General features: G+C 55.1%; 5 protein-coding genes across 14 annotated transcripts in view; 2 read left to right on the top strand and 3 right to left on the bottom strand.

Annotated features, from left to right (window-relative positions):
• ADGRE5 (adhesion G protein-coupled receptor E5) overlaps positions 1–5915 on the top strand; it is a 15902-nt gene extending 9987 nt beyond the window's left edge. For 2 of the 3 annotated variants that reach the window (XM_060007853.1, XM_060007850.1), the window contains 11 exons: positions 1288–1465; positions 1549–1656; positions 1877–2100; positions 2691–2870; positions 3693–3884; positions 4131–4357; positions 4485–4551; positions 4686–4777; positions 4863–5031; positions 5118–5222; positions 5307–5915. In XM_060007853.1, coding sequence (XP_059863836.1) covers positions 1288–1465; positions 1549–1656; positions 1877–2100; positions 2691–2870; positions 3693–3884; positions 4131–4357; positions 4485–4551; positions 4686–4777; positions 4863–5031; positions 5118–5222; positions 5307–5336 — 1572 coding nt within the window. In that variant the 3' untranslated portion in view covers positions 5337–5915. Of the gene's footprint in view, positions 1–1287; positions 1466–1548; positions 1657–1876; positions 2101–2690; positions 2871–3692; positions 3885–4130; positions 4358–4484; positions 4552–4685; positions 4778–4862; positions 5032–5117; positions 5223–5306 lie in introns of those variants that run through there. The other variant, XM_060007851.1, reaches the window with a different exon arrangement.
• A 96-nt stretch (positions 5916–6011) lies between these two features.
• DDX39A (DExD-box helicase 39A) lies at positions 6012–13937 on the bottom strand. 2 transcript variants are annotated; one of them, XM_060007849.1, is made up of 11 exons: positions 13848–13937; positions 10018–10229; positions 9757–9884; positions 8819–8911; positions 8280–8463; positions 7455–7573; positions 6990–7121; positions 6792–6901; positions 6544–6688; positions 6259–6406; positions 6012–6163 (listed from the first exon to the last, which is right to left on the bottom strand). In XM_060007849.1, the coding sequence occupies exons 2-11, from the start codon at positions 10223–10225 to the stop codon at positions 6147–6149; spliced, it is 1284 nt and encodes a 427-aa protein (XP_059863832.1). In that variant the 5' UTR covers positions 10226–10229; positions 13848–13937; the 3' UTR covers positions 6012–6146. The 2 variants fall into 2 exon arrangements, with proteins under 2 accessions (XP_059863832.1, XP_059863831.1); XM_060007848.1 differs by having other exon boundaries at positions 13795–13909.
• An 8596-nt stretch (positions 13938–22533) lies between these two features.
• PKN1 (protein kinase N1) lies at positions 22534–46110 on the top strand. The gene is made up of 22 exons (XM_060007847.1): positions 22534–22761; positions 27389–27692; positions 29331–29482; positions 31090–31225; positions 34307–34452; positions 34674–34887; positions 35702–35896; positions 37520–37629; positions 37721–37864; positions 40092–40167; positions 40250–40391; positions 40481–40574; positions 42284–42363; positions 42439–42514; positions 42611–42702; positions 43942–44118; positions 44279–44341; positions 44473–44549; positions 44751–44893; positions 45160–45267; positions 45359–45439; positions 45840–46110. The coding sequence occupies exons 1-22, from the start codon at positions 22741–22743 to the stop codon at positions 46041–46043; spliced, it is 2835 nt and encodes a 944-aa protein (XP_059863830.1). The 5' UTR covers positions 22534–22740; the 3' UTR covers positions 46044–46110.
• Positions 46111–46787: 677 nt separating this feature from the next.
• On the bottom strand, positions 46788–48615 carry PTGER1 (prostaglandin E receptor 1). Its single transcript, XM_060006618.1, has 2 exons — positions 47656–48615; positions 46788–47054 (listed from the first exon to the last, which is right to left on the bottom strand). Exons 1-2 carry the CDS (start codon positions 48613–48615, stop codon positions 46788–46790), a joined length of 1227 nt encoding a protein of 408 aa, XP_059862601.1.
• A 3591-nt stretch (positions 48616–52206) lies between these two features.
• GIPC1 (GIPC PDZ domain containing family member 1) lies at positions 52207–64366 on the bottom strand. Of its 7 annotated transcripts, none has more exons than XM_060007842.1 (10): positions 64285–64364; positions 62523–62577; positions 60871–60925; positions 59306–59393; positions 55781–56101; positions 54696–54881; positions 54419–54599; positions 53558–53670; positions 53160–53241; positions 52207–53019 (listed from the first exon to the last, which is right to left on the bottom strand). In XM_060007842.1, the coding sequence occupies exons 5-10, from the start codon at positions 56066–56068 to the stop codon at positions 52868–52870; spliced, it is 1002 nt and encodes a 333-aa protein (XP_059863825.1). In that variant the 5' UTR covers positions 56069–56101; positions 59306–59393; positions 60871–60925; positions 62523–62577; positions 64285–64364; the 3' UTR covers positions 52207–52867. The 7 variants fall into 7 exon arrangements, with proteins under 7 accessions (XP_059863825.1, XP_059863824.1, XP_059863826.1 ...); XM_060007841.1 differs by lacking the exon at positions 64285–64364 and adding an exon at positions 63090–63149; XM_060007843.1 differs by lacking the exon at positions 62523–62577 and having other exon boundaries at positions 64285–64366.
• Positions 64367–67134: the final 2768 nt, after the last annotated feature.

Genomic DNA, 67134 nt, shown 5'->3' with positions numbered 1-67134 from the left:
CACACACACACACACACACACACATTTGAGAGGGATATAATGGCAATAGAATGAAGCAGTTGAGAATTTCACCTCTGGAGCCAGGCCTCAAGGTTCAAATACACCCCATCCTACCCGCTGCCACTTCCTGCTGTGTGACCTCAGGCAAGTGACTCCCCCTCTCTGGGCCTGTCTCCTCACTTCATAAATGGTGCCTGCTTCATACAGGTGGTGAAAAGGTTTAAATGAACTAATAGAAGTAAGGCTCAAAGAATAGTGTCTGGCACACAGTATAAGCAGTATACGTAAGCTTTGGCATATGTCCTTAGCCTGGTAGAAATATTGAGCCCCTAAAAAATAATAATAATAACTTTTAAAAAGAGAAATATATGAGGAACTTCCCTGGTGGTCCAGTGGGTAACACTCCACACTCCCAATGCAGGGGGCCTGGGTTCCCTGGTTGGGGAACGAGATCCCGCATGCATGCCGCAACTAGTAAGAGTCCTCATGCCCCAACTAAAGATGCCGCATGCCGTACAAAGATCCCATGTGCTGCACCCAAGACCCGGCGCAGCCAAAATAAATAAGTATTAAAAAAGAGAGAGAGAGAGAGAGAGAAACATGTGAGCCCCTTGTGTCATTTAAAATTTTCCTGTAGCTACATTTTTAAAATACAAAAGTAGGGCTTCCCTGGTGGCACAGTGTTTGAGTCCACCTGCCGATGCAGGGGACGCGGGTTCGCGCCCCGGTCCGGGAAGATCCCACATGCCGCGGAGCGGCTGCGCCCGTGAGCCATGGCCGCTGAGCCTGCGCGTCCGGAGCCTGTGCTCCGCAACGGGAGAGGCCACAACAGGGAGAGGCCCACGTACCGCAAAATAAAAATAAAAAATAATAAGATATAAAAGTAAAGAATAAATTTAAGAGTAAAAGTAAACAAGTGAAATTAATGTGAAAATTGCATATAACCCAATAGATTCAAACTATTACCATTTCAACGTGGAGCCATATTTCAAGCGACACCTGTGGCTCGGGGCAACCATTCTGGGGCAGGAAAGGGCCTGTGCCTGATAAATGTTAAGCGCTGTCGTTGTTATAATACGTGCACGCAGGCATATACTCAGTCCCCTTACTTGTCTTCTGGCTACTGCAGTGTCTTGAAGATTCCCCTGTGTCTGTCCCCCAGGCAACCCAGGTGGTTCTCCAGTGTGTACCCCAGTTGTGGGGGCGGGGTGAGGGGAGGTGAGATCAGGGTCCTTCAGGCAGCCCCTGTGGTGCAATGACCCAGCAGCTGTCACCCAACACCCACAGTACCTCATCATGTCACTGGATGACCTGTTGAAAACCCCAGGGGACCTGGAGGCCTTGGACCTGTCTTCCAGGCACCACACAGCCACCTACCTGTTCTCAGGCCTCGAACAAATCCTGAGGACCCTGGCCAAAGCCATGTCTAATGGCGCCTTCATCTACCATTCTCCTGGGGACACAGGTGAGACCCCGTCCTGCTCCGCCCCAGCCCCAGGCCCCCCTCATACACCCAGAGCCCCTGATCACTGCCCCCTGTCCCCTCAGAGCTGTCCCTGATGGTCCAGGAGCAGGGGAATGGAAACATCACCATGGGCCAGAGCCAGGCACGGATGCTGCTGGACTGGGCCGTGGCAGCTGGAGCCGAGAAGTCCGGTAATGGCAGGATCCGGAGTGGGCACCTGAGGGAGAGGGATGGAGAAGCTGGGATATGGCTAGGGGTGAGATTCCGAATATGCAGCAACTGAAAACTGACCCATGGGGAGGGACTCCAGGCATCACAGTGGACTGGTGAGCCTGAATTAGACATCTTAGGAGGGAGGATGGGGCACAGAAGGAAGCAGAGCAGAAGGTAGCCAGCGTGTCTGTCCCCCAGGTCCCACCGTGGTAGGAATCCTCTCCAGCCCGAACATGCAGAAATTGCTGGCCAATGCCTCTTTGGACCTGGACTTGGAGAAGCAAACCGAGCTGAAAGAGATCTACGAAAGTCCTGTCCGCGGTGCCCAGCTCAGGCTTCTTTCAGCCGTCAACTTGGTCTTTCTGAGCAACACGAACACAGATAAACTCAACTCCAAGGTCACCTTCGCCTTCTCCCACCCTGTGAGTCCTTGGGTGGGGAGGGGGGTTCAGCCCTACTGCTCACCCCATGGCCAAGGTCACCGTGGTCCCTCTGCAGCCTTTGTTTCCCCACTTCCACCCACTCTGCTCCTTCCTTACAGGTATCTCAGGGCCTTTGCACTTGCTGTGCCCTCTGCCTGGGACACCTTTCCTCCACATGACTCAGTCCTTTACCTGTCTCCAGTCTTTGTTCAAATGTCACCTCCTTTTCTAGGCCTTCCCTGACCTGCTTATTTTAAATTACAATCTGTAATCACGCCTCACCTTTTCCCTTTGCTCTTTTCTTTCTTTCTTTTGAACTCAGCACCTTCTAACACACTATCTAGTTTACTTATTGAAAATTTATTAGGTTTATTATTTTCTATCTGTCTCCCCCACTAGTATGTCAGCCCCAGAAGGACAGGGACTTGTGTCTGCCCTGTTTACTCCCGTGTCCCCTGGCCTGACGCACACAGTAGGTGCTCAGTAGATAAAGGCCAAATGAAAAACAGCCCTCTTTGGGTTCAACCCAAGCCCAGTACCCAAGAGTGGGATCCAGGCTAACCTCTACCACCGCCCCTACCTGCTCACAGTGGGAGATGCCCGGGACAAGGCAGGAGCTGATCTGCGCCTTCTGGAGGAGTGACAGCAACAGGAGAGGGTACTGGTCCACCTCGGGCTGCCAGACGCTGGGCAGCGGGAATGGCAGCACCACCTGCCAATGCAATCACCTGAGCAGCTTTGCCATCCTCATGGCCCACTACGATGTGGAGGTGAGCAGACCAGGGGCCATCCGCAAAAGCCCACAGGGGGCACGGTTGGCTTCGGTGAGACAGGCAGCTGGTTCTTCGGGGTACGGTCCACCTGATTCTGTATGGCTGCACAGCCCAGGCGGCCCTACACCACACCTCCCAGCGCCTTCCCTGGGACCCCCCCAGACCTCCACATGACCCAGCAACTAAACAGAGTGGCCTGGCACTGCAGGCCCTGCTCCAGCCGGTGCCCCTCTGACCGCTCACCCCCTAACAAGTTGTTAAATATCCCTAAAAGCTCCTGAGGGAGCACAGCTTTCTGTATGTGGCCTCAGAGGGACCCATAGATACGCTGGGCCATGTGAGTACCTGGAATGGGCCAGGCAGAGGAGGGGAGGCTGGTGGTCCAGGCCCAAGGCCCAGGAAGGACAAAAATGTGGGTTTTGAGGAGCTCATAGGTGTGGCCAGGTGTAGGAGGGGCAAGAGATGAGATAGAGATGAGGGTCAGAGAGATGGGCTCATCAGTGTTGGGAAAGAAGGTTGCAGCCATTGAGGCCTCACTGGGGACGTTCTCAGGAGAGCTGTCTGGGTGTGTAGTGGAGAAGCCCATCCGGAAGAACTAGGGATCCCTGCTGCACCCATGGGGGTGGGGGGGGCGGTATTTAGGATGAGACACAGCAGGTTTACTCAGATGTTGATGGCAGAAGAGGTGGGGGGGAGATGAGCCACTGATCAGAGTCCTACAGGCCAGGTCCCAGGTGCCTGCTGGTGGTGGGGCCCACAAGGAGGGCAGGAAGGCCTCAGAGCACTAATCGAGTCCCGCCCACCCCGTCCTGCATCCAGGACTGGAAGCTGGCCCTGATCACCAAGGTGGGACTGGCTTTGTCGCTGGTCTGCCTGCTGCTGTGCATTCTCACCTTCCTGCTGGTGCGGCCCATCCAGGGCTCGCGCACCACGGTGCACCTGCACCTCTGCATCTGCCTCTTCGTGGGCTCTACCATCTTCCTGGCGGGCATCGAGAACGAAGGCGGCCAGGTGAGGCCCCGCCCCGTGGAAGGCCCCACTCTCGCCTGAGCGCTAGACCTACCTGCGAGGGCCCTGAGTGGAATAGCCCCGCCCACTCCCAGCTGGGTCCGGTGGTCGGGCCCGGGAAGCCCAGGGCCCCGCCCATTCGCCCGCTTTAAACCCCGCACGGCCACGCCCTGACTCCGCCTGCCATCCGGCGTCGGGCCCGCCCATCGCTGACGTCACCTGTCCCTCCGCCCCGCCCCCGCCCCGCAGGTTGGGCTGCGCTGCCGCCTGGTGGCCGCGATGCTGCACTACTGCTTCCTGGCCGCCTTCTGCTGGATGAGCCTCGAGGGCGTGGAGCTCTACTTCCTCGTGGTGCGCGTGTTCCAAGGCCAAGGCCTGAGAAAGCGCTGGCTGTGCCTGATCGGCTACGGCGTGCCGCTGTTCATCGTGGCCGTCTCGGCAGCCATCAAGAGCCAGGGCTACGGCCGCCCCCAGTAGTGAGTGCGAGGTGGTGGGAGAGGGCCAGGGCGTGGAGGCTGCACCCAAACACAGTGCCCCTGCTCGCCTGTGACCCCGCCCTCTGGGCTTACTGGGTGCTGACCAGACCCCTCCCTTCTCGCCCAGCTGCTGGTTGGACCACGCCAACGGCTTCCTCTGGAGCTTCCTGGGACCTGTGACCTTCATCGTTTTGGTAACTGCCTCACTCCCCACCCCACACCTGTGGAAACCTGAGGTGCTTGGCTCCACACTGAGCCGGCTCCACCGGCTTTCTCCCTGTGAGCTCCAAGGACACCCCCTAATCCGATTTCTGTGCTCCCCACCCAGTGCAATGCTGTCATCTTCGTGATTACTGTCTGGAAGCTCACTCAGAAGTTTTCTGAAATCAACCCAGACATAAAGAAACTAAAGAAGGCCAGGTGAGAGCAGGGGCAGGGAGGGGGCCTGGCAGGAGCGGGTGTGGGAGGCGAGGGCCTTACGCGGCAACTGCCCGCCTCCCCGCAGGGTGCTGACCGTCACCGCCATCGCCCAGCTCTTTGTGTTGGGCTGCACCTGGGTCTTCGGCCTGTTCCTCTTCGACCAGCGCAGCTGGGTGCTGTGCTACGTCTTCAGCGTCCTCAACAGCCTGCAGGGCCTCTTCCTCTTTGTGCTGCACTGCCTCCTCAACAAGAAGGCGGGCTGCAGGCCGGGCTGCGGGCGGGGCTGGGACCCTCGTCCCGGGGCCCCTCCTCCCCTGACCTGGCACCCTGTGCCCCACAGGTGAGGGAGGAGTACCGGAGGTGGGCCTGCATGGTCACCGGGAACAAGTACTCCGAGTTCGCCACATCCACCTCTGGGTCTGGCTCCAGCCAGAGTCAGACTCAGGTAAGGGCTGAGCCTGGAGCGGGGGTGCAGGCCATAAGGCACCTGGGCCTGGGGTCAGTTCTCACGGGGCTCCTTTCTCTCCAGGCCCTCAGGCCCTCAGAGTCTGGCATGTGAAGGCGCCGTCCTGGCCGGGCCAGCGGCTCCCGTGGCCTCCGCAGCTCCTGCACATGCTGAAGACCGCCTCTCCTCTCCCACTGCTCTGCTCCCTCCTGCCCTGGTCCCCATACGCACCATGGAGAGGAGGGTGACAACTGCCACCTGGCACCGTACTCCAGAATACCCAGCCAGGGTGGAGAGCCGGACCTACTGGGCCTGCTTCTGGCTGCCTCTCAGCTCCACCCTAGCCAGGACCCAGGGCAGGGGCAGAAGCTGGCCCAGGACTGCAGCCCCTTGCCCTGGCACACAAGGCCCAGACAGACTGAGGGCTCCTGTGCCCAGCCTGGCCCTCCCCGCTCATCTGTCTTTGCTACAGAACAAGAAGCCAGGGTGCTGGGGCTCAGCACCGGTTAAGCTAAGACTGAGGTCAGGGGTGGGAGAAGGGCAGGGCCGAAGGCTCATGGTACAGAGGCCCATCTGCCCCCAGGGCAGAGGGTTCTCACTGATGTGAAGGCTGTGGATACTGTGTAATGTTTTTTATCTGTATAAAGCTTTCAGTGTTGACACTTAAAATTAAATATCACGTTGACATAGAAAGTGGCATTTCTTCCTGGCTAAGGGCTCGGAGACCAGGCCCATGGTTTTCCACCAAGTGCCGAGAGCTGACAGAAACAGACAGGGTGGGAGCCAGGCTTCCATAATAAAAATTTATTCTTACACAAATCTACAGCTTTTAAACAGTAAAAAGAAAGGCCCACTGTCACCTAGGAAGAGGACTTGAAGCAACATGTGGGAAGCAGGGAGGCTCCAGGACATCCGGGCACATGGTTACCGGCTCTGCTCAACTGTAGGACACACACAGGGAAGGTCAGTGAGGAGGGGGCGGGGGGAAGAAAGGGCCCCACCGCCGTGGCCCCCCAGCCCCGTCTGAGCCACTTACTGTATGTGGAGATGTCTATTTCTTCTGGAAGCTCTGCCACATTCACTTCAAACCGGTCCTGGACATCATTGAGGATTTTGGCATCATTCTCGTCAGACACGAAAGTAATGGCCAGGCCTTTGGTACCAAAGCGACCCGCACGGGCCACCTGCAGGGAGACAGGAGCAGGGGTCAGGCCACAAGACACAAGCTGGGGATCTGAGAACAAGCAGGGAGAGGTCCTCATCCAACACCAATCCTGGGAAGGGGGCACCAGGGAGGGGACACCTCTGGGGGGCCACTCACGCGGTGGAGGTAGGTGTCTGAGTCCTCGGGCATGTCATAATTGAAGACAATGTTGACACGCTCAATGTCCATTCCTCGGCCAAACAGATTGGTGGCCACCAGGATCCGCCGCTGGAAGTCCTTAAACTGCTGATAACGTGACAGGCTGGGTGCAGGAGGAACAAGGGGCGGCCATCAGATACAGGGATCCTGGGTGGCGTTCCCCTCCAAGGGGCCTGCCTGGGGCTCTGAGGGCGGCATGCACTCACCGCTCCTCCTGGGCCATGCCCCTGTGGATGGCAATGGCTGGGAAGTTCTGCTCCACGAGGAGCTGGGCCAAGGCCATGCAGCGCTGCACCGACTTCACAAATATCACCACCTGTGAGGGAGGGGGCGGCAGTCAGGGCCAGAATCCCTCCCAAAGGCTTAGAGCCCCAGGACAGGCCCCAGGAGTGCGGAAGCATCACCTGGTTAAACTCCAACACATCCAGGAGGTCAAAGAGCTTGCGGTTCTTCTCACTGTCCTTAAGTTTGACGTAGTACTGCTGCAGCCCATGCAGCGTGAGCTTGGTTTCGTCGTCCACAAACACCTCCATGGGCTGTGCCGGAAGGAGAGGAGGAAGGGGCAGGCAGGGCTTACTTCTGGGCATCCTGCCTGCCGAGAACTTTCCAGGAGCGACTCCTTTGCTGCAATGCTTCCAGAGAGCCTGCTGTACCCCAGTAAATACTCCTCTCTCAGCAGCTGCATCTAAGGTCTGGTCTGGCTCTAGTGTAAACCAAGCTCTCAGCTCCCAGCGTGACAAGCGAGGAAGAGAACTCCGCTGCCTCCCAGCATTCGTGTGCCGTGAGGGCAGTGTAGGAGTGGGGGAGCAGCAAGGGCCTGGACTCTAGGAGGCCAAAGCTACTGCACCGAGGTCTCGGCCTCTACTCACGTCTTGCATGAACTTCCTGCAGACGGGCCGGATCTCCTTGCTCAGGGTGGCGCTGAACATCATGCACTGCTTCTCGTGGGGTGTCAGGCGGAAGATCTCCTGCACGTCCCGCCGCATGTCTGGGTGGGGAGGGCAAGAAACAGGTGGGCGTGAGCGCCTGCCAGACCACGACCCCCACCCGAGACCAGATCCAGCCCCTCCCAACCTGTGCCAGGGAGCCGTTGGCACCATGACGAGGGCGGTGTGAGCGAGGACTGGCTGGAGGGGAGAGTCCCAGGTGCCTGAAGGCCCGGACTCGGGGTGAGCACAGGCGCGGGAGGAGCGGCAATCCACTTACACGCTGCCAGAGCGGAGCAGCCGTGCCAGCGCGCCTCGAGCCACGCTTCAGGGAGGGGAGCCTGAGGCAGAGACAGCCGCTGGGGTGAGAGCTGCAGCCGCCTCCCAGGACACAAGCCCCATCTCCCACCGGCCCTGTCAGGGCTCACTGAGGGCAGGCAGGGGCCTAGAACTAACCCAACAGGCAGCGAGGCCACGGTACTCTGAGGGCTAACGTGGACATATGCCTGGACACGGCTCATGTGGGGTGCCATGGTCCCACTCAAGCTTCAGCTCAGAAGCAGCAGGTCACTCTGCCGACACCAGAACTCGCCCTAAAATCGCTTACAGGAGACCTGAGTGCTGGCCACCCACGGGATCCCACTTCAGGGAAACCTCCGGCCTGCCCTGTCAGGACCCGCCTAGCTCTGACATCTGGGGGGCTGCGAGGGCGAGGAGGGTGCGGCTGCGTGGGCCTCCACAGCCCCCAGACCCAGCGAGGACACTCACCCAACTGCTCCAGCATCTTGTCGCACTCGTCCAACACGAAGTGCTTCACATTCTTCAGGTTGAGGCTCCTGTTCCGCACAAGCGCCAGGATCCGGCCCGGCGTCCCCACCACGACATGGGGACAGTTCTTCTTCAACACCTCCTCGTCCTTCTTGATGGACAGGCCCCCGAAGAACACAGACACCTATGCAGGCGGAAAGCTCCTTTCACCATCTGGCGGCCGAAAGCTCACCCCCCCACTCCGTGCCTACGGCCACTCAGCTAACAGCCCGCCAGCAGCCCCCCAGCAGGCCTGGTGCCTGGAGACAGTGGAGGCCTGAGTCTGGCCCCAGCTTCACCGAAAAGCAGCCCCAGGGCTGGGACCGGCACAGGCCTCTGGGGGCCATGCATAATTCATCAAGCTTTTAAGGAGCAGAAACCACCACAAACCTCAAAGGCAGCCGCTGCAGCCAAGCCTGGTTAATGCTGGCTGGGCTAGAGCCGAGGCCAGCAAGGCTGCAGAGGACCACATGGCACCCAACCTGGCCTGAGGGGCTCACCTTGACGCTGGGCATGTATTTGGAGAAGCGCTCATACTCCTTGCTGATCTGGAAGGCCAGCTCTCGAGTGTGGCACATAACCAGGACCGTCACCTGTGGGGCCGGTCAGGGAGAGACACTCAAGACAGTCCCCTAAGTCCTCCCCCGGCCAGAGCCCACGCCGGTGCTCATCCCTTGGCGGCCCCCAGCCCTTGGGCCATTGGAAGGCGCAGTCCAGATGCCTCCATCTTCTCACAGCCCGCTCATTCTCTGTGTCTTCTCACAGCTACGCAGCTGTGACTCCCTACGCCAGGTCCTGCACTGAGGCCTCAGTAAGAGTTAGATCCAGCCTAGCTGGTGACACGCCCCATGCTAACAGCTTCCTGAGCCTGCCCTCGGGCTGGCCTGTGACCACCAAGGGGAAGGCTGCCCCTGCCTCTTGGCCCACAACACCAAGCACTGAGACCACACCATGGCCTTGAACAAAATCCTCCTCTCCTTGACCATCCAGCCTAAGGTGGGTAACAAGGGCTCATGCACCTATACGCAGCCCAAGGATGTGTGCCCCAGCATGTCAAGAATGAACACCAGCATGCACCTCAATTATCCCCCAAAACAGGGGACTACAATGTTCACGACATGAGAAGTACAGCTATGGCCTGTCAGCAATAACAACAGGAACAAAACCGTATTCAGTGTAAGCCCACCTTCGTAAGCGTGTACGATCTAGAAGAGCACATATGGAACGAGCAGCCGTCTTGCTGGATGGCCAAATTGTGGGCACTTTTTAGTTTTTTCTCTTGGCTTGTCGTCTTTGGGGCGATTTTGTTACAACTGAGTACTGTGTTTAATTTTAAAAGTCCAGAAAGAGGATGCAGGAACAGGGATTTTTAAAAAGAGGAGCCATGACTCCTGCTGCCTCAGGTAGCTTGGGCCTAGGAAGGAGGGTTCCCACCCACCTGTCCGTTGACGGGCTCAATCTGCTGCAGGGTGGCCAACACAAAAACCGCTGTCTTGCCCATCCCTGACTTGGCCTGGCACAGGATGTCCATGCCCAGGATGGCTTGTGGAATACACTCGTGCTGGACTGAGGGGGAGAGAGCATATGAGCTATCAGAAACCAGATGTTCCCTCTGTGCAGGCCCCTCACCGGGTGGCTGAGGGGACCACACTGAGGCGGTCAGAGGCAGGCCTCGGCGGGAAGGACCAGGGAGGCATACCCTCGGATGGATGCTCGAAGCCACAGTCCACTATGGCCCTCAGGAGCTCAGGCTTCAGCAGAAAGTCCCGGAAGCCAGAGCTGTGGATGGAAACGTAAGAACCCTTGACATCTTTCTTGGGAGCAGTTGGAGCGCTCTCTGGAGGAGCCTGGGGCTCTTCATCTTCCTCATAATCCAGAAGCTCGTTTTCCACATCCTGTTCCGCCATGGTGCTGAGAACAGAGGAGGGAGGGAAGGGCTGAGGGAAGCAACTAAGGTGACTGATGCATGCAGGTAAACCCACCCAGCGTGGGAGAAGAGGGAGATGGCTGCACAGAAGCTGCAGGCTGTTGACACAGGTCCGAGAGGGGCGAGGTGCTGGCGTCAGCTCTTGTGAGCTGGCACAGAAAGCCACCCAGCCACTGAAGTCAAGACCGGACATCGTTCTCCGATCCCTCTTTAGCTCACGCCCGACACTGACAACAACAGCAGGTCCCACCACTCCATGTGTGCAGCACCTCCCAGCTTCTGCCTGTTGTGGCCACATCTCCACCATGCCCCGCCAAGCCACCTCACCTCTCCCTGCGCCCTGCCAGCGACGCCCACACGTGCACCCACACCCTCCGCCTCCAAGGGCTTCCCACTGCTCTAAGCGAACCCCCAGTTCCTCTCCGCCCGCAACCCTCCCCACTGGCCCCTGCCCACCTCACTCCACGCCACCCCTTTCAAACCACCCCCAGCTTTATCGGGCTGCTGATACTCATCGAGCCCCTACTCCAGCTCAGGCCGCCCACCCCCACCCCTGGGAACGCACCGCTGCACTGCTTCCAGGTCTCTGCACAAATGCCTCCTTCTCAGCATCAAGGTCAAGGCCTCAGACCAGCTAGCTTCAAGGAGTCCCCTCCCCTTCACTCCCCAAGGACCCCACCCCCACCCCGCTTTCCCACTCCCGACCTGGATATGTGGCTGCCAGGATGCTGGAGAGACAGGAGCTTATGAGGAAGCAGTGTCTGCCCAGGCCCAGCTACTCCTGCTATTTGTGGTCTGCACAGGGGAACAATTAAGTGCTCTCATGGAAAGACCTCCCGTTGGGCCCAGAGCCAATAAGAATACAGCTGAGATGGTAAATGGAATTAATACAAAGCACGCTCACCGCCTGGCTTCGTTTAATCCAATACAGAGCGCCTACTGGGTGCAGGCTGCAAGGGACCCAAACATGAAAATACTGCCTTACTCCTCCCTGCTGCAACCCAGCCTCCAGACTAGGGGCTGGAAGTACTAAAGCAGTCCCTCTTCTTCCTGAGCTGGATGCTGAGCGTCCCGGGCCCAATTTCTGGCCCTTCTGCCACTCATTCTCTGTGACCATCAGCCCCGGCGCTTTAACCACCTCTGTGCAGCCTCCCAAGCTGTGTCTCTATGGAGACACAGACTCCATACTCAGTTACCTAGCTGCCTCTTTCACCTCTCCCCCTGGAAATTGAGGCCTGTTTCCCCCATCTCAAAAAAGGCAATTCCATTCTCTAAACTGTTGTCTTTTCTCTCTCTCTCCCTGTTCTATCAGCCAACAAATCCCGCCAGGTCAATCAGACCACTTCTCACCCCTGCTACCTTGCCAGTCTCAGGCTGCCATCTTTCTTTTTAGATTAGAATAGCTTTATGGAGATATTCACATGCCATACAAGGCACCAATTAAAAGGTACAATTCAATGGTTTCTTGTACAGTCATACAGATGCGCAATCCCTGCCACTATCAGCTTCAGCACACATTTCCTCAAAAAGACGACGTCCTTTAGCTACCATCCTATGCCACCAACTCCCTTTGGCAACCACTAATCTATTTTCTTCTTACGAATTTGCCTATTTTGGACACTTCATGTAATGGAATTATACAACACGTGATGGTTTGCCTTCTTTCACTCACATGTTTCCAAGATTCGTCTACATTGTAGCCGTGTATCAGTACATAATTCCTTTTCATGGTTGGATAATATTCCTTTGTGCTGCGATACCAGTTATTTTATCCATTGTCAGCTGATGGACATTTGGGCACCATCATCTCTTGCCTGGATTATGCCAATAGCCTCCTTGTTGGTCGGTCTCCCTGCTTTCCATCCCCGACTCCCCCTTCCATGCCCCTCAGCAGCTGGAGGGAGCTTATAAAAGCTAAGTCAGAAAACGTCACTCCTCTGCTCAAAACCCTCTACAGGTTCACGCTGCGTTCAGAATAAAACAGTCCTCACCACAGCCTACCAAGCCCCACACAACCTGACTCCCTTTACACTCAGACCTTATCTCCCCCATCACCCTCACTCACTGGCCTTGCTGCTGCGCCTCAAACATGCCTCAGCGCCTTTGCACTTGCTGTTCCCACTTCTTTCAGACCTCTGTTGCTCCAAAAAGGCCCGTTGGCCCGACTAAAAAAGAACCCCCTCCAGTCATGTCAGTCCAGCACCTAGTACAGGGCCTGACATACATTGTGTAAGCACTCAACAGCAATGGCTGAATGAATGGATTTAGAATCAGGGCCTCAAAGCAGAGTTTAGGGGCTAAAGTTAAGCATGTATCCTTATCTGATTCTTGAAAGAAGCAATCTGATACCAACACTGGCAAAGACAGGAAGGAGTCAGTCCCCAGGCATCAGAGAGAAGAACAGGAGCCAGCAAAGGCCAGTCCAGAAACCACCAGACCTTTTCAGGGAATGGAAAGCACTGGCTGCTTGAAGTAGAGGCAGAAGACAGAGCTGGAAGAGCTGGTTAAGCCCAGGGCATTCATACTTAATTTGCTAAACAATAAAGAATCGCTGACTAAGCTTTTGAGTTGTGACTCAACCAGGATTTGCCCAAGAACAAGTGACTCCAGAGAAGATGGAGTCGGGTAAGAGACCAGCAGCAAGGAAAACCAGACACCCAATTAACTACAGTGGTGGCATTGTTAAGTAGGGGAAAAGATGGTGGAACACCCTACAGGGTGGGACCACCCCCTGGGAGAAGCTCAGACAGAAAAGAGCCAGAGTCATCTACTCTGGGCTTCAAATCTGGGAGTAGGTGGTGTATTAAAAAAAAAAAAAAATTAGGAATTCAAACAAAGTCTTTTTGTTTTGATGGGGAGACAAATTTGCGGACAGACTAAGTTTGATATACAAAATTTTCTAGACTAAATGACTAGACAGGATCTAAAGCTCAAAACAAATTAGATCAGGAAAGGATCTGGCGGTGTTTGTTCCACCCAGAGAGGGTGGCCGAGACAGCTGAGGCCCCAAGAGTTGATGAACTTGAATGCTGACACCAGAATAATTAACAACTCTGACTCGCACGCGTACCCTTTCACCCCGAAGTGCTCCCAGCGAGAATTTCTACCTAAGAGTTTGTTCCTTACTGAACATCTTTTTTGCCCGAAATCTCTGGAACCACGAATCCACCCCCTAAACACGAGAGTGGGGGAGGGGAGAGTCTCTCGAACTCGGAGAAGACCGTCAGATCTACAAGCTCCGGCTTCTCCCACCGCGGCCCCACACCCCGGCGTCGCCCCCTGACGCCCTCCCCGAATCGCATCGGGGCTCCTCGAACAGGCAGACCTCCCCCAGAATCGGGCTCAGCCCGCGGGCCGCCATGACAGCCTCTGCCAGAAGCGGTCTCCACACCCAGCGCGCCAAAGGCCGGCCCGCCCCTTGCGCGTGCGTCCCAGCACCCAACGGCCGCCAACGCGCGCGCCGGACACCAAAGCCGCCCCGCCTCCCCTCGTCTCGCGCCCAGTCTTCGTCCTTCCCTCAACCCCTGGCGTCTCCCATCGCCCGCTCACCCGCAGGTCCGACGTCTCCACACCGCGGGCCCGCACCTGGGCCCGCCGCTCACCTGATTCCTCGTTCACCACCGCGTGCTGCGAGGACCGCCACCCGACTCCTGTTACCGGTCGCGCGCCTTGACACAAGCTATTGCGTTTCCTGTCTCGTGGGTCCGACTGCGGCTCGGCTCACTGGACCGCTCGCTTTTCATTCAAAAGGGACGGAAGCGATGATTGGATCCTGCGGGAGACGTCTGGAAGCTATTGGTGGAGAGTGGAAAGAGGGCGTGCCTCATGCCTCGGATTCATTGGTCAACCTGAAAGTTGGCGCCCGAGTGGGCTGATTGAGGCGGGCGTCTGCCAGCGCGCTGTCTTGTAATCGAGGTTGTGACCTCGGTAGGTGCCGCCATATTTTGTACGGGCAACTGAAGCCTGGATGTGGGCCCGGGGTGAGCGTCTCGCCCTTATGAAATATGGTTTCTACGCCTTGCTCAGAACTTGGTGTTCGAAGTGGATGTCCATCCGCGAACTCCTGGTCCCGCAGAGTGGAGGCTCTGAAAGGGTTCTGAGAAAGCTTGGGAGCTTGGAATGACTCCAGCGTGGAGAGGACATTTAGCACCAGCAGTGGGAAAGGGGCCCCTCAGGGCGTGGGAGTGAGAGAAATGGTCCTAGGACACAATTCCCGTTTGCTGAGAGTCATTTCCTGGGTCAGACACTGTGCCAGTGACCATGCAGGTTCAGGCCATAAAACCAAAACCAGATGTTTTCGTCATAAAACTTTTTTGTTGTTGTTAATTTTACTTTTCCTTGTATTAAATTTCCCCAACCTTTTTCTCCCCGCCCACCCAGTACTTTACTGAGTTGAGCTAAAGTGTATTGTAAAAGGAACGGGTCCATGAGTTTTGATGATTGATACCCGAGTGACAATTGCCTGGTGAAGATATGGAACATTTCCGTCACCCCAGAAAGTTCTGTTGTGTCCCTCTGAAGTCAACCACACCCCTTTCCTCCTGCCCCCACCAGGCAACCGGTATTTCTATCACTATAGTTTTGTCTGTTCTTGAATTTCATATAAATGGAATCATGCAGTAGATTGTCTTTTGTGTCTGGCTTCTTTTGCTCAACAAAATGTTTTGAGATTTTCCACATCGCTGCACATAGCAATATTCCTTCTTTTTCATTCCTGAGTAGTATTCCACTGTGTGGCTATACCAATATAGCTGGTATAGTTTCTCCACTCACCTATAGATGGACATTTGTTTTTTCCCAGTGTTTGGCCATTATTAATAAAGCTTGTACAAGTATTTTTGTGAACACAAATTTACTTCTCTAGGGGAAATACCTAGGAATGGAATGGTGGGTGGAAGATCATGTGGGTGTTCAGCTTCAGTAGATCTTGACAGTTTTCCTGAGTGGTTGTTCCACTTTACACTCTCACTAGCACCCTGTGAAACTTCCAATTACTCCCAGTTCTTGCCCATACCTCAGTCTTTTCTCAGCTGTTAGGATTGGGGGATTTGGGGGGAGGGACAAGGAGGGAAAGTAAGTAGGACAAACTCAATAAGCCTGCTGCAGCATTCCAGTCTCCCTAAGCCCCTGACACAATTAAATCTTCCTCCACAGTTTTCCAAAGAGGTTCAAGCATTTCATTTTCATTTAGTATAAGCTATCTCAGGGTCCATGTTCTAGACAAATTCAGAGCTAAAGTCATCAGAGGTATGTAACTTCAGCCAAAAAGCCCAATGAAGAGAAACCAGTCAATCCAGAGGGAGACTTTACATAATATAAGGTAAATATTGTATGTACAATAATAATTACATCCTAACACTTATAGAGCACTTCCTGTGTACCCAACAGGGCCAGGATGAGGGTGACGCATGCAAAATTTAAGGGGGCACCAGGGACTTCCCGGGTGGCACAGTGGTTAAGAATCCACCTGCCAGTGCAGGGGACACGGGTTCAAGCCCTGGTCCGGGAAGATCCCACATGCCACGGATCAATTAAGCCCGTGCGCCACAACTACTGAGCCCACATGCCACAACTACTGAAGCCCCCGCACCTAGAGCCTGTGCTCTGCAGCAAGAGAAGCCACCGCAATGCAAAGCCCATGCACCGCAACCAAGAGTAGCCCCTGCTCGCCGCAACTAGAGAAAGCCTGCGTACAGCAACAAACACCCAACGCAGCCAAAAATAAAGTAAATAAGTAAATTTTTTAAAGGGGGGGCACCAAATGCCAAACCAAACAGAAAGAACCCAAAAAACTCAGTCATCAACATAAATTATATTTGAATGGACTATTTTAAAATCAAAATTAATTTTAAAAAAATAAATAAAAATAAAATCAAAATTAATTTTTAAAATCTATGATGAACAAAATATCAACATTTTAAATAAACATAGGGTCAGTAACAGTGCTGCGTGAAGCCGAGCCATATTGGCACCTGAGGCAAAAGGAAACGATCAGATCTACTGATCCTGTCTTTCTTTGGATTTTCTGCATTATTTTGATTTTTTAAAAATTGTGCTAGGACTTCCCTGGTAGCGCAGTGGTTAAGAATCTGCCTGCCAATGCAAGGGACATGGGTTCGAGCCCTGGTCCGGGAAGATCCCACATGCTGCGGAGCAAATAAGCCCCTATGCCACAACTACTGAGCCTGTGCTCTAGAGCCCGTGAGCCACAATTACTGAGCCCGCGTGCCACAACTACTGAAGCCCGCATGCCTGGAGCCTGTGCTCCGCAGCGAGAGAAGCCACCGCGATGAGAAGCCCATGCACGGCAACCAAGAGTAGCCCCTGCTCGCTGCAACTAGAGAATGCCCGTGTGCAGCAACGAAGACCCAACACAACCTAAAATAAATAAATAAATAAATACATTTAAAAAAAAATTGTGCTAAAACATGTGTATCTTAAATTCTGTGTCTGAGGCAAGTGCTTCCCCTCCTCACCCCAGTCCCTGTCCTGGTTGTTCAGCCTTGTTCTAAGAAATCTAAATATATGAACAGACTAATCACCACCTGGAACAGATGAGGGGCGTGTATTAGCACATCCATTGTCCATATCCATTGTCGGGTGGTTAACAGGAGCTCCAGAGAGGATTAATCTCAGTCCCAAAGTCACACAGCTGGCAGGGATTCAAGGCCAGGCCATCTCTCATCATTAGACATGGCCAAAACCTCTACAGGTGGAGATAGAGGTCAAAGCCAGGTAAGTTGGAAGCCTGGAGAAAACCAGTCCCCAGGGACAGAGGAGGTACTCCAGGAAAGCAGGTGGGAGGTGAGCTTGGAGTAATTAGATCATCTGAGATGATGCAGGAGGAGGAGGAGACCGAAGCTAGTTGAGTCCAGTAAAGAAGTCTGGAAAAAAAAAAAAAAAAAAGAAGTCTGGAAAAACAGGAAAAAAAAAAAAAGCCCAGCACACCCACCATCCATGCAGCCATGGGCGGGGCAGGGGGGCGGGTTTCTATGCTTCAAAACAAACACACAAACAAACAATTACAAAAAACACAAGAAACAAAAAAACCCACAAACTTTAAATCCAGAAAAGATCAGAGCCTGCTAAAGTACTTCCACCACCCAAGATGAACAAATAGTAACATTTGTCACATTGGCTTGATTCACTTCAGAATTATTTTAAGATACAGAAAATTTGAAAACACCCACCCAAATGGCTAAAAAGGAAAAGACTCACAGTACTGAGGCTGGAGGAGAGGCTGTGGAGAAACCAGAATTCTCACTGCTAGCAGGCTTGTAAAATGAGAAAACCACTTTGGAAAACGATTTGGCAGTTTGTGAGAAGGTTAAGCAGGGTATCTCAACCCCAGCACTCTTGACGTTTGGGCTGGATCTTTCTTTGTGGTGGGAGCCATCCTGTGCATTATGGGATGTTTAGCATCTTTGGCCTCTCAATGCCAGTAGCACCCACGCCTCAGTGTCTCCAAACCAAAAATGCCTCCTGACGTTGGTAATGTCCCCGCCCCTGGCGGGGGAGGGGATCATCCCAGATCAGACCCATTGGATTGAACAGGCACCTATGTCATGACTAAGCAGTCCTCCTCGGTATAGACTTAACAATCAATGAAACCCTTTTTGTCCACAAAAAGATACGAACAGTGAACATTCTCTATGCATAAGAGCTCCAAACTGGAAACAACCGAAATGTCCATCAACAAACGAATGGATAAAGAAACTGTGCTCCATCCACACCATGGAATAACACTAGAAATAGAAAGGAATAAACTATCGATATACACAACATTATGGATGCATACCAAAAACATCATATTCTTTGCAAACATACTAAAAATCACTGGACTGTACATTTAAAAAGGGTGAATTTTATGGTGTGTGAATTTTATTCTAATAGAAAACAAAACAAATGTATTGAGTGAAAGAATCTAGACATTTAAAAAAATTTTAAATGATTCCATCAGGTATGAAATTCGAGAACAGGCAAAATTAGTCTATGGTGATAGAATCTACATGAGGAGGTTGCTTGGGAAAGAAAACAGGCAAAACTTATGCAGCAGGCGAGTGGCCTGGGTGGTGCCACAGGGGTGTGTATGTATGTACAAATCACGGAGCTGCACACCAAAAGATTTGTGTGCTTTACCATATGTAAGTTATACCTCGATCAAAATAAAAGACATAACACCTTATCGTTAAAGTGGAAGTCACTTCTGTTCACTTCCCTCACTCCACTCCCCTCCCCCACTACAGAAACATCCTCAATAAAAATAATGATACTGAACAATTACTTAACGCCTATTCTGTGCTTTACAAGAATTAATTCATTTAGGCTCCCCAGCAACCTATGAGGTAGGCGCCACTATTATCATCCCCTTTTACAGATGAAGAAACTGAGGCACAGAGCAGTGAAGTAACTTGCTCAGGGTCTCACTGTTCATAGGCAGTGGTGTCAGGAATTGAACCCAGATAGCCTGACGGGCCTCAGCCAGGATGCCAGGCATACTACAAGCCCGCTACTCTGAACATTCCACGAACTTAATACACAGTTTCACTTTCTGGTTTTTAGTAATTGATATAAACAATATCAAACTGTATCATTTTTTAAACTTGCTTTTTTATCCCCCCCCTCCCAGCCCCCCCACTCCCCACACACATGGTGTTTTTGAGTTTAGCCTTGTTGATACATTTAGTTCTTCTGGTGTCAGATGAATCTACTCCCATTTCTTTTCTCTGGCCTTGACTGGTGGAGACTTGGTTTGCAAAGAACCTTATCTTTTGAGAGATAACCCTCACTCAGTTCCTCCCCTTCTAAGAATCCACCAGTGGTTCCCACAGTCCTCAGGGTCAAGTCTGAATTCCACTCCCACCACCTGCAACATCTGGAGCCTTCCCTCTACTCCAGGTTCATCAGCAGTAAAAAAAAAAAAAAAAAAAAATCCAGCCATGCTTTATGATACCTGGTTTGTTCACCCATCTATTCATCTAGCAGCTATTTTTTGAGTACCCTGTTCTAGGAGCCAGGGACCCAACAGTGAACAAGACAATGATCCCTGCCCTCTGGGAGCTGACATCTTCCTGGTGAAGTCAGACAAGAAAGAAAACAGTAAAGTCAAATTTATTAAAATTTGCAAGGAGGAAAAATCAAACTATGTGAGGAATAGAGTTTGCTAGGGATGGGGTGGGCCTTGTTTTAGGTGGAGATGCAGTCAGGGAAAACTTCTCTAAGAAGGTGACATTTAAGTAAAGATGGAAATAAAGTGAGGAAGATAGAATGCCAAGATGAGAAGGAAAAGTACTGCAGGCAGTGAGAACAGCCAGAGCAAAGGCCCTGTGGTAGGAATCAGCATGTGTGAGGAGCAGTGAGGAGGTCATGCAGCCAGAGTGTGAGTGAGGGGATTGGGGTGGCAGATGTAGGCAGAGGAAGTAGGACATGCTGAGTTCTACCTCACCCACCTCTAGGCCTTTGCCCTGACTGTTTCTTCCACCAGACACCCTTTTCCTCTTTTTTTTTTGCGGTACGCCGGCCTCACACTGCTGTGGCCTCTGCCGCCGCGGAGCACAGGCTCCGGACGCGCAGGCTCAGCGGCCATGGCTCACGGGCCCAGCCGCTCCGCGGCATGTGGGATCTTCCCGGACCGGGGCACGAACCCGTGTACCCTGCATCAGCAGGCGGACTCTCAACCACTGCGCCACCAGGGAAGCCCTTCCTCTTTAACTATTTTGTAATTTCCTAATTTGTCCCTTAGTGCCAGCCGTTCTGCCTCCTCTATAGTGGGGCACCTATGTCCTCAAGGCATTCACTGGACTGGGATACCTTTCTCCTGACAGCTCACAGTGTATGCATTCATTCATTCCACAAAGACTGAGCGAGCTTAGGCCAGATACTGGGAAATTTCAGAGAGGAGTGATATTTAAAATAAATAAAACAGAGCCATGGACCAGAGATGACAGGGCATGGAGGTGCTCTGGGAAGCAGAGGAGGTGACATTTAAACAGAGATCTAAATGATCAGAAGAGGCCAGCCTTGGGGAGATGTGAGGGAAGGGCATTAAAGACCAGGGAACAGCCAGTGCAAAGGCCCTGTGGTTGGAAATAAGGTGAGAATATTTGAGGAACACAGAGAAGGCCAGTTTTGCTAGATGGGGATGAGGAGAGTGGAGGGGGATGCAGCTGGACAGGTGGGCAGAGGCCTGACAGGACCATCCTGTAGGCCAGGTGAGGAGTGGTGTTTTTCCTAAGAGCTCCAGAGAGCCAGAAACAGGTTTTCCAGCAGGCAGAGCTCTGGGGGTGGGTGTGATTTAGGGTTTCCAAGGCCCCAGAGAGGATTGGAGAGAGGCCAGAGGAGCTACAGGGCGGTGCTGGTGCAGTTATCATATTTGGCTGAGATTATACAATAAGTCCTTGGTCTCCCTGTTTCAAGCCCAGAGTGCGACTCTGTTTCCAGTGCTACCAAAGTCCCCAGTGGGTGCTGATAAATATTCACTGAGTAAATGAATGCCGGAAGCTTGGAGAGAGAATTTGGCAGGGTTCCCCAGCTCCATCCGGGGAGGCAGCCTGGAAACCTGGCAGGCAGCAGAGGGCCCATCCTTGGATAAGGTAACCCAGTTCCTGGGCTGGCTCTCAGCCTTGCTTTGCCCCCTCATCCCCATCTGTAAAATGGGGGGGCTGGAGAATTAGAGGAAGACAGGGCAAGGACTATAAACATCCTGACTTTATAATTGGGGTGAGGAGCTTCTCTCTGAGCCTCAGTTTCCTCATATTTAAATCAAGAGAAAAAGAACTAGCTCAAAGGTTTCTTTAATTCAATGGATGAATATTTGAGGAACTGCCAGGAAGCAGGTGTAGCTGGAGGGAGGGAGCAAGGGAAAGAGGTGGGAGAAGAAGAGAGAGGGAAGGTGAAGGGGGCAGATCGTGCAGGGCCTTGTGGGCTGCAGGTAGGACTTTGGCTTTTACTCTGAGGAAAGTGGGAGCCAAAGAGGGATCTAGGCAGAGGAGGGACATCACCTGACTCAGGTGTTCCTAGGAGTCCTTGGGGTGTTGTGGGGAAAAGAGACTACGAGGTCGAGGGAAGAGCCGAAAGACCTGGGAGGAGGTGACTGCACTGGTCCAGGCGAACGATGATGAAGACTGGACCCGGTGCAGATAGTGGAAGGGTGAGAAGTGGGTGGATTCTGGATTGGTATAATTTCTCCTCCTCCTCCTTCTCGTTCTTTCTCTGTTAACCACCACCACCCCCAACCAGCCCCAAAGAGTCGCCCAAAGGAAAAAGGGAGAAAGAAAACATCCCGCCCCGGCCTCTGGGACGGTGCAAACCACTCACAGCTGCGGGTAACCAAGGTACCCGCAGCCCTCCACGCTCTGGCGGGTCCCAGGAAGGCGCCAATGAGGCGGCGCTGCCAGGGAACGCTCCCCGCCCCGCGCCCCAGGGACCGCGGCTTGGCCCAGTCACCGGATTTGAAAGGGAGTGCGGGGTCGGCCACGAGCCCGCCTGCGTGCTACAGAGACTCCGGAGACCCTGAGTAGCTCCTCAAAGGTCTCCACCTTCTGCCTCCGATAGGGCAGGAGTGTGCATTGTGGAGCGCCACCTGCATGCAGCAGCCCCGAAGAAGAGGCGGGCCCCCATTTTACAGCAGGGAAAACTGAGGACTCAGCGGCCACAGGGCCCGCAGCCAGTCCGTGACGGATTTAGGGTTCAAATCCCTTTTCATAACAACGGCAAAAACACTAAAAATCACAGCAGCTAAACTTTATTGAGCTGTGTGTTCACAGCACTTGGCATGTATTGTCTCATTTAATTTTGCCAACACCTAAGGGGTGGGTAGGTAAATCCTTCCCGTTTTACAGATGAGGGGCTTTTAGGGCTTGGGGACTCCCCCAAGGCAGGCGGGGATTTGAACACAAGTCTGCTCAGAGCTTGTCTCCAGCCTATGGGGAAGCTCCGGTGCCTTAGAATGACGGACCGTTCCAAGAGGCCTAAAATTGCAAACACAGGCGGGGATGAATTGGTTTTGTTTTTTGAGAGATCCCGGGAGGCCCAAAGGCCTCCACAGCTCCCCGCTTTAACGTGGCTCACTCTTTTCTTCGGGTTCCTGCGCGCTCAAACGGAGCACCCGTGGGCAGAAGGACGATTCAGAAAGAGGAAAAGGCTGGCGAAGAGGACGACGCGCTCTCGGCCGGGGAGGGGGGCGTACGGCAGGCAGGACCCCGCAGCCCCGGGGGCCGCCGGGAGCCGCAGCCCCTCGGCCCCGCCCCCTCCTCGGGCGCCGACCTAGGCGGTCACGTGACCGAGCCAAGCGGCAGCTGGGGCCGGAGGGCGAGGCGCGCGGACACGGCGGCCAGGCCAGGCGGGGCTAGAGCCGAGCAGGCCGGAGAGGGCCGTGCGCCCGGGGCGGGGGGGTCGCGCCGCGCCCGCCCCCTCCCCGCCCCGCGTGGGGCGTACGCACGCTCCTCTCACCGCCCCTCTCTCCGCCCGGGGACCCCTGGCGGACGGCGCGTGGACATGGCCAGCGATGCTTTGCAGGTAGGCGCACCTGCGTCCTCAGCCCCCTGGCGGCCAGCGGGCGCCGGGGACCCCCGCCCGCGCGCTGCCGGAGCCCCCGGGATCGGGGCGGCCAGGGCGGGTCCCCCCCTCCCCCGAGCACTGGGCGCCCCCTCCCTGGGCCGGCACCGTGGAGCCAGCACAGTCCCCTTCTCGGCTGGTGGAGGTACGCACAAGGGGGGAGCGGGGAGGTCCTGAAGCACCCCCAAGCTCCGCCCTTCCCCAAGAATTAGAGGGGGCGCGGCGGAGGCTAGAATTCAGGTGTCTGTGGCTGGCTGTGCATCCCGGTGCCTGTCGACCCTGCCACTCGTTCTCCCTCCCAGCGTTCGGTTCCGGGCAGGTGCAGCTCCACCTGAGCAGGTGCCTGGCGCGGTGCCCCGGGAAGGGAGGAGGCCGCCCGGCCCGTTCCTCTCCCCCGCACAACAAAGCTCCAGCCGCCCCCACCTCCAGACTGAGCTTTACGATGGTCCCGACGCCACCCAGATTGTCACCTGTTGCCGGAAGTGCCAGAGTCACCTCATTAGGTCGGGGGATGGGGGACCCACACGGCCACTCGGCTGCCAGGTGGAACCTTATCCCAGGTGGGGAGTGTCCATGTCAACAGACTGGGGATTCTCTTATACCTGGAATCCCACCTGGGCATGGGCTGGGTCACCCCACAACATACACACACACACACACACACACACACACACACACACACACACACGCAGAGGCACAGCTGACTGACACCAACCTGCCGCCCAGCCAGGTTCTTCCTGTGCCACCTTGTGGACATCACAGCCCTGGACCCACCTTCCCTATTTGTGGCTAGCAGGGCCAGGGTGACTTCTAACACTTCTTTCGTTCAGTGACCCAAATCTGAGACATGTCCTGTACCTCTGGTGCCCCCATTAGCACCTCATCATCCCTCCGTCGTCCTGTGGTTGCTGTGTAACTGGGTTCTCGTCTCCTTCTGCACCTGCCCCCACATCCCCTTTGTGTCTGTCCCATGACCCCATCCCCCATCCCAGTCCTGCTGATGGCCTGCCAGCCTTGCCGAGGAGCTGGGCGTATCTGGTGTTGCCGATCACACAAGGTCAGACCTTGGGGGCTGGGGAGGGCTGGGGTCTCTGCCTCTACACCTCAGCCCTGGGAGGGCTGTGTAGGAATCCCCTGGCGCATGCATGCGCTTGGCGTGTAGCAAACATGACCTGGACGGAGGCTGTGATTCCTGGAACGAGGCTGGACCTGTGCCCTGGTCCCCTTTCCCATCTCCTTCCTGCTCTCTTCCCCTGTCCTGGTCATTCCTTTCTCGTGGCTGCTTGGGTCTGCTAAACTGTCCCTCTGTCTGTCCCAGTGTGTGCCTGTCCGTTCTGTGTCCAGCAAACGGATGTCCTGTCCAGATTCCGGAAACGCCCAAAGCATTGAAATCTCCGGACATGGGGTCTAGGTCCCTGGCCACTCTGGGAAGAGGGGAATTCTGGAGGATGGACCCTCTGGACCTGGGGTCTCCTGCTTCATGGTGGGAGTTGGGGGAGCAGGGATTCTCCAAGGCCAGGCCAGGCTCCTGATTCATGGGTTCATCGTGCTGGCCCTCAGGTGACCCCTGCCCTAGGTAGGAGTGAGTCACCCAAGAGAGGAGAACCCAGGAGGGCGGGCCTCCCTCCCTCCCTGCTCTGCATATTCTCAGGCCTCAGCTGCTGGAGGAGGTGGGGCTGAGGGAGCCTGCCTGGACTTCCCTCATTTGACCTGGCCCTGCTCCTGGCTGTACCCCTGCTCTGCCTGCTGGGGATAGGGTGGGGCTGGGTGGCAGGTGGGGCCTGGTTGGTAGCAGGTGGTATTAGGTGAGCCTGGGTTTAAATTCCAGAGCTGTCACTTCCTAACAGTGTGTCCTAGGCCCCGTGCCTTTCCCTCTCTGAGCCTTGGTTCTGCCGTCAAAAAAATGTAGCTGGAGGGTTTTCATGGTGGGGAAAGACGTAGACCAGGCCAGCACCTTGCAGGTGGGGCTGCTGTGAAATCCTTCCTGGGTCACGGTCAGCAGCTCAGCGTGTGCATCTGTGTCCTTTAATCCAGGGTTTCTAAGCCTCAGCACTATTGACATTTGGGGCTGAATCATTCTTTGAGATGGAGGCTGTCCTGTGTACTGTAGAATGTTGAGCGGCACCCATGGACTCGACCCAGTAGATGCCAGTAGCACCCCCAGTTGTGACAACCAACCAAAAATGTCTCTGGATATTGCCAAATGCCCCCCAGAAGTGGGGTGGTCGTGGAGGCGATCCCCTCCCCCATGGAGAACTGCTGCTGCCACCTCTCTGAGCCTCAGTTTCCTCACCTGTAAAGTGGGGGAGAATTATAGCAGTTGCTCAGGATAAATGTGAGGGGTCAGGAGGATCATGGGAGTGACGCTTTTGGCCTGAAGTAAATCCCTGGGGGCAGCTGCCCTTGAGGTTGGTCGGGAGCCAACCATGACTTTCTTCATCTCTGAAATGGGTTCTCATGGCGGCGGCAGATAATGTCTGTGGGGCTCTTCATGCCACGCTGACACCTAGCTCAGATTCTGGGCATTCCCGTTTGAAATCCTAGCTCTGCCTTCTGCTGGCTGTAGGACTTTGGGCAAGTTACATCACCGCTCCAGGCCTCCGTTTCCTCATCTTGAAAATAGGGTGATAATAGGGACTTCCCTGGCAGTCCAGTGGTTAAGACTCTGTGCTTCCACTGCAGGGGGGGCATGGGTTTGATCCCTAGTCAGGGAATTAAGATCCGGCATGCCATGCGGCATGGCCAAAAAAAAAAAGAAAGAAAATGGGGTGATGATAGCACCTCCTGGGGTTGCATTAGTTGACCTGGGAGCAGCTTGCAGTAACTGCTACCATACTTGAGCTTTCATAGAGACACTCTCACCGCAACCCTCCAGCTCTGCCTCCTCACAATGTGGGCCTCAAGGAGGTGCCGCTGGGCTGGCCAGGCCCCTTAGGCCTCTAAGCTGTGGTCAGCAGCAGCGAGAGAGCGAGCTGAGAAGAATCCGGAAGCTGGGACAGGCTGCATCTGCAGGAAGGGGGCTGGGCCACCCATATAAGCACTCATGGGTGTTTGCATATAAGTGTGCACAGGGGTAGACGCAGGGGGTGTGCACACACTTGCTAGCCTGCGATGCGTGCACATGCCTATAGGTGTATGAGAGCGTGTGCACACCCAAGCCAGCCCCTGGAGCCTGTATACATGGGGGAGGCTGCTCTTCACGTCCACACTAGTGGGCCTGTGAACGTGTGCACGCTGTGTACGCCTTGGGCATCCTCTTGGGACAGGGAGCAGGGGCCATCCCTGGGGTGCCTCCAGAGAAGCCGGCTCAGGCCTGGAGTGGGGCCTGAGAGGAAGGCCCTCTAGATGCCCCAGAGGCCCAGAGCTGGCCTTTTGCAGGGGTTGCTGGGAGCTAGCAGGAAAGAGGAAGTAGCAGGCGAGAGGCCCTGGCAAGGCTGAGGTTCAGGAAGAGGGCGGGGCCCTCAGCCGGGACCCAGGATGGCGGAGGCCAATCCCCCTTTGGACCCGGAGCTGGAGGTGCGGGCTGGGGTCCTTGTGGGGGGCCAGCAGAAGAGGACCCCAAGTGGCACAGGCCAGAGGCTCTGCCCTCGGTACCTCTCGGTTTTGGACTGAAGGGAGGAGATGAGGTGTTAGACTTGGAGTTTTCTGTTTGAGAGATGAAACTGTTTGGGGCCCTTTGGGCTTCCAGGCTGGGGAGATAGAGGAGGAAAGGGAGAGGCCTCTGCTCTTCAGGGTGCCGGTTGTAGAGGATGAAAGGAGGGGAGATGGGGCCTGTCCCCGGGATCTAGTTTGGGGGGACAGCAGGGGACAGATGAGGCCTCGCCCCGTGTCCTCCTCGTTTGGGATTATAGCAGAGGGAAGGTGAGGCCTGCCCTCAGTACCTCCTGTCCTAGGTTGAGGGCACAGCAGTGAGGAGAAGGGGCCTGGGACCCCAACCTTGTGGTTTGGTGGGGCATCAGAGGCCTGCCCTTGATACTTCCTTGTTTGGGGAGCAGCAGAGGGAAGATGAAACCCGCCCTCAGGACCTCATAATTTGGGGGACAGGGGAGTGGAGATGGGGCCTACCCTTGGGACCTCCTAGGTTAGGGGGGCAGCAGAGGAGAGAAAGGGGTCTGCCCTCAGGATCTTGTCATTTGGGGGGCGACAGTAGGGAGACAAGGCCTGTTCTTGGGACCCCCTAATTTGGGAGGACAATGGAAGGGAGATAGGGCCCGTCCTTGGGGACCCCCTAGCTTGGGGGGCACAGTGGTGGGGTGATGGGATCTGACCTGAAGAATCCCACTGCCTGAGGACAGATGAAGGGAGATTGAACTGTATTTGTGGTCCCCTAGTCTGAGGGGACAGGGAAGGAAGAAGCCCCTGCCCTCGGGACTTTGCGGTTTGGGGATGTCTGAAAGCAGGGACAGGGCCTTGCCTCACCTCCCACTTTTGGTGGCGGGGCGGGGGGGTGCCGATCAGAGGACATAGAGCAGCCCTGTGTCAGGAGTTACAGTCTGGGAGGGGACCAGGCCAGGTCGGCTGAGCACGGCTGAGCGCTCTGCACCCCAGAGTCCTCCTGGCCCCCCTGACCCTGCTCCGTCCTCCGCAGAGCGAGCCGCGCAGCTGGTCCCTGCTGGAGCAGCTGGGCCTGGCGGGCGCCGACCTGGCAGCCCCCGGGGTGCAGCAGCAGCTGGAGCTGGAACGGGAGCGGCTGCGGCGGGAGATCCGCAAGGAGCTGAAGCTGAAGGAGGGCGCCGAGAACCTGCGGCGGGCCACCACCGACCTGGGCCGCAACCTCGGCCCCGTGGAGCTGGTGCTGCGCGGCTCCTCGCGCAGACTCGACCTGCTGCACCAGCAGCTGCAGGAGCTGCACGCCCATGTGGTGCTGCCCGACCCCGCGGCTGGCGTGCAAGGTAAGCCAGGCTTCCCCGGGGATGCGGGACAGCAGGGGGTTCCACTGCCCAGGGCTCACCCGCTGTGTCCTAGAGCGAGGCCAGCCCATCGCCTCTGACCTCCAGGGAGACACACTGGGTCACAACAGCACCGAGCCTCAAAATACAGGCAGACCAAAGGCCAAAAGCAACACCCAGAGAAAGGTACACACAGTCACACCCACACCTGGACAACACCAAAGGGCTTACACGGGGTCACATGAATATCTAGGCTCACAGAGTCATACCAGCACCTGGACAACCCCCAAGACTCTTTCTAAAATATCTTTAATTTTTATTGATTAAAAAAATTTTCAATTGGGATCAAAAAACATAACAAAATGCGTCATTTTTAAGTGTACAGTTCAGTGGTGTTGAGTAGGTTCACATTATCGTGCAAGGGATGTGCAGAACTTTCTCACCTTGCAACCAAGACAAAGGTGTAACACACGTCACGTCAGTAGCCAGAGACATTCACACACGGTCACCCAGCACCCAGACAACTCCTAAGGGCATACGCACTATCATATGAATACCCAGAGACATTCACACACGGCCACCCAGCACCCAGACAACTCCTAAGGGCATACGCACTATCATATGAATACCCAGAGACATTCACACACGGCCACCCAGCACCCAGACAACTCCTAAGGGCATACGCACTATCATATGAATACCCAGAGACTTGCATACCGGCACCCAGCACCCAGAGAAATGCACGCACAGTCACACCGACACACAGACAATACCGAGAGACTCGCACATGCTCACGCCAACCCCCAGAGATTCACACACACACAGAGCTGCCCAACCCCTACAGACGTCCACCGACCTGTCCACAGCCTGAGACTTATACACACAATCGGACAAGGCCTGAAGACTCAGCACCACTTAGCCCAACACCCATATACCACTGAGGTGTGTCAACAGCTAGAGACCAACATTGTCATGTCAACACTCAGAGATACAGTTCAGCCGACCCCCAAAACCTCATCCGGTCACAGCTGCACCCAGAGTGACCTGGACAGTCACACCACTCGCTAGAGACTCACAGAGCCATGCCAGCATCCAGAGACACGCATGTCCGGCTGTACCAGCACCCAGACACGTGGACACAGTTGCACCAGTGCCGGGAGATCAGAAAGCACAGTTGTGCCAATAGTCGGAAGCATATGCCTAGAGTCACCCCCAGCACCCAGAATCTCACACAGTCCTTCTAACACCTCGAATCTCACAGTTACACTAGCACCTGGGGAGACACACACTCGCTCAGTTATGCCAACACCCTGCGGGTCACAGGCCTAACCACCGCCACACCCACGGATGCCCACACAGCTGTGTAAGTAGTTGGGGATTTCCGTATGAAGGTAGATACAGTCACACCAGCACCAAGGACCCAGTGCACACCTGGACACTTGCCTGTGCTCATTCATGCTGGTCCTGCCCCAGTCCTGCAGGGGTTTCCCTACGAGGGCTGGGGTGGTTGGGCCCTCTGGACCCTGGTCCCCAGCTCTTCCTCTCCCTGGCCCTGGGGGTGGATCCTCTCAGCTGGGGCAGAACCACCTGGGCAGATGGAGGTGAGGGCCGTGGTGACTCTGCCCCATCTACCCCCTCCAGATGCCCCCCAGTCCCCCTGTGAAGGTGGCCCAGCCTGCTCAGCCACCAACCTGAGTCGCGTGGCCGGCCTGGAGAAGCAGCTGGCCATCGAGCTGAAGGTGAAGCAGGGGGCAGAAAACATGATCCAGACGTACAGCAACGGCAGCACTAAGGTGGGGGCAGCGCGAGTGCACCCCGCCCTGTGTGCATGTACACCCGCAAGCGAATACAGTCTGGGGGGGGCAGGGTGGCACCTACATCTGCTCCCTTGGGAGTCTGGGGTCCTCTGGGTTGGGGACAGAGGGGCTGATGGGTGGCTTTGCAGCAGGACTGGGGTGCGGGCAGCTCATGGGGGCATATGGGAAACAGGGTAACTGTGGGTGATGTCAGACAGACACATGGCAGAGACTGTCCCCCCCAAACTCAGTTACCCCCAGAGATGGTCAGGGCAACACGCAGCCTCTCACTGCTGGTGGTCTCTCTCTGACACTTGTACACGCAGATCAACACCTCGGGGCACACACATCATCGTCCTAACATCTAGAGACACAGCCATGGTCACAACAACACCTAGAGACTCACAGACACACATGCACCGTCATAAGGTCTAGAGTCACATCAGTAACAACGCTCATAAGCACGTGGAGGATGACCACCAGAGCAACCTCTAGATACAGAGAGACACACACCATCGTATAACGCCCGGACACACAGCACAGGCCAACACACCGCCTAGACAGACAGACACACACATTATTAAATTCACACTCAGAGACCAGAATTGTCACACAGGGGCTCCCCCAGTTGTACCAGTACTGAGTACACAGTCACAGGTTTGCACCAACACCCAGAGATACACCCACAGCGCAGTCAGACCTACAGCTAGAGACCCAGAGAGCACCCATGCCTGTGTGCACACACAAATGCGAATGTTATGTGGGAGGGCACAAGCCATGCAGAATTTTTTTTTTTTTTTTTTACCTTTTATTGATGTGTAACAAATGGACGTAAAGTGCAGAAAACTTAAGTGTACAGACCAATGAATTTTTATCTAGGTACACATCACCCACATCGAAATACAGAACACTTCCTGTCACCCAGAAAGGGTTCCCTCCTGCCCCCTTCAGTCAGTACACAGACTTCTTTGACCACAGGTTAGCAGTGCCTGGTTTTGAAACACAGCACCAGGTAGATGGAAAAATCCACAACCAGTGTCCAGTGCATGTACACAACACGGGGTCCCTGGCTATGCCCAGTCATCGCTGTGCCTTGACCTGCACACACAAACATCAGGACTCCACTTACTGGAACTGTCTCACATCCAGTCACCCTTGGACTCACCCACGTGGCTACAGTCAAGGCTACACCCACCACGGGGAACACTTACACACGTACGCCATTCTGACAGCTGACACAAACACAGTGCCTGCTGGTGCAAGGCACGGCTCTGAGCCCTCCACACAGGTTAGCTCCTTTAATCCTCAGCCCAGTGTTGGTTGGCGCTGTTAGTACTCCCCTTCCTGCAGATGAGCAAACAGGCCAGAGTAGTCGAGCGGCTTGCCCAAAGTCACACAGCTGTTAGGCGGCAGAGCCAGGATTCGAATGCCACGGGCGACATCTCCCATCAGCACCCAGGAACACACGGAGGCACGTGTTATCACACCCACACATGAATGCTCTGTCACAGGGCCACCCAGGGCCTGCACGATGTGGACAGCAGGACTGGTGGTCAGACCCTCATCTGCCCAGCCTTTCCCTCACGGCCCATCTCTGCCTCCAGGACCGGAAGCTGCTGCTGACGGCCCAGCAGATGCTGCAGGACAGTAAGACCAAGATTGACATCATCCGCATGCAGCTCCGCCGGGCGCTGCAGGCCTGCCAGCTGGAGAGCCAGGCGGCCGCAGACGAGGCCCAAGGTGAGTCCCTTGCCCTGAACAAGCCTCACCTGCATTCCACCCTGGAGAGTTCAGCTCCCAGCCCCACGAGGGGTCCCTCTCTGAGGCAGGGAGGTGGGTGCTGTGACTCACCACGTGACTGGAGCCCATTCCTGACCCTTGCCAGGCCTCAGTTTCCCATTTTGTCCTATTTCAGATTTGCACGTGATCATGTATTGGCAAACTATGGTTCTTGGACCAAATCTGCGACTGCCGCCTTTTTTTTTTTTCAAATAAAATTTTATTGGCACCCAGCCATGCCCATTCATTTACTATCACTTAAGGCTGCTTTTGCACTGCAACAGCAGGGCCAAGGAGTGGCAACAGAGCCCGTGTGGTCCACAAGGCCAAAAATATTTACCCTTTGGCTCTTTACGGAAATAATGTGCGGACCCCTGGACTGGGTGGTTGCCTTGTCACGTTGGCCCCTGTGGGGTAGAACTGTGGGTGTCCACGGTGTGTGTGTGTTCCTTTGTGTGTCTCAGTGTATGAATGCCTGGGGGTGTCTCAACCCCATTGTTAGCCTGAATTTGTCACAGGGTCTTGATGTATTGTGTGCGGAGAAGATTATCTGTGCTACTGATGTGTGTCAGTGTATCAGCTACTGAGGTGTGTCAGTGATGCTGACCATGGGGACACAATACATAATAACATCATGGTGCCGCAGCTCCTCCGTAATAATATGGTGCCGCAGCTCCTCCGTAATAATATCCTGCCCTGTAACTATGGTAGTTTCTGTGTCACCACGAGAGGTAAGTGTCAGCTCTTGGTGGGTGTTAGTGCATTTGGGCTGCTGTACCGCAATACCACAGACTGCGGGTGGGGGCATGTAGGCGACAGACATTTATTTCTCACCGTTCTGGGGGCTGGGAAGTCCAAGATCAAGGCGCCGGCAGATCCAGCATCTGGTGAGAGCCCTCTTCCAGATTCATAGACAGCTGCTTTCTTACTGCATCCTCACTGGTAGAAGGGGCAAGGGAGCTCTCTGGGGTCCCTTTTATAAGGACAGTGATCCCATGCATGAGGGCTCCGCCCTTATGACCTAATCACCTCCCAGCGGCCCCACCAACTAATACCATCATATTGGCGGTTGGGTTTCAACGTACGAATTTTGCAGGGACACAAACATGCAGTCCATAGCAATAGGGCTTGGAACTCGGATGACAATGTGTGTGTCTTTGTAGCGGGGAGGTGTCGGCGTGACTGTGTGGTTGTTCGTCTGTACTCTGAATGCCTACGTGGGCTTCTCAGTGACAGGGTGTGATGGTATGATCACGTTCCTGTGCTTTGGGGTGACATTGTAACTTTTGGTGACAGCCTGATATTGTCCCCATAAGTGTAAAAGCCTTGATGACTGTTTGGGCACATGTGACAGCAGTCCCGGTGGGTGCCACACAGCTGTGGGTGACTGTGACTGTCTGAGTGCCCACGTCTGAGTCTAGGTCGTTGTGCAGGACCACGAGACCGTCTTTGGAATCTACAGCCTTGGATAAGGGTGACCGTGGCCTTGTTTCTCTGAGTGACAAGTTTCCTGCACCTGGGTGACAGTGTATCCTTGTGCCTGTCCCTGTGCCATTGGGCCTCTGTGTCTGTGGGTATCAGTGATTCTGCCTTGCCTATGTGACAGTATGGTGGCATTTCTTTACCTGTCCCTATGCCTTATCCGTGTGGCAGTGTGACTGTGTTCCTCTGATTCTCCCTGGGCTGGAGATAGAGCCCTGGGAGTTTTGCCACTCTGTGACTGTGTCCTATAAGGGTATTTATGTTCTGTGACCATTTCCCTCTGCCCTTGTGACTGTGTCCCTTTGCTGGGGGTTGACAAGGCATATATCTATGTAATAGCCTCACCACTGTGACAATGTCCGTATGTGGCAGTGTGATGGCATCTTTGTGAGAGTGTGTTCCTCAGTGTGTGTGTGTGTGTGTGTTCCAGTGCCTACACTGGTGACAAAGTGATAATGCCACTGTCACCCTGTGAGTGACAGTGTGACGACGTCTGTGTGACACTGTTCCTGTTCTCCCAACTACATGGTATTTCATGGGGTGGGTGGTCACTATGCATTTATCCAGACCCCTGCTGGAGGAAATGAGGTTGTTTCCAATCTTTTGCTCTTAGAAGGAAGGCTGTGAATAACCGTGTAGAGGTGTTTTTTTAAAAAAAATTTATTTATTTATTTTTGGCTGCATTGGGTCTTCGTTGCTGCGCACGGGCTTTCTCTAGTTGCGGTGAGCGGGGGCTACTCTCCATTGCGGTGCTCGGGCTTCTCATTGCGGTGGCTCCTCTTTTTGCGGAGCACCTAGGCGCGCGGGCTTTAGTAGTTGTGGCACATGGGCTCAGTAGTTGTGGCTCGTGAGCTCTAGAGTGCAGGCTCAGTAGTTGTGGCGCACGGGCTTAGTTGCTCCGCGGCATGTGGGATCTTCCTGGACCAGGGCTCAAACCCGTGTCCCCTGCATCGGCAGGCGGACTCTCAACCACTGCGCCACCAGGGAAGTTCCTGCAGAGGTGTTTTTTATGGGATAAAGTCCCTGAACTGGGATTGCTGAATCAAAGGGTAAATACATTTGTGATTCTGATAGAAATGGCCAAACTGCCTCCATTGGAAAGCCACTTGTATTCCCATTAGCAATGAATGAAAGTTACTCTTTTTTTTTAAGTGTCCCTGTGTCTGTGTGACTATATCCTATCCAGTTGCCATGGTATCCCTGCGACAGTCCCTGGGGATGGAGCGGGACCCTGGCAATGTATCTGTCCCTAAGACTTTGTTAATGGTGTGCCTGTATATATGACTGTCCCCGGGTGACAGCTTAACTACATCCCTGGGACTGTCCATGTGGGTGTGAGAGCGTCTGGATAAAAGAGGGACAGCATCTGGGTGGAAGTGTGGCCGTCTGCCTGTGGGTGACTGACTGTGTCACCATGACCCCTCACCTTGGGAGAAAGTGATGCATATTGACGGCCGTCTGTGGCCAGCGCTTGTTCCTGCAGATGGCTGCGTGTCTGGGACCGGGCTGGTTGGACCTGGGCCCAGGCTAGCCTCACTGCCTCGTGCCCTACACCCACAGGGAGTCCGGACCTGGGGGCCATGGAGCTGCGCATCGAGGAGCTGCGGCACCACTTCCGAGTCGAGCACGCGGTGGCGGAGGGCGCCAAGAACGTGCTGCGCCTGCTCAGCGCTGCCAAAGCCCCAGACCGCAAGGCTGTCAGCGAGGTGAGGGACGCGGTGTCGACCCAGAGGGGTGGGGCTTCAGCGATGGGTGGGACCTCATTTTCAGGGAGCCCAGGGGTAGGACCCAAATGGCTGAGGGCTTGGGCTTCCAGGGAGGAGCTCCAGGTAGGACTTAGCCAGTCTGGGGGCGGGGCCTGGGTCTGCACTTGGGGAGGGGCGTGCTGGATCCCGCCCCCAGCCCGGCCAGGCTCCTCCCACCGCAGGCGCAGGAGAAGCTGACCGAGTCCAACCAGAAGCTGGGGTTGCTTCGGGAGGCGCTGGAGCGGCGGCTCGGGGAGCTGCCCGCTGACCACCCGAAGGGGCGGCTGCTGCGCGAGGAGCTTGCTGCGGCCTCGTCCTCAGCCTTCAGTGCCCGCCTGGCCGGGCCCTTCCCCGCCATGCATTATAGCACCCTGTGCAAGCCCGCGCCGCTCACAGGTGGGTCCCGACGTCCCCCACCCAATCCGGACCCTACCTCCCGCAGCTCTGGACTCCTGACCCCTCTGAGTCCCCCAGCCCCGAGACCCCCAACCGGGATCTCCACTCTCCCCAACCCTGGACTCCCATCCCACTGTTCCCTCCCTTCTCCATTCACCCCAGCCCTCTGGACCTGGGCCCCATTTCCCATGCCAGACAGCCGTATGCACCTGGACTTCCCACCCCGCCTTGCCCTCTGAGGGACTCTTGTCCCCATCCCCATCCTCACTTTCGCCACCCCTCCCCAAATGGCCCTGCCTTTTTTCTCCAGCCAGAGTCCCCCAGCCCAGTCTCACAGTCCCTTGCTCTCAGAACCCTCAGCCCTGAACCTCTGTCCCCCAACGCCCAGGCTAGCCAGCCCCTCCCTCCTTAGATCCCTCAGCCACTACCTCCCCAGACTAGCCCTACCATAGACCCCAGCCCCAGTGTCAGACCTCAGATCAGCCCGCCGAATCTAAGCCCGGACTCCTAGTCCTACCTGGCTCACCACCGCCTGGACCTTCAGCCTACACCCTGAACCTCTCTTCTGTCACTAAACCCCAGCATCCAGACCCCCTCCCCAGATTGACCCACCCCTCCCCTTGTCCCATGTTTTTCACTTCCGAACACAGCCATCCCTGCATCAGACCCCCTGCCTCACCCTGACAGTCCTTCACCACCTCCCACTTGCATGTTGGCCACTTCTGCACATGCCCACTTTACCTGCAGGCCCTTCCCCTCGTCCTGCCCCAGATGTGACCCCCCCTCCCCCGTCATGAGCCTGCTCCTCTCTCAGGGACCCTGGAGGTGCGTGTAGTGGGCTGCAGAGACCTTCCAGAGACCATCCCTTGGAACCCCTCACCTTCAGTGGGGGTGCCTGGGACCCCTGAGAGCCGCACCCCCTTCCTGAGCCGCCCAGCCCGGGGCCTTTACAGCCGAAGTGGAAGCCTCAGTGGCCGGAGCAGTCTCAAAGCGGAATCCGAGAACACCAGTGAGTGGGCATTGAGGGTCTGGAGGGATGAGATGGGGTGGGGGGGTCCTGGATTTCCCACATTTGTAACATTCTCAAAAATTAGTACATCACACCCGTTAGGATGGATACCGCAAAACAAAACAAAACAAACACAGCTGTTAAGGAGGATGTGGAGAAATTGGAACCCTTCTGCTCTGTTGGTGGAAATGTAAAATGGTGCAGCCACTGAGGAAAACAGAATGGCAGGTCCTCAGATGATTAAACAGGGAATTACAATATGATCCAGCAATCCCACTTCTGAGTAAATATACAAAAGAGTTGAAAGCAGGGTCTCGAAGATATATTGGTATACCCATGTTCATAGCAGCATTATTCACAATGGTCAAAGGTAGAAGCAACCCAGTGTCTGTTGACGGATGGATGGGTAAACAAAATGTGGTCCATCCATGCAATGGAATATTTCTCTGCCTTGAAAAGGAAGGACATTCTGAAACATACTGCAACATGGATGAACTTGAGGACGTTACGCTAAGTGAAATAAGCCAGTTATAAAAAGACAAGTAGTACATGATTCCACTTATATGATCCAGAGTGGTCAGATTCATAGAGATGATGGTTGAGGGTGAGGGGGGAATGCAGAGTTATTGTTTAGTGGGGACAGAGTTTCAGTCTGGGAAGATGAAAAGAGTTCTGGAGATGGATGGTGGCGATGGTTACACAACAGTGTGGACGTACTTGATACCACTGAGCTGTACGCTTAAAAAGGATTATGACGGTAAATTTTATGTTACGTGAATTTTACCACAGTGTGAAAAAAGCTAATACGTACATGTTTAAAAGTATGAATAAAAGAAGAATCACAATAGAGTAACCATCTGTGTTGCCACCACCCAGGTCAAGAAGTAGAATTCTCTGAGCCCCCTCATGCCCCATCCTCAATTCCAGCCCCTTCCTCTGTCCTAGAGGTGGCTACTCTCCTGACTCTCACGGTTATCATTTCCTTGTTTTGCTTTGTAGTTTTAGCACCCATGTACCATCTCGAAACAATGTAGTTTAATTTGCCTGTGTTTGAACTTCATATATGTGGAATCATACAGAATGTATGTTATGGTAATGGCTTCTTTCAGTCAACATTGTTTGGGAGACTCATCCCTATCGTCGCATGAAACTGTAGTTCATTCATTTTGCCACGTCATGAGGCATGTCAGATTGCTGTCTTTTTTTAGGTAAAAAATAGTTGAATTCAGCCATTTCATGGTTTAGCTAAAGAGACTATATTACAATTTATATATTAATTCCTGGACAGTGAGCTGTTTCTAATTTAGGGCTGTTATATAAGCATTATATTTATGCATCTCCCGATGTATACGTGCCTGCATTTTTCGAGGGTAAATACTTAGGAATATATTGCCGGAACTTGCATACAGCATAAAAGTGAATTTGGATCCCCGCCTCACACCTCGTGCAAAAACCAACTGGAGATGGATTAAAGGCCTTAATGTGACAGGCAGAACTGTAAAACTTTGTCAGATAGCGCAGCAGAATGTTGTGGGGGGAGGAGAAGATGTCTTTAATAAGATGCAAGAGATTACCCTCGGCCTGCAAGCATCTCCTGACAGCCTACCCCAACCCCTGTTCCAGGTGAGGTGAGCACTGTGCTCAAACTGGATAACACAGTGGTGGGGCAGACGTCCTGGAAGCCGTGTGGTCCCCACGCCTGGGACCAGAGCTTCACCCTGGAGCTGGAGAGGGTGAGTTGGGTTAGGGGATGACAGGGCTTGGAGGAGGAGGAGTTTGAGGCCTCGGGCGCCCCAAATGACGGCCCCCTTTCTCTCCCTTGAGGCACGGGAGCTGGAGTTGGCTGTGTTCTGGCGGGACCAGCGGGGCCTGTGTGCCCTCAAATTCCTGAAGTTGGAGGATTTCTTGGACAACGAGAGGCATGAAGTACAGCTGGACATGGAACCTCAGGGCTGCCTGGTGGCTGAGGTACAGCCTGACCCCGACCCTGAGAAAATGCTTTGGCATCTCCTGCTCTGGAAGGGGAAGATGTGTTTTCCACTGGTCTCTGAATCTCGATAGAAGAGTACATATAATTAGTCACATCAATGCATGACTTAAGCTGGGATTGGTTTTGTTCTGAAACAAGATATTAAAAAAAGAAAAACAACAACAACAAAATTTTGTCAAGCTAGAAAAGAAAAGCAAACCCTAGCAACATATTACGGAGATTGCCACCAGAGCCACAGCTGAGCAGAGAGATTCCTTCCACAGTGATGTCAGGGTTAGGGTCCAAATCAGGGTAGCCCACCCTTGGCACTATGGACATTTGGGCTGGATCATTCTTGGTTGCAGGGGCCGTCCTGTGCACTGCAGGGTGCCGAGCAACACCCCCTGCCTCCCCCCACAGGATGCCAGTAGCAACCCCCCCGCTCCAAGTTGTGACAACCAAAAATGTCTCCAGACACGGCCAGGGTCCCCTGATGAAGAGCCCGTAGTCTAAATGACGTTCCTAGCTGACCCCTTGTAGTACGGCTGGGACCTGTTCGCAGTGCTGTACTGGCATTGACTCGTTAGTCCTCACAATAACCCAGTGCAAACAGGACCATTATTAGTCACATCTGATAGAGGAGGAAATGAGCCACAGAGAAAGAAAGTCACTGGTGCCCTCATTTAACCAGAATCATCCTCAAAAATTCTTCAAATTTGCCCCTAACATATACATGTGTCCTGTTTTTTTGTCTATAGGTATATGTGTGTGTGTGTGTATGTGTGTGTCTCCCCATGTCCTTAAACCCAGGAGGAAATGTGTTTGTTTTTTTCTTTTTTGCTACTTGCTTAGATTTTTAAATACCGCTTCTCTTTGCAAGAAGATCAGACCATGTGAAAGAGATCAGAAATGAAAGAGAAACAGTTCACAATGCACAGTATAAAATACAACTGTATAATGAACTCTGTTTTCGGGAGTGGGATAAATACCAAGTGAGTCACTGGGTTCAAGTGAGTTTAAAGATTAACCTGAAAGAAGCTTTTCCTTGGTTGCCAGAGACCAAATACATATTACTCTAAGTTTTCACTAAAAAGTGCTTTCAAAATTAAAAAAAAATTAGTAAATTTTCACTAATTCCCAACACGTAGTTTTTTCTTGAAAAAGTATCTAGAAAAATTCTGAAAATATTCAAGGGCTGTTTTACTATCCAGGTGGAAATTCTTATGTGATCTCATAATCGAGGACTCCTGAAGGAAAGGAGCAGAGAAGGGCAGACTTCAGATGGTAGGGCCACGAAACTATTCTTCTATTAGGAAGACTGTCCAAAACCCAAGTGGACGATAGAGGTGGGTGGCCCGGGGGACAAGTTCTGAGGCAGTCCTTCTTGCCTTCAAGGTTTACTTATAACATTCTATTTTGTTCTCCCCGAAGCGCCAGCCTGTAGGACTTTCTGCAGTTCTGTTGTCAGTGAGCCTACAATCGTTGAGTTCCGTTGTAGGTAGAAATGTTCCATATCTGTGTCATCCAATACAGTAGCTGCTAGTCCGTTGAAGTGTGGCTAGTGTGACTGGGGGAACTGACGTTTTCATTTTACTTAATTGAAATAGCCACATGTGGCTAGAGGGGACCAGATTGGACACCCATAAAGCCACACAGTTCTGTGACTCCGGCACCTTCTAGAAGATGCGTTGGAGTCGGGAGAATTCAACTCGGCCAGTGGTTTCCCCACGTGGGTGGGCGCCAGCATCACCTGGAGGGCTTGTTGAAACACAGACTTCGGGGCTCCAGCGCCGGGGTTTCTGATTTGGTGGGTCCAGGTTGGGGTGGCGGTGCTGAGAATCTGCACTTCCAGCAGGTTCCCAGGTGATGCTGATGCTGCTGGTCTGGGACCACACTCGGGCGGTCGGGACACCAGGTGAAGTGTAGGACCTGTTTGCTGGAGTTGTATGCGCATCTCGTTGGACCAGACCCACTCCCCACCCCTGGAGGAGGGCCTGCTTGCCTCCTTCTTGCCTTTCCAAGGTAGCACTTCAGGAGGTGGTCCCGTCGAAGGACGGATTGACTTTATGACCCCTTAATACGATGCCTAGTACTCTGTGGTTGGACGCAATGCCACAGCGATCAGAACCCCCGAGACATATGGGCGTGCACAGCTATGATCCTAAGGGCTTCCCCACCAAGCTGCCTGGAGGTGGGCGAGGGTCCTCACGCGAGCCCCTCCCTCAGGTCACCTTCCGCAACCCTGTCATTGAGAGGATACCGCGGCTCCGACGGCAGAAGAAGATCTTCTCCAAGCAGCAAGGTGAGGGGATGGGCTGGGGCAGGGGAGAGACCAGGGGTCCCGGGAGTGTCACAGAGGGTGACACCCGCCCCTGTCTCCCCAGGGAAGGCATTTCAGCGCGCTAGGCAGATGAACATCGACGTCGCCACCTGGGTGCGGCTGCTTCGCAGGCTCATCCCCAATGCCACTGCCACAGGCACCTTCAGCCCTGGGGCTTCTCCAGGACCCGAGGCTCGGTCCACAGGGTAAGGAGGGAGGGCCCCGGAGTTCCGGCTGCCTCTGGTTGCTTCCCGGAATGCTAGGTCTTAGATGCACCCTCTTCCCTTTGCCGCAGCGACATATCTGTGGAGAAGCTGAACCTCGGGGTTGACTTGGACAGCTCACCCCAGAAGAGCCCTCTGGGTCCTCCTTCCAGCCCATCAAGTCTGGTGAGCTTCCCCCTTGGCCTGGGCAGTGTTAGGGGACCTCCACTGCCACTCAAGGCCCAGAGATCGCCAGGAACTTCCCTGGTCACACAGCACACCTCTGCCAGAACCGGGGTCCTGTTCTCTGTCCCGGATAAAAACATGAGCTTGGGAGCCAGGCTACCTGGGTCCCGTCCCTGCTCTGCTGCCTCCTAGCTGTGTGACTCACGCCAAGCAGCTTCACCTCTTTGTGTTTAGTACACTGCCCTGTAAAATGATCACACTTAAAACTCATGTCGATGACAGAAGTCCAGTTAGTGGTTTTCTCTGGGTGGGGGTTTATTGATAGGAGGGGGGACACAAGAGAGCCTGGCAAAGATGATAAAAATGTTCTGCATCTTGATCTAGGTCGGAGGTCAGCACACTTTTTCTGGAAAGGGCCATATAGGCAGTATTTTCAGCTTTGTGGGCCAGAAGGTCACAGTGATGACTAGTCAATGCTGCTCTCGTAGAAAGCAGCCACACCTGATACAGGCAGACGTGAAGGGGTGTTGCTGTGCGCCAGGAAGCCTTACTGAACGTCTGTCACTTTCATGGATCGTGAACTATTAGTCTTCTTTTGATTTTTTTCCCCCAGCCCTTTAGAAACGTAAAAATCCTTCTTAGTTTACAGACTGTACAAAGCATGGAGTTTACCGACCCTTGGGCTAGGCGACGGGCATCTGGGTAGATACGTACGTAAGAGGTCTTTCCATTGCCCACCTCACCGAGTGCACTTTATACCTCGTTTTCTAAAAAAATGGAAACAATAATATATGCTTCGTGGCATCAAATTAAAACGAGATGCCTCATTAAATTAGATGAGTTTGTCAAAAAAAAATACAAAAGTTGAATAACATTGAACGCTGGGGAGGATGCAGGAAAAGCGTGAGAATCACTGCATCTCCTTCGGACGGCACAGCTGGCTGAGTTAAAAAGATGGGCATTACCTTGACCTAGAAGTTCCAGTCCAGGACATCTATGATGGACATTCACACACGGCCACCAAAATGCTTGAATGGTATAAAATACATCTAGAAAGGTACCCACGAAATCATGAACAGCAGCTGGCTCTGGGGAGGGCAGCTGGGGCAGGAGAGGACTGTGTTTCCTACCGTACACCTGTTTGTGCTGATTGAATCTTTAGAACTGTCTCTATAGTGGAGAATGATGGACCAGTAGGTAATTTTTCCTACTTAAATTATTAATTTTGATTCTTCTCAAAGTTATGTATGCTTATGATGTAAAGAATTAGGTCACTCCGTGGTATTCCCTAATACCAATAAAGGGAATAAGTAGATAAATGATAAAATACAGCATAGAATGTGCTGGGAAGAAAAATAAAGCAGAGAAAGGGGACAGGGAGCGTTGGAGCTTCTGTTAGTTAGTTAATATGGCGGTCAGCTGGCCACCTTCAAAGGTGACGTTTGAATAAAGGCCTGAAGCAGGTGAGGGAGGAACAGTGCAGGTGCTGGGAAAAGAGAGTTCCTGGTGGAGAGAACAGCCCCATGCAAAGGTCCTGGGGTGGAAACACGCCTGGTGTGTTCAGGGCACAGTGAATGGAACAGTGTGGCTGAAGGGGGATGGAGTGAGGAGGGGTGGGGGAGGAGAGGTGAGGTCACATTGGTGACAAGAGCCTTGGTGGCTCTTGTGGTTATGGGTTATTGTACTCTGACCTCCTCTGTCTGCCACAGACGTCTCTGATCCAGGAAACTACCACCACTCCTGAGCTGCCTTCAGAGACCCAGGAGACCCCAGGCCCCACCCTGTGCAGGTGACACCCCTCCCCTGGCCACCACCCACCACCCCTGCCCACTGTCCCTTCCCCACCAGCCTCCTCTTTCCACAGCCCTCTGAGGAAGTCACCCCTGACCCTCGAGGATTTCCAGTTCCTGGCGGTGCTGGGCCGGGGTCACTTTGGGAAGGTGAGGCGGGGGGCAAGGAGTTGGGGGTCTGGGGGGTCCAGACCTCCAGGTCCTTGGACTGGCCACTAAGGCCACCCCTGCCCACTGTGGTTCCAGGTGCTGCTCTCCGAATTCCGGCCCAGCGGGGAGCTGTTTGCCATCAAGGCTTTGAAGAAAGGGGACATTGTGGCCCGAGACGAGGTGGAGAGGTGGGGACCCTGCTCAGGCCCTCTGAGAACTTTGGTCTTCTGGGAAATGGGAGACAGAGCAGTCCCCTCCTTGGAGCTGCTGTGAGAGTGATTCGTAACAGTCACTTGTACTTATTAAGCTAGTATTGGGGTGGCCAAAAAGTTCGTTCGGGGTTTCCTGTATTACAGGAAACCCCGAACGAACTTTTTGGCCACCCCAATACTTCCAATAATAACGACTCCTAGAAAGCACCCACCGTGTGCTCTACATGTAGTAACGAATTCCTCACAACGGCTCTAAGAGGCAAGGACTGTTATTGTCCCCATTCTGCTGATGGCACAGAGAGTTTGAGCAAATTGCCCAAAGGTCACGTAGGCAGTAGGCAGCAGGTCTGGGATTTGAACTTAGGGACTCGAGTTCTGAAGCCTGTGCTGTTAATGGTGCCATTGTACTGGGGTCAGGACCCTGAGTTCAGATCCTCCCTCTGCTGCAGATGTGCTTAGAAACCTTAGGGAGTTCATTTCACCCTTCTGAACCTCAGGCTCCCCTTCTAGAAAAGGGGAGTACTAATGCCTTTCTTGCAGGGTCGCCGGGTGGAATGAATGAGAGGATGACTCTAGAGCATTCTGCACAGTGCCCTGCCCCCTGTAGATACCTGAGATTGTCCCCAATCTTCTTGACATCCTTTTATTAACCAGGAACCCAATTTAGGCTTAAGCAAATACAGGAATTCATTGCTCTGCATCAGAAAAGTCCAGGGGTGGCCTACCTCCAGGCATGGCTGTACACAGGTGCTCAGTTGATATCTCTCCCTTCTGCTTTTGTCCGTGTGGGCTTTGCTTGCAGTCCCCTCACAGGGACAGAGGTGCCCCCGACCCTAGCAGTTTTAAGGCTCATCTGCAAACTTTAGCTCTTCTTCCTTAATAATTCCAGCAGAAACCCTGAGATTGAGCCCCATTGGCCTGGCTTGCCCTTTTGTGGGCCAGTTCCTGGCCAGGGAGATGGGGAGCTCCAAAGGGAAAGAACAGTCCCTCTGGTGGTTTCCCAAAGGGAAGTTACTAGGACTGTTACTAGGACAATGGATGGATTCTGGGTGCCTGGTTAGCACGTTCAGAAGCATGAAGCAACTTGCCCAAGTGTGCACAGCCATGCAAGGCCCTTGACAAACAGCTGATGACTGAGGACTCTAGGGGGTGGGCGAGTCGGTGGTAGGGAGCTGCTGTGGTCTTTGACCCCTGCCCCACCCCCATCCCACCCAGCCTGATGTGTGAGAAGCGGATCTTGGCGGCTGTGACCAGCGCGGGACACCCCTTTCTGGTGAACCTGTTTGGCTGTTTCCAGACACCAGAGCACGTGTGCTTCGTGATGGAGTACTCGGCCGGCGGGGACCTGATGCTGCACATCCACAGTGATGTGTTCTCGGAGCCCCGTGCCGTGTGAGCCTAGTCCCCCACCCCACACCTCCACCCACAGGCCCTGCCTCCCCCAGCTCCTGGAGTTATGGGGTAATGGGGGGCTTTTGAGGATGTGGGAGCCTTATGTGACCCTCTACCTTTCCTGGAAGCCCAGCTCCCTCACACCGGCCTCTCTCTGCAGCTTCTATTCGGCCTGTGTGGTGCTGGGGCTGCAGTTTCTCCACGAACACAAGATCGTCTACAGGTGTGTGTGTATGTGTGCGCGTGCATATGCCCGTGCATGCATGCTCTGCCCGCTGGGGGACCCTGAGGCTTCAGGCAGGACCCAGATTCCCACTCATCCCTCTTTACATCTTCCCGTCCCCTCCCCCACAGGGACCTGAAGTTGGACAATTTGCTCCTGGACACCGAGGGCTATGTCAAGATTGCAGACTTTGGCCTCTGCAAGGAGGGTGATGAGCGGGGGGGACTGGGATCTGAGGGGCTGGCCTCTGGGGTTTAGACAGAGAGGGGAGGGAGTGGAGTCCCCAGCCTTACCTGGGTTATCCCCTACCCTGGTCCTGGGATGGGGCTGGCTGTCTGGACCACCCCGTGCTGGGCTGGGCTAGGGCTGTGACCACCCCCATAACCTCACATGGCCCTGCTGCCCCCAGGGATGGGCTATGGGGACCGGACCAGCACTTTCTGCGGGACCCCGGAGTTCCTGGCACCTGAGGTGCTGACGGACACATCGTACACTCGGGCGGTGGACTGGTGGGGGCTGGGCGTGCTGCTGTATGAGATGCTGGTCGGTGAGGTGAGGCCCCAGGCCGCTCCGCCCTGCCTGTCCCCGGTAACCTGGATATGCCCGGTGGGGGAGAGGGGGGTCGGAATTGGCCTCCACTATGTGCTGTCTGATTGAGGACAGGTGGCTTTGCCTCCCTAGCCTCGGTTTCTGCATCTGTAAATTGGGGTACTTACCCTCCCACGTGAGCCTTGTAAAAGTGCCACGGGAGCCCAGGGTGGAGCTGGGTGTGGTGTGGCCAGAGGGGCCTAATTCACCCTGGCTCTTCCTGTCCCCAGTCCCCGTTCCCAGGGGACGACGAGGAGGAGGTATTCGACAGCATCGTCAACGATGAGGTTCGCTACCCCCGCTTCCTGTCAGCTGAAGCCATTGGCATCATGCGCAGGGTGAGGACCCCCCCCCCCAACTTAGGGTGGGCCAGGGGAGTGGCTCTGGGACTAGGAAGAGGAACACTGACACAGAACTCCCTCTCCCCAGCTGCTGCGGAGGAATCCAGAGCGGAGGCTGGGATCCAGCGAGAGGGATGCAGAGGATGTGAAAAAACAGCCTTTCTTCAGGGTGAAGTCCCCCACTCCCAGGACCCAGCCATCCCCCCCACCCAAGACCTAGTGGCTTCACCTCCAACACTGTCACCTCCCCTTGACACCTGCCTGCCTTTCCTTCCCCCTCCCTTACCCTCACTGGCCCTCCTACACCCACATCCACTCCAGGCTGGCCTGCGGGGTGGCGGGGCGGGGCGGGGGGGGGAGCGCTGCCCTGTGTATGAGCCCAGGCCTCTCCCCCCACTCATAGGGTGATCCTTCCTGAGCCCCCAGGCCCGCCACTTTCCCTCCCTCTATCTTGTGACTCCCTGTGTTGATCCCCACAGATCCAAGGCCAGACAGGGTGCAAGGAGCAAAGCCTTCCCGCGCTCTGCTCTGAGCCTCCCCTGCTGACCTCTCCCCTCTCTGCCCTGCAGACACTGGGTTGGGATGCCCTGCTGGCCCGGCGCCTGCCGCCGCCTTTCATACCAACGCTGGCGGGCCGCACTGATGTCAGCAACTTCGACGAGGAATTCACAGGGGAGGCCCCCACGCTGAGCCCACCCCGCGACGCTCGGCCCCTCACGGCCACAGAGCAGGCAGCCTTCCGGGACTTCGACTTTGTGGCCGGGGGCTGCTAGCCCCCTCCCCCACTTCTGCCCCCCACCGAGCTGTCAGTTTTTAAAAAGGCCTTTGGGATTTGCTCTATCCATGCATCTCCGTCCGTTCTTGTGCAGTAATGGGGGTGGGGGGCGTGCTTGGAGGTGGGGAGAGTTGGGAGGGGATGTGATGGATGGCCGGTGGCGTAGGGAGTGATGGGGAGAGGCCCTGGATTGTGGTGGGGGATCGTTTGAAGGGGCCAAGGGATGGTGGAGACTCGGGGCTGTTATTGTGGTGGGGAGCATGGGCAGGCCGCCATGGGAGGGGGGCTCGGAGCTGTGTTGAGGAACTTCCGGGGTTCGAGGCCAGTGATGGGGCGTAGTTTGGGGGGTAGGGACTTCGGGTTGTGTGGGGGAGCTCAGGGCCACAATGAGCGAATGGTTGCGGGAGCCACTCATGACGGCAGCAGGGGCGAAAAGCGGCCCCCAACCCTCCCACTCTGCTCCCAGCCGAGCCTCCGCCCCAAGACTGCGGCCACGGCGTTGTGCGCGTGCTCCTGCGACTCCGGCTCTGTGTCTCTACGCCGCCGCGTGGCTAGTCCCGGAACTGCACACCCCGGAGGCGTACACAGCACCTCTGCCGCTCCGGCGCGGCCGCGAGGGTGCTGCAGCCCCGACGGGACGCACCGCCCCGGGCTTGTCCGCAAAAAGCGTTTATTCCCCGAAGTCTCCGAGCTGCGGACCAGAGGCCGGCCCCGGGTGGTCTGGCTTAGCCTCCGGGCGCGCCTAGAAGTGACTGAGGCCACTGTGCCGGGAGCTGCGCAGCGAGTTCGCCTCCCAAGCGCTCCTCATTAGGCCCAGCTCCCTGGGGCTGCCCTTGGCACCTGCCCTTGAAGGCAGGAGGCAAAGCAGTTGGCGAAGCACAGCCCGGCGCAGCAAGATGTACACCCAGGGGTCCAGAATCTGGTTCCACGAGGCGAGGCGCACGGCCAAAAACAGTGGCTGCTGCAGGGAGCTGGAGCCCCAGCCCGCGATGGCCAGCACCACCAACACCTGTGGGAGAAGACAGTGTGAGCGGTGGGTGGTGTAACAAAAGGGCACCGGCGAAGGGTAGGGCTGAGATGGATGGGAGAGTGTCTGAAGGTAAGGTGGCTGTGAGGATGGACGGAACGTCATGGGGAGGGTAAATGGGAATCTAATTGGGAAGGAGCTGTGGAGAGAGGGGAGAAGAAGTGGGGGCCTTAGCGTGGCAGAAGCAAAGGCCTTCAGTGGGTGTGTGCTTGGGCAGGAAAGAAGTCCCAGGTATCCCAAAGGACAGGGGATTGAAGGGGAGAAGAGAAAAGGGGTGGTGATGGTGGAAGGAAGCTAGGGAATGGAAGCACTTAGGTGGGTGGGGTTGGAGGAGAACCTTGCCTGGGTCGGGTGAACTACAAAGACCCCAGGAAGGAGTAAGATACCGGGACTGGGAGGAGGAGTGGGACGTCAGAGGAAGAGGGCAAAGGGTGGACTCTGGCAGGTGGGGCCTCGAGGGGGCAGTGCCCTGGCTGGGTCAGGGAGAGAGGACCCAGGTATCCCACCCAGGATGGAAAAGGGTGGGAGAGGTCACGGAGGGCGTGGGAAGGAGCAGGGTTGGAGGGGCATGTGCGCCCCTCACCAGCAGGGGGCTCCAGCAGATGCACGACACCACCATGATGCCTACGAGCTGGCCCACCATCTCCACATCGTGGGCACGGGCTCGCCGCGCTGAGCCGCGGCCCAGGGAGCCGCCGGGGGCGGCGGAGGCCGAAGCGACGGACGAGGCGGACGAGGCGGACGAGGCGGAGGCCGGGCGGGGTCCGCGCCCTCCCCAGTGACGGCGGCTGTCGGAGCCTCCAGCCGGGAAGTGCCGTCGAGAGCGGCGGCACCAGCGGGCGCGCAGCAGGGCAAGGCCGCTGAGCGTGTTGCACACGAGCGCGGCGAGCAGCGAGGCCAAGCCGAGGCCGGCGAAAAGGCCGGCGAGCAACGACTGGCGCCAGCCTCCCGCCGGGCCCAGACCGATGAAGCACCACGTACCCGGGTACTGCAGCTCGTAGCGGCCCACGCGCGCCAATGGCAGCAGCGCCACGGCCAAGGCCACGGCGGCCAGCGCGGCCAAAGCCAACCGCGCTCGGGCCACCGAGACGCCGGCTGCGTGCAGCAGCGGCCGCGTGACGCCCACGCAGCGCTCCACGGCCATGCCGCAGCCCAGCAACAGCGGGCACAGGCCGAAAAAGACCATGCATCCGCCCAGGAAGTGGCAGGCGCCGCCGGCCGGCGAGCGCCCCGCCGCGTACAGGTGCAGCACCAGCGCACCCGGGATCACGTGGCCCACCAGGTCGGTGGCCAGCAGGCTGGCGACGAACAGCAGGAAGGTGGCTGCCGAGCGGCGGCGCCGCAGACGGCCCGCGACCTGCGCCAGCAGTGCCAGCGCCAGCACGTTGGACACGGCGCCCAGCGTCATGGAGAAGATGGGCAGCGCGGGCGACGCGCCCGCCAGGTCCGACAGCGGTCCGGCGGAGGCGTTGGAGGCCCCAGGTGCTGTACACGTGGTCGCCTCACCCGCCAGGCTCAGGTTGAGGGGCCCGTAAGGGCTCATGTCAGGTGCCGGGGGTGGGGCTGGGGAGAGGAGAGGAGAGGAAGGTGAGGTTCCACCATTGGCCTGGGACCAGCTGGTGTTCCCATCTCAGATCATCAGGACCCATCTCACCCTCCATGGAGTTCTTCTATGGACCCTCTGTACATGGCAACTCCAAATGACTCTGGCTGCCCCATTCCTGATCCATTTGTCCTCTTCCTCTTACCAGCCCATCTCTTGCTCCAGGCTTCAGTCTCCCCTCATTGCCCTGTCCACCAGGGTCACCTGGCTTCAGCCTAACCTGTCTCTGACCCCACCTCTGGGCTTTACCCACCCACTTCTGACACCCACCTCCCATTTTGACAGCCAATTCCTGGCCCCCGGCCCCATCTGATACCCACTGACCAATTTCTTTCTTCCTTTCTTTTTTTTTTTTTTTTGCGGTACGCGGGCCTCTCACTGTTATGGCCTCTCCCGTTGCGGAGCACAGGCTCCGGACACGCAGGCCCAGAGGCCATGTCTCACGCGCCCAGCCGCTCCGCGGCACACGGGATCCTCCTGGACTGGGGCACGAACCCGTGTCCCCTGCATCGGCAGGCGGACTCCCAACCACTGCGCCACCAGGGAAGCCCCCCACTGACCCATTTCTAATCCCAGGGCACCATCTGACCCCACTGCCCCATCTTTGACCATCACTATGTCACCTTTACTCCAGTCCCATCCTAGATGCTCACAACCCCACCTCTGCCACCTTGGGCACATCTCTCCCCGCCACACTGTCTCTTTCCCCAGGGCCACATCCCTGTTCCCATAAACCCATCCCTGTCCCCTTGGCCACATCTCTGTCCACACAGCCCCGTCCCTGTCCCCAGAGCCCCATCCTTGTCTCCCACACTCCCATCTCTGTCTCTCACCCAGGCCCTACCTCTGCCCACTGCCGCCTCACCCTGGATGCCCACAGTTCCGCTCCTGCCAGCTTCATGTCCCTGCCCCAGAGGCCTCAAGGCTAACCCGTCACCACCCAGTCCTTGATAGCCCCTGGTGAGGGCTGAGAGGTCAGAACTGCCTGCTAGGTCATATGGGAAGGGAGGCTGGACAGACAGTAAGATCAACAGGGACAGAGAGATGGGCTGAGAATCAAGGAACACAGGAAGGACAGGCTGGGGGAGCCATGGCCCCATCCTTTCATGCCTTCCTCCCCCACTGGAGATCCTCGTGCCCCAGCCTTCTTACCCGGAGCTGCCTGGGACGCAGGGTCCCCATCGCCTGCCGCTTGGTCCCTGCTGCCCCGCTGCACCGGCTGCCCTGCTGCGCCCTAGCCTGCTGCGCCCGAGGTCTCCGATAGGCCGCTCCCTCCCTCCCTCCCTCCCTCCCCGGGCGGCTCCTCGCTCCCAGCCTCCTCCCGCTGCCCGCTCCAGCCTCCAGGGGCCGTTCCACCCAGCGCACGCCTTCAGGGGGCCTGGGGTGACAGACACCCCCTTTTTGTACTCCTGGCAATGGTCATGGGCCACTCCAGGCCCCAGCTCCCCTGAGTAAGGGGGGCTCTGGGAAGTTGGCCTGGCCGCCGTGACCCGCTCCCACTGGTGGGGCGGGAGCAGCCCCATTCCCTCCCAGGCGTGGGCCTCTCGCCTACCTCATTAATAAAGCGGATAAAATCTAAACAGTGGAAAACCTGAGTGTCGCCCAGGGCAGGCCGGGGCGGCTTAGTGGTGCTACTACCCCCACCGGGGCCGCAAGGTTGGAGGGCTAGCCCTACGTGGGGACAGCAGCACCCCCTTGCCCTGCCAGAACCTTCATGCATGTTGGGTGGGTGGCGGTGGGCAGTGCCCTGGGTGGACCAGCTTGGGTCATGCCCAGCCTGACCAGGAGATCCGCCCATTATTTACACAGGGGCTTAAAGCCTAGGCAAGGGCAGCGAGTCAAACTCTGGGAGGGAAGAGGGAGGAGGCTGAAGGGGGGCAGGGGAACCGGGAAGATCGGTGACCAGGGGACTGTCTCCTAGATCCTGCTTTAGGATGTGATGAGCACACACACGTCCCAAGCCACAGACAGCCACACCTGTGGGCACTCAGCTGCATCCTCACCTCCTGCCCTGAGAAGAAGGATCGCATCCCTGAGGGGCACACACACGGTCACACACCTGAAGATACACAATCATATCCCTTAACGCCCTGAGACCCCCCACTGTCATGGCCTGTTCCCAGCTCAGCAGCAGCCACGTGCCTTGGGGTCAGCCATCGTCACGCTGAGACAGTCTCACCTCTAGCACCAGAGATGGGCCCACAGTTACTGACGCTAACACCCTGAAATAGAGCCCCCTGTGAGAGAGACCATCACACCCCTTAGTGCTGGCAAATGTAGTCTCACTCAGCACCTTGAGCGGTGCACACAACTGTTACCACTGACACAGCCCCCAGCCACACCCCAACATCACTCAGAGACCCCCCTAACAGTCCAAGACAGGCCCCACAGGTACACACCACATACACCCAAGACACAAGGAGTGGCACCCCCTGGACACCCCGAGATCTAGCCGGTCACCCCCCGACCCTAGCAACAGCAACACCCAGAGGCACACATGCTGTCACACGGCCACACTCCACACAGAAGCCCTGCCAGTGACATCCACAAACACCCTGGAACACGAAGACAGTCATCACACCCCATTCCCTCAACACAGTCACAAACCACCAACACTCTGAGAGACACAGTCCTACCTCCTCAACACCCAGACTCACACAGCCTCACCCCTTCACAACCAGAACTGTATATTAGCACAGACACACGAAGTGCCCACAGGTGCCCAGCGATGCCCAGAGTAACCCGTCCCAGCCCCCATCCAGGTGGTCCTCCCCACTGCCCCCTCCCACGGCCCATTGCCTGCATATTGGAAATGGGGAGCGGGCGGGCTTAGACCTCCCCTCTCAACTTGCCCCCAAACATTCCTGTGGGGACCTCTGGCCTGCTTCCCTCCACTTCAATCCTTGCCCTTCCCTCCAGGTCTGGCCAGGACGCCACCCCCCACCCCACCCCCGCCCTTCCCTGATCCCTGCCTTAATCCTTAAGGATGAAGCGGGTTGTCAAAACAAGCACATCCGGTACAAAGTATGGCGCTCCACGGGCGCTGGCGGACCCCCCATGTCCAGAGTCAGCTGAGGTCGGGGTGCATCGTGACTCCCCCCCCCCAGCCTCGGGGTGGGGTTCCTCTCCATCAACACACAGCGGGGCAGGCCTGAGACTCCATCTTCAGCCCACCCCATCTTTCTTTGTCCATGCCTCCTGGCCCTGGGGCTCTCCAGGGCCCTGGGTTGGAGCAGGCAAGGACCCACAGCCTCCCGCCCACCGTTCCCATCAGGCCAGGGGTGGCAAGAGCCTTGTTCGAGAGGAAGCAAGATTTGCACCCTCAGCAAGCCGAGAAGCTCCAGCCTTGCCTGGAAGCCTGGTGGCTTGCGGCCAAGAGCTTCCTCAGGCGGAACGGGTGGGAGGGGGCGGGCGGCTGGGGCCAGCTCCTAATTCAATTCGGAGTCCAAAGAGGATGGATTTCAGCTGCTGCATTCTTTCCCAGCCCTGGCCCACCCCGCCTCTCCCATCCCGAAGCCGCCACGCAGGTCCAACAGCAGATTCTTTATCTTCCAGACGGCAAATTCAGATATGAAAGCCCACCACCATCATCCCTCCTGCCCCTTCTGTCCGGGGCTGAGCGGAGGGAGACACAGGGGGCCAGGAGAGGGAGGGCGTCTGGGGGCTTCACAGCAGACTCATGTTTCAAATGCAGAGGTAACAGACTCCATAGTGGGGGCTCCTCTGGGGGGACGGAGGTGGCGCAGGGGGAGGGTATTATTGCGTTTGCTGAGGGGGACACCCCCCCTTCTGCATGCCCTGCGTCAGGAAACTAGGGAGGTCACGACCCCCCAAACAGAACCCAAGGCCCCAGGGAGATAGAGGGACCAGTTTGGCAGCTGAGGCGGAAAGTACTGGGGGCGGGGGTGGCCGCCCAATCTGGCTGGTCCCTCCCCGCGCCTGACCCGGCTGAGGTAGGTGGGGAACAGGGCGGGGGTGGGGTGGGGGGCTGGGGACCCCAGCCAGGCTGGGAACTGTTGAGGGGGTGGTACCGATTGGAGGTGGGCAGAGGTCGGGCCCCACTTCCGCTCCGCATCATCTTCGGGCTACTGAGCTGGGCCCGAGCTGGACGCTGGGGTCCAGCCCATGGTGTCTCCACCACAGAGGCTCCCACCAGGCCTGGCCCAAGTCATCTCAAGGTCCAGCGGGAGGCCTAGTAGCGGCCAACCTTGGCATCCCCAATGGCTCCCCAGACGTCAAAGACAAACTCATCCGGGAAGGCAAAGTCACCAAGCCGTTCATCCAGGGCCTCAGCCAGCTCGTCTGGGTTCCTTTTGTCCTTTCCAAGCTCTACCATGGTGGCCGCTGCGGGGGGCGGGGTGGGGGGGGCAGCAGAATGGAGGCACAGATGACAGAGGTGCTCAGGGTGGACCCAGCCCCACAGGACCTAGAAGCTCCTTCCCCTAAACTCCACCCATCCCCAGACCCAGGCGCCGCCCACTCACCCAGCTCTGTGTCCCTGATGCCCATGTAACTCTCCAGCAGGTCATCCACCTTCTCAATGGCCTTCTCCTCAAAGGCTGACGGCTGGGGGGCGGGAAGAGGGACAACAACATCATAATAATGTGAATATAATTGTAATTGTACTTACTAAGTGCCTTGTACAATTTTTACCACTTTCGGTATAGAAACACACAGTTCATCCTCGTGACAACCGTGAAAGTGTCAGTATCACTATCCCCATTTTACAGATTAGGAAACTGAGGTCCACTTGCCCAAGAAAGGTCCCAGAGCTGGGAGGTGGGTTTGCATCCAGTGCCCAGAGCCCCTCAACTAAGAGGTGATGCGGCCGCCTATGAATTTCACAGGGAAGGGGGGCTGGGGCCCAGCTGGAACAACTCACCAGATCCTCTACTGTGGCAGGACCCCGGGATCGGAGCCGGAGGGTCCCTCGGCCAGTGCCCAGCTGGGGACCGGAGCCTGGGCGGCCACCCCCTGAACGCACACTGATCATGTCTGTGGGAGACAGGGAAGGGGTGAGGGCTGGAGAAGCCCAATTCCAGCATGTTCTGGGCAGGAACCCAGGCATCCCGGCCTCAGACAATCCTCCACCTTCTCCAAGCTTCTGTAGGCTTTGGGGGAATTGGAGGCTGAGGTGACCCCAGGAGGGCATGACTCCTGACTCAGGCTTGGGACAGGTATAGGAGGTGCAGCCAGGGGCTAGGAATGGAAAAGGCTGGAGGGGAGACTGGAGGGGGCCACTTCTCTTCCCAGGGCCTGAGGGACAGGAACGGGGTGGGTCCTGGGTCCCCAGCTGCTTTCCCCAAGGCCAAGGGGGTATAGCTGCTGGGCCACAGACCAGCCCTATCTGCCTGGGGAAGTGTGTCAGAGTCCCCCACCACCACCCCAGGGGCCTTGGGCCCATTCCTGAGAGTTAATGAAGCCAGACAAAAGAGTGGGGGCGCTGGCACTGGGCAGCCAAGCCTGGCTTCTTGCGGGGTGGGGAACTGGCCAGGGTTGGGGGCGCTTGGCTGGGCTAATGGCTCCTGGAAGCTGGGTGTGTGGGCAGCTTCCTCCTCGCCTCCATCCTCCTCCCAGGCTGGGCGGAGAGCCAGCAGCCCCTCCCCAGGGCAGGGTGGAGCTGCCCCCACCCCCTTTCCACTGTGACCCGCTGGGCTTGAGCACCACCTGCTGGTGGCCCTTGGCACTGCAACCAGGGCCCAAGTGAAGGGGACCATCCAGGCTGCAGGAGGCAGCTCCTCACCAAAGGCCTTTCGGGGCTCTGTGAGCTTCAGCGTGAAGGTGCGGCCTCGGGGCAGCTCCTTGAGCAGCCGGGCCACCTCGTAGTGCCGGCAGCCCAGCAGGCTCTGTCCGTTGATGGCCTCGATCATGTCACCCACGCTGATGAGCTGGATGTGGTCAATCACGCTGCCCTCCTTAATGCGCTGTGGGGAAAGGAGCTGTCAGCCCCTGTGGCTCTGCCGTTGGGTCCCATGGGTAGGCCTTACCCTCAGGACTCTGGGCGCCCCACCCCCAGGCACCTTGATGAAGGCATAGCCAGCCCCGTTGTCTGTGATGGTGAGCCCCAGCGCTTCCTCCGACTTGAACACCTCCACTTCCTTGCGCTGCCCCTTGACATGGGCGAAGATGAAGTCCTCCAGCCCGATCTGGCCCCCCAGGAGCTTGTCCATGTCCACTTTGTGGGTGTTGAGGGTGCAGAACATCACCTACAGGGGTGGGAGATATTCAACCCTCGCCTCCTTCCTGTGCCCTTTGCTAATCGCCACCTGAGGGGGAAGCGAGGAGAGTTGGGAAAGGCCTGGGGGTCCCCATCACAGTGTCTGACCACCCCAGAGCCAGGGCAGGGCCCCACTAGGGCTGGGTTTCTGTCCTAGCAAAAACTCCCTGCTGTTTCCGGGGTACAGAGCCTGGCACACAGTGGGTGCTCAGAAAATGCTTGTGGAATGAATGAAGGGGCACAGATACCCATCCTGCCTACTGAGACCCCTGCATCTACTTCCTGCTCAGTCCCACTGTCACCTTCCTTGCTTCCCTTCCTTTGGCACCCAACGTCCTCGGGGTGGGACCTCCCAGTGAATCATGGAGAAGTGAATGTGGCACCTGACCTCCAGTCCCCACAATCCGCTGGGCTGCAAACCTCTCAATGTATGATGGGAATGTAGCATCCAGCCCTGGCCATCCATTCTCACAATCCACCGGGGCAGAGGCCTCCCAGTGCCTGATGGGGATTCAGCATCCAGTCCTGATCTCCAGTTCCCCACAATACATTGGGCTGCAGGTCTCCTAATGCCTGATAGGAACTCAGCATCCAGCTGTGGCCACCTGCCCCCACAATCCCCTGCGGCACAGGCCTCTCAAAGCCTGATGGGAATTCCGCCTCCGCCTGTGGCCTCCAGTTCGCCACAAACCAATGGGGTACAGGCCTCCCAATGCCTGATGAAATTCAGCATCCAGCCCTGGCCTCCAGTTCCCCATAATTCACTGGGGTAAGGCCTCAGTATCTGCAGCTTCGCCACCTGAGCCACAGCTCACAAACAGGATGCCCGCTCAGGCTTCTCTCTAGCTCACCATCAGGGACCCTGGTGCCCGGCTCCCTAGTGGGTACCTCAGCGGCTGGCAGCCGGAAGGCCTCAGCAATCTTGCCGTACAGCTCCTTGACGTTGGTGAAGCCCTCGATGCGGCCAGTGGGGCTGCCATGGGCCAGCTGGGTGTGGAACACAAGGCGGGGCCGCAGGGCAGGGGGAGGGGGGGGCAAGCCCATTTGGGGGGCCCCTGCCCCACCTCCGCCCAGGGGCCCCGGCTCCCCCACACCCAGCCCACCACGGCCTGGCTCTGCCTCCTCATTTTCCACCAGAGGCGGCGCCTTTTTCCGCCGCCCCAGTCCCAGCGGCATGAGCAGCGAGAAGGGAGGGCACGCCCAGGAGATCTGCAGGACAGGAAAAGGGGCTCAGGGCCTGGGCAGTGGCCTCGGGCCGCCTCGCCCCTACAGGTCCAATGAAATATTTAGAGAACAGACTGGCCTCAGTTCGAAATCCGGTCCCAGCTCAGAGCCAGGCAAAGCAAGATGATTGGCCAAAGGAAACCCAGAAGAAACGCCCCATATAAGCGATTCAAACTACCACGAAGGCACGACTCTCTCTGAGTCCGCCCGTGTGTACCTATTTACACGTACTCTTTTTCCTCCTAATAAACACTTTACTTGTTTCACTTAAAAAAAAAAAAAAAAATCCGGGGGCTTCCCTGGTGGCGCAGTGGTTGAGAGTCCGCCTGCCGATGCAGGGGACACGGGTTCGTGCCCCGGTCCGGGAAGATCCCACATGCCACGGAGCGGCTGGGCCCGTGAGCCATGGCCGCTGAGTCTGCGCGTCCGGAGCCTGTGCTCCGCAACGGGAGAGGCCACAACAGTGAGAAGCCCGCGTACCGCAAAAAAAAAAAAAAAATCCGGTCCCAGCACTTGCACAGAAGTAATAATATCAGCTAATATCTATCATAACCCCATGCTAACTGCTCTGTATCTTAACCCTCACACCACATCATGGGGACCATATTATCACCCCCACGATGTGATTATGTGATATACCGTAATATGTGATTATGCCCATTTAACAGATGCAAAAATGGAAACTCACAGCCTACATTTTCTCTTTTTTGTTCTACTGGTCACAGTCATTAATGCTGTGTGCTGAAAATTTCTGACTCCCCCCTTCAAAGCATGTAGGCAGATGGCACTTACTGGCCTCCTCGTGACTGGACAGGCATGTGACCAGTACTGGCCAGTGAGTTGTGAGAGGAAGTGACACATGACATTTCTAGGCTGAAGCATTTAATTACTGGAGCAAGAGCCTCCAGAAGTCCCTTTCTCCTAGTAGGGTGACCAGCCTCATTTGATGTGGTGGTGGCCTCATCAGGCCAGGCTCTGAGTGATGACAATGAATGGAACCCCCCGCTGAGCTGCAATGGACATGTAGCAGGAACAAAAAAAATAAATAAACCTTTGTTGAGTTTGGCCACTAAGATTTTGGAGATGTTTGTTATTGCAGCAAAACCTGTCCTGACGGACACACTTTTCTCTTTCCTCTCCCTCTACTCTCTTTCTTTCTCTCTTTCTCCCTCCCTCCCTTCTAACAAATGTTTTGGGCACTTACTATATCCCATGCACCAGTATGGATATTGCCTTCAATAAGACAAGCAAGGGTCCACATTTCCTTACCCGGAGTAAATAAGGAGCCTCTGATGAATGGTTGACGGATGAAGAAAACAACCCTATATGGATAAATCCTGAGAGTTTACAAATACACATACATACGTATGTGTATATATATAATATGTGTATGTGTTTAAGGAGATACATACACGTGTGTGTATATGTTTTAAAAAGCTTTAATTAGGGAATTCCCTGGCAGTCCAGTGGTTAGGACTCAGCCCTTTCACTGCCGGGCCTGGGTTTAATCCCTGGTTGGGGAACTAAGATCCTGCAAGCTGCATGGCACAGCCAAAAAAAAAAAAAAAATCTTTAATTAATTATAATTCAGACTTCCCTGGTGGCACATTGGTTAAGAATCTGCCTGCCAATGCAGGGGACATGGATTCGAGCCCTGGGCTGGGAAGATCCCACATCCCGCGGAACAGCTAAGCCCGTGTGCCACAGCTACTGAGCCTGTGCTCTAGAGCCCACGAGCTATAACTACTGGAGCCCACAATGAGAAGCCTGCACACTGTAACGAAGAGTAGGCCCTGCTCGCCACAACTAGAGAAAGCCCACACGCAGCAACGAAGACCCAACACAGCCAAAAATAAATTAATTAATCAATTAATTAAAAAAACTATAATTCAAAGCTGTAATTAATAATTTCATAAAAGTGTGCTACCAAATGTACCTATGAAGGTGAGAAAAAATCTCTGAATAACTCAAGCTTATTATTGAACCACTGCACAAAATGTATGCTGGCAATATTTTAAAAACTTCTATTATTAAAAAAAAGAAAGAAAAAAAAAAAAAAGACAAGCAACAAGGTCCCTGACTAGGGCCACCATGAGCAGTTACACTGGTTGTTCACTGTGCAAAAGCACCAGATCCTGGTCTGGTGATGTGTCTGATGGGAGGAAGCGTGGCATTTTTCTAATTCATGCCTAAGGTGCTGCAGAAGGCTAGCTAGCTGGGGCTCTGTCCATGCTGTGCGGAAGCATAGTCCAGAGGAGAAGATATACAGTGAGCAAGCAAACATGTAAATATCTAATATAATTTCTAAGAATGCTATGAAGACAATAAAACAAGACAAGTTCTACAGACAAGCTCAGGGAGGGCCTCCCTGAGAAGGTGAGGATGAATCTGAGACTTGAAAGACAGGAAGAAATATCCATAGGAGGATATGAGGCAAGAACATTCGGGCAGAGAGAAGAGCCAGTGCAAAGGCCCTGAGGTGGGGATGTGCTTGGCATGTTTGAGGAACAGCAAGGAGGCATATGTGGTTGGATCAGAGTAAGGGGGACAACAGGAAAAGGTGAGGGCAGAGAAGTAACAGGCAGACTGTGCAGGGCCCTGTAGGCCAGAGGGAGAACTTGGGCTTTTGGTCTGAGTGAGGTGGCAGTCGGGGGGGTTCTGAGCAGACTCACAGATCAGCTGGAGACCAGTGTGGTTGATCGGAGTGAAGTGAGCAATGGGAGAACACGAAGACGGCAGGTAAAAGAGGTGACTCGGGGCGGGGCGGGGTGGGGCTTGCAGGTTGGGAAAGAGTCCAGATTTAATTTTTAAGACACATGTCCAAAGTCACAGAAGCTGGCTGCACCCTCAGGTCTGATTCCCAAGCCCAAGTTCGTCACTGTGACGCTGTCCCATAAGTGACTCAATCTCTCTGGGCCTCAGATGCCTGGTCTGCAAATGGGGACGTTCCATCCGCCTGGTTGTGATGAGGATCAAATTATGCCAAATTATCTTTTCCTGTGTGAAGGGGACTTTCTGCTCCTCTTCCAGGGGGTCGTCCTGGATTCAGATGAGCCCCAGGGCTGCACCATCCTCATTCATTTATTCATTCATTCATCTGTTCTCCAACACCTCCTCTCCTCATTCATTCATTCATCTGTTCTCCAACACCCCCTCTAATATCACTGATCCAGCCCCATCAGCACTCACCTAGATCAGTGCAGTTGCCTTCTCTGTGTCTCCCAACTTCCACCCTTGCCCCCAACAGTCTCTTGTCAATCCAGCAGCCAGAGTGATACTGTAAAACATAACTCATATCACATCTGTCCTCTCCTCCAACCCCTCCCAGGGCTCCTACCTCACCTGGAGTAAAAGTCAATGTCCTCCCCTTGGCCCACAGGCCCCAAATGATCTGCCCACATTACCTGCATGCCCTCATCTCCTCCCACTTTCCCCCAGCTCATTCCCTCCAGCCACATGGGTCTCCTCCCTGTTCCTTCAACACACTAGGCGAAGTTCAGCCTCAGGGCCTTTGCACTGGCTGTGCCCTCTGGTATCCACACAACTCACTCTCTCACCTCTTTCAGGTGGAAAACATATTTCATTCATTTAGCTTGTTCATTGTCTGTTTTCTGAAAGGGCAGGGAACTCTGCCTGTCTTATTCATTCCTCTCAGTGCAGAAAACAGTGCTTGGCATATAGCAGCTGCTTAATAAATATTTGTGGAATGGATGAATGAATGATCCTAATATTCACCAGCCCACCAGTCTCTGTGCCCAGCTTCTCTGCAGCTCTGGGGAGCCACAGAAGCACAGGCTGTAGCATCTGCCCTCAGTAGGGTCTTGTCTCCCTGGCAAAAGTATGAGTCCTAACTCTGTTGTCCCTCATCCCTTGCTTCCCAGCATAACTCTGGACAGAATAAGTGCTTCATTTAGCAACGAAGATATTGTCATTTTGTTTTTCACTCCCCTCCTAATCAACGATGCTAAATGACTTTTAATACATTTATTAGCCATTTGGATTTGCCCTTCTGTGAACTGCCTGTTTAAGTCTTTACCCATTTTTTAAAACTGCGGGTTTTTTTTGTTTTTTTTTGTTTTTTTTGCCATGCTGCATGGCTTGTGGAATCTTAGTTCTCCGATCAGGGACTGAATCTGTTTTTAATTGCAATGCAATCTATATGTTCTAGATACTAGAAATAAAATAATTCTGAATGAATAAACCAGTACTGCTCTGTCAAGTTATTTTACTACACTCAATGATGCTACCAAAACAAAATCAAAAACACCCAAAAAAACTCCCCCACATCAGCACCTCCTCTGGTTCCCCTCCAACCACCCCCCATACATCTTAGCAGAATGCTAAGAACATAAATCTGAAACCTGGATTCGCCACTTACTAGCTGTGTGACTTTGGGCAAGTGTCTTAACCTCTCTGACTTCCAAGGAAATCATACATGTGCTTGGAACAGTTCCTGGCACACAATAGGAGTTCCATATATGCTGGTGACAATTACTACTATTTCCATCTATATCATCTTTCAGTCAGTTGCCAAGATTCAAACTCCCTCCTTTCCCCAGGGTCCCTACATCCTGATCACCAATTCCCAACATCCTTACTCTGCCTACACTTGATGCCCTGGTTCATGCTGGCTTCGTGTCCTCACCCGGGAGAGGGTAATAATGGTGGTGAGGAAAGTGGGTGATTAATGAATTTGCTTTCCAGGCCAGAAGAAGCACAGTAGTGTGGGTTCAACTCCCACCCCTGTTACTTACCAGCTGTGTGGCTGTGGGGAAGTCACTTCACTTGATGGGGCCTCAGTTTCCTCATCTGAAAAACAGGCAGAATTCCTGTCTCTCAGAGTGCTTATGGGAATCCAAAGAGATTATGCAAGTAACTCAATTATCACTTTGCCTGACATCAATCTAAGGAAGTTGTTATTATTATTGTCATTATTGCTTCTTCCCTTGCCCTGCCCAGGAACATCCCGGTCCTCTCGGCCTGCCAAGGCCTACTCCAGGCCACCTCATCCAGGAAGCCTCCCCAGCTTGCCCCAGCCTGTTGGAACCGGCCCTGTGGTCCAAACTACTCAGGCCCATGAACTTAATTACATGTTGCCCTGGCAGAACTCTTGTCTTCCAGTCTTAGGTTGTTATTTAACTTCATGTCTCTATTTTAAAACATAAACCAGATAGCGTCACTCCCCAGCCTCAAATCTTACAACGGTTTCCACCTGATGGAGGAAACCCCCAGACCCCTGCAGAATCACCGCTTTGGGTCCTCTCCTGCCCCAGGCACACCATGCCAAGATTGGTCCATCCTCAGAGCCTTTGCCTTGGCTGTGCCCCCTGCCTGATCTCTACAAGCCTGGCTTCTTTCTGTCATTCAGATCTCGGCTCCAAAGTTACCTCCTCTGAGATTCCCCCTTTGCCCACAGATTCTACCATGCCACTCCTTCATATTCTATTCATAACATTTATCACCCTCTGCAAGTATTTTCTTTATTTATTTGTTAACTTGTTTGTTGCCTGTTTCCCCCCCCATTAGAATGGCAGCTTCCCAAGAGCAGGGATTTTTGTTGTGTTCACTATTGTATCCTCTGTGCCAAGAACAGTACCTGACACATAGTTGGTGCTTAATAAATATGTGTAGAATGAATGAATGTGTCTTATGCCCTCATTCTGACTCCTCTCTGAGTTCCCCTATCCTCAGAACATGCCCACTGTAGACCTGCTAACGGCCACCTCCCCACCACATTCCCAGTATCCCCTCAAACCTGAACACAGGTACGGAGAAAAGGAGTTTCAGCCCCGGGCATCGAGAAGGTTGGCTACAATCCCAGCATCCCTACCCTCTCTTCCCTGGGAAGGGCCTGAAACTCAACAAGCTCACAGCCATACAGAGTTGCAGTGAGGGGAGCAAAAAGTGGGGAAGGGGGTTCCTGGGAGCTCACAAAAGCTGGCGGGGGGACACCACGCCCAGGCTCCTCTTTCAGCAGGGTATTGCTTGAGAGAGGAGGGCAGGAGGGCCTCTGAATCAGTCTTGAAAAACCGGCTCCTGGGTGTTTCCAGGGAGAACGCCTACCGTCCTGGGCCCAGGCTTACCAGGGGGACCCAAGAGGCACAGAACCTGGACCCCTGCCTATCTCTCCCGCAGATGTCACTCTCTTTTCAGGACCCAGGTATTCTGGCCTTGCCTTTTCCAGCTCAGAGCACAAGGGCCATGGGGACAGCTTCCTGTTTGAGCAGCTGGTGAAAGCAAAGACCAGCAGGTGTGCCCCAGATGGCGTGTCTGGCTGGAGGGAGTGGAATGGAAGGAGCTGGTCAGAAACACCTGAGCTTTGGAGCCACCGGGCATCTCGTATAGTGGTGGAGACTCCAGTTCTGGACTCTAAGGCATGGGTTTGAGTCCCAGATCTGCCACTTACTCGCTGTGGGACCTTGGGCAAGTCACTCCACCTCTCTGGGTCTGCTGCTTCAGCTCTGAAAGAAGTAACAGCATCTTCCATGAGGTATTGAGAATCAATGATAAATATGTGGTAAATACCTGACACGGAAGTGTTCAATAAATGCTAGCCGGGGTGATTTTTTCATTATTATCTTCGGAACCTCGGTCCTCCCAAGGTCCCCGTAGGCCCTGGAGCATTGGGACTGGGCCAGCTTCGGGGAGTTGCCCGGGCAGGGCTCAGAAATACCGATCCTGAGCCTGTCTCCGCCGGGATGGGAACTGTCCAGAGGTGCAGGGGGCTGAGGTGCGGCTGGAGACCCCATCCCGGTGGCGGGAGGCGTTTACCCCTGCCCCCAGCGGGAAGGCAGGCGGCCCTCTGGGAAGGGGCCTCGGGCATCCCCCCGCTCAGCCTAGACTTCCAGCCGCGTCCATGGGGCCGGCCCCATACCGCAGAATCGGCCGGATCCCCGCGGTTCCGCGATCCCGCGGGTCCGCGCCGGGATCCCCCAAGCGGCCGCGATGCGCCCCGCCCGCGCGTGACACTCACCTGCGACGGCGCCGCTACCGCCCTGTGAGCGCCGGGTTCGGCCCTCCGCAAACTCGGGCCGGGGCCTCTCCCTCAGCCACGACCGGGGGGCGGGGCCAGGGCCCGCGTCCGGTCAATCAGGAGCGGCCGCCCGGCGCTCGCGGCCAATCCGCTCCAAGCCGCGCCGCCCCGCCCCGGGGGACCCGAAGGAAACATTCCAGAGGGATCCCTGCTCTTCGTGACACCTCCCCCGCGCCGCGGGGCGTTGGACCTTCCCGCCCCTCCTAAGCCGCGGCGGGCTGTACCACCGCAAGGCTGCGGAGGGGGGAGCTGCGGCTGGGGCCGGGCCAATCTCGGGGAAGGAAGGAGGCCAGCGGCCAATGGGAAGCTGGAGCCCCTTGACCACGTGCTGTTGGCTGGGTGTCCGTGTGGGGTGCCCTGGGTGGTAAGAGGGCGGGAGGCTGGTCGTGGGAGTCAGCTGACCGAGTTTGAGTTTCGGGGAGGGGATGCAAACTCCCAAAGTCCAGAAAAACGGACCCTTTAGGAGACCCTGGAGGGGGCCAAGGGCAGCCCCCAATCCAGTCTTCTGCCTGGCCTGCACATGCCCCAGCCCGGCCGTCCTCGGGGCGGTAAAAAGATGCATTCATTCTGGGCGGGCGGGGGACTGAGATGAATAGGGAGGGTCCCGAGTGTCCCTGCGTCCTGGATGGACAATGGACAAGGGCATTCATTCATTCATTCGCTCATCAAATATTTAATGTGCCCCTGCTCCGTGCCAGGCTCTGTTCTATCTCTACAGACACATCGACGAATAAGCTGACTGAATGTGTTCCTGGTAAAGGGAACAGGGCGTTTAAAGGCTTGGAGGTCGGACAGAGCGATACAGCACACTTTAGGAGAGTACAATATCGTAGGAACTAGCAAAGCAGCTAGCAAATCACCTTTCGGGTGCAATGGAACGGAAAACAAGGGCAAGATAGCCTGTTCGCTTGCTGGCTGACCAACGAATATTTATTGAGCACATACTAAGTGCTAGATTACAAAGGGTGCCCAGCCAACCCAAGCCTCTGCCCTCAGGGAGCTGACTTTCATGAGCCTGTCTATTACATCTCTGTTCCCGCTCCCCGCAACCTCCCTGCTCCCGTCCCACTTCCGAGACTGGCACAGAGCAGGGTCTCAGTACACATGTGTGAATGAAAGAACTAGGTAATCTCACCATCTCCAGGTTTGGCTTGAAACCGGGATTTCTCCGGCAGGAGCAGGTCCAAGAAACAAAGACCCAAACGCACCTTGCCCAGGCGGGGAGGCTCAGTTCCTAGGACAGGTGAGATTGCCTTGTTCTAGGAACAAGCCAGCCACTCAGACAGCTGGGGCCGGACCAGGAGTTCGCTGTGTGTTCTGGGAATTGTAGTTCTTGGAGACCTCTAACTGTTCAAACCTCAATGAACGATTGGGTCTTTGCAGTTCCCTGGGTGAGCTGCTGCGTTTTCCAGGCCTCGCTAGGGCTTGCAGAGGGACAAAGTGAGAGGGGAGAGTGGGCCCTGGGCTTAGTTGCTGAGGGCTGCCCGGCCGGCCCCACCCAGCTGGCAAATACTGAAACTGCTGTGGCAACAGGCACAGCTATTGTCTTTCTCTTCCTGTTCTGCTGACCTCTGCCACCCCCACTGAGTGATCGGTTGCCTCTGGCTAGGCCAGTGCCCTCTGTGGGACTGTGTCCACTGCCCTGCTTGTGCCTGGCGTCTGAGCTGCCTCCTACACACCTGGAGAGGACAGTATGTGGGACATGGGGACAGCAGAGTTCTGAGCAGAATCCACCTGAATCCACCTGTTGACTGATGAGGACGTGCCCAGGGAGGGGGGAGGGGTTGCCCAAGGGCACAGAGCAACACCGGACGTCTCCTTCCTACTTGATTTTATAGCTCAAGAGGCTGGAAGCCTCAGCTGGTGAGGAGCTCAGATTTTAGTGCTACCTCTGTCCCTTTTGGGGGATGGAGGGAGAGAGTTCTGGAATGCCAGCTAATACATACAGAAGGCAAGTTTGAGTTAGAAAAGCACCATTGTGCAGCCACCAGATGAATGATTGATTCAGGCAGTGCTTTGTCAATGGGGAAGTGGATATTCAGTCTCAAAGAACCAGCCCACAGATTACTTGTTAATTTCAATGGCGAAAAGGTACCTTGGAAAAGGCACAGCGGAGAAAGCTGGCAGTCACCACCTCAACCAAGTGATCAAAAAACTTCACCACTGCTGGAACAGGCTGTCCTCACTGTGTTCCCTGCTGTGATGTGTTACTGAGAAGGGCACAACATCACTTTCAAAGAACTTGGTCCTGCCCAAAGTGTTTAACCTGAATCTAATAACTAGGAAAAACCCAGACACATCCTGATGGAGGGACATTCTTTATAAAACAAAAACACAAACAAAAACAAAATGGTCTGGACTCTTCAAACAGATCTATGTCAGAAAGGCAAAATCAATCCATTAATTAAACAAATGAATGACTGGGAAACAGTTCTAGATTGAAGGAGACAAAAGAGAGAAGACAGGGACTTCCCTGGTGGTCCAGTGGTTAAGAATCTGCCTTCCAATGCAGGGGATGTGGGTTCGATCCCTGATCAGGGAATTAAGATCCCGCATGCTGTGGGACACCTAAGCCTGAGCGCCACGACTACTGAGCCCATGTGCTCTAGAGCCCGCGTGCCACAACTAGAGAGAGAAGCCTGTGTGCTGCAGTGAAAGATCCTTCATGCTGCACCGAAGATCCCACGTGCCGCAACTAAGACCCAATGCAGCCAAATAAATAAGTATTTTTAAAAAAAGTGAGAGAGAGAGAAGACAACCAAAATCAATGTTTGATCCTTGATTGGGTCCTTGATAAAAATTTCAAAAAAACAGTAAAACAGCAATGAAGCATATTCTAGGGATAACCTAGGATATTTGAATGTTAACTGGACATTATGGGGTTGGCTAAAAAGTTCCTTCGGCTTTTAAGTTAAAAATAAAGACACATTTTTCATTTTCACCAAGACCTTTATTGAACAGTGTATTCACAGTTTTGTTCCACTACCTTCTGCCATTTTTCAGGCAACTTCATAATTCCATCTTCCCAAAACTTTATCTTTTTGAGCCAAGAACTGTTACAGGTGCCTTTTACAGTCTTCAAGGGAATGGAAATTTTCTCATTAAGAGAATTTTGTAAAGACCAAAATAAATGGAAATCTGAAGGTGCAGTGTCTGGTGAATACAGCAGATGAATCAGAACTTCCCAGCCAAGGTGTAACAGTTTTTGCCTGGTCATCAAAGAGACATGCAGTCTTGCATTATTCTGATGGAAGATTATGTGTTTTCTGTTGACTAATTGCAGACGCTTTTTGTCGAGTGCTGCTTTCAGTTGGTCTACTTGGGAGTGGTACTTGTTGGAATTAATCATTTGGTTGTCTGGAATGAGCTCATAATAGAGGACTTCTTTCCAATCCCACCATATACACAACATCACCTTCTTTGGATGAAGACCGGCCTTTGGTGTGGTTGGTGGTGGGTCACTTTGCTTGCCCCAGGATCTCTTCTGTTCCACATTAATGTACAGTATCCACTTTTCATTGCCCATCACAATTTGTTTAAAAAATGGAATGTTTTTGTTACTTTTCAGTAGAGAATCACATGCAGATATAAGGTCAAGAAGGTTTTTTTCAGGCTTCCCTGGTGGTGCAGTGGTTGAGAGTCCGCCTGCCGACGCAGGGGACACGGGTTCGTGCCCCGGTCCGGGAAGATCCCACATGCCGCAGAGCGGCTGGGCCCGTGAGCCATGGCCGCTGAGCCTGCACGTCCGGAGCCTGTGCTCCGCAACGGGAGAGGCCACAACAGTGAGAGGCCCGTGTACCAAAAAAAAAAAAAAAAGGTTTTTTTCGCTTAACTTACATGGAACCCAAATATCAAGGTGGTGCAAATGATTTTCAATGCTTGATTTGAGTATTTTGAGTATGCCTGCTATCTGGTATAACGTTGATTGCTCTCAATTAATGCCTCGATTTGACCTCTGTCAACTTCAACTGGTCTACCCAACCGT

Source organism: Delphinus delphis, chromosome 3 (genome assembly GCF_949987515.2).
Source record: "Delphinus delphis chromosome 3, mDelDel1.2, whole genome shotgun sequence".
Lineage (NCBI taxonomy): Eukaryota > Metazoa > Chordata > Mammalia > Artiodactyla > Delphinidae > Delphinus > Delphinus delphis.
Note: the sequence above shows the minus strand (reverse complement) of the source record. Positions and strands in the feature narration are given on the sequence as shown.

Excerpts from the sequence above, each read along its gene's own strand:
- PKN1 (XM_060007847.1), top strand. The coding sequence starts at position 22,741 with ATGGCCAGCGATGCTTTGCAG. Across the intron at positions 37,630-37,720 it reads TCACCCTGGAGCTGGAGAGG|GCACGGGAGCTGGAGTTGGC; the intron begins GTGAGTTGGGTT and ends CTCTCCCTTGAG. Across the intron at positions 44,342-44,472 it reads GAACACAAGATCGTCTACAG|GGACCTGAAGTTGGACAATT; the intron begins GTGTGTGTGTAT and ends CCTCCCCCACAG.
- GIPC1 (XM_060007843.1), bottom strand. The coding sequence starts at position 56,068 with ATGCCGCTGGGACTGGGGCGGCGGAAAAAGGCGCCGCCTCTGGTGGAA. Across the intron at positions 53,242-53,557 it reads CTGCCACAGTAGAGGATCTG|CCGTCAGCCTTTGAGGAGAA; the intron begins GTGAGTTGTTCC and ends CCCGCCCCCCAG. Across the intron at positions 53,020-53,159 it reads CATCAGGGACACAGAGCTGG|CGGCCACCATGGTAGAGCTT; the intron begins GTGAGTGGGCGG and ends CGCCCCCCGCAG.
- DDX39A (XM_060007849.1), bottom strand. The coding sequence starts at position 10,225 with ATGGCGGAACAGGATGTGGAAAACGAGCTTCTGGATTATGAGGAAGAT. Across the intron at positions 8,912-9,756 it reads TTGAGCCCGTCAACGGACAG|GTGACGGTCCTGGTTATGTG; the intron begins GTGGGTGGGAAC and ends CCGGCCCCACAG. Across the intron at positions 8,464-8,818 it reads AATACATGCCCAGCGTCAAG|GTGTCTGTGTTCTTCGGGGG; the intron begins GTGAGCCCCTCA and ends CCGCCTGCATAG.
- PTGER1 (XM_060006618.1), bottom strand. The coding sequence starts at position 48,615 with ATGAGCCCTTACGGGCCCCTCAACCTGAGCCTGGCGGGTGAGGCGACC. Across the intron at positions 47,055-47,655 it reads TCTGCTGGAGCCCCCTGCTG|GTGTTGGTGGTGCTGGCCAT; the intron begins GTGAGGGGCGCA and ends CTTCTCCCACAG.